Raw genomic sequence first — 71,405 nt, forward strand, 5'->3', positions numbered from 1 at the left:
TCATCAAACAATGCACAAATTTGTTTTTAAAAGTAGTGAAAAAAAAGAACCTGGATAATTTAGAGGAAAAAAAGACAACAAGCAAATAAGAAAAGAAAACTTTTCCCAATAAATAGCCACAAATAATTTGCTCAGCAGGATTCCTTTCCTTGGTTCTGATGCTCTGCATTGCCTTCCTGCCTACATAAAGAAAAACCTTGGCCCTTTCTCTCTTTCTGCTTAGCTTGGGTTTTTTCAGAAGGCATCAAAAACATCATGGATGCCTTGGAGTCTGGAGTGATGGTGATGGGGATGGCTGGAAGAACTTCCACAGAACACAGCATTCAAAGCTAATTATTTAACAAGGTACTTTGGCCATATTTCTCCAAATCTCCAATTAGGAGCACGGTTTAATTTGGGATGCAGCTAATTAGGAGTGCTTTTAATGACTGCTGTGCTCTGAGGAAGTACAAAGCTCAGTCCTTAATAGCTATCATTGGGGGGGGAACCTTGGAGCACAGATACTCATCAGGACACCGTGGCCATCCTCCAGCTGCTGAGGGAAATGAAGGGAGTCCCTCCAAAGAGATGTTTTCCATGCAGGATGGATGGAGGCATCCTGCCCTGCAGCAGGAGGGGCAGGGGCTGAGCCCAGCCAGGATTAAAGGACTCAGAGGCTGTAAAATGTGATGCCAAAGAACTGAGCAGCACCTGTACTTAGAGCACACAAAGTGTCTCCTCACCTGCTGTAAATAGATGAGGTGATTGTCAGAAAGGGAGAAGCCTCAGAGGTCTGAGCAGTTCCTTTGTTCAAAGTTTCCCCTCTTCGAATAATGGTCATCCCCCTCCACACCCTGCACCAGGGGGTGACAATTAGAGCACCCCCATGAGCTTCTAATCATTGCAAAATAATTGTTGTAAATTTTTACAGAAGCCTTTTGTGGGATTTTCTTTTTTTGGTCGGGTTTTTTTTACCACTCCTCATTGATCTGTGCAGCTGAGTCACGGAGCTGGAAGGGGCTGGGGGAGCTCTCATCACTGAGGGCTCACACTGAGCACCCAGAGTTGCTTTTGTGTCACTGAAACCACCACACAGAAAGCACTGTTCTGTCACTGGGGCTGCATGGCTGTCCCTGGGACTGGAAACGAGCAAATTGCAGCAGCAAGTGGGAGAGAAAACCAACACAGAGGCCCTTTGTGTTCTACAGGCGGCCTTTTTAAATTTACAAAATGTCTTAGAGCTTTCTCTAAAAGCAGCCAGTTAGTCTTTGCTGGCCTTTTATTGGCTTGGCTTTGATCATTTCAATCAAATTTTATAGCTGCCAACACTGAGGAACAGTTGCCATCCACGCCATGCTTCTTTCAAGTCCCAGAAATGATCCCAAAGAAATAATTCACTGCAAGGCTGTGTCTTCAGAGAAGACAAGGGGCCAAATATTAACAAAATTGCATCAGTTTGGACCTCATGTACTTTCCCCAGCCACAGAGGAAGAAGAATTAACATAATTGTGTGGCCTTCTCTGCTCTCTTCTCCCTGTCCCATCCCTCAGAACAGCAGCACCCAGATTTCATTCTTTCACCCCCTGATGTGGCTCTTGCAAATGGAGTCGGTGCCTGAATGGCAGGAAAATCACCTGAGATGTCCTGACTGCCTGTGCACTGAGAGGATTCCAGTCTGCAGAGGTCTCATTGGGACAAATTTGCAGATGATCCTTTGATTTTACAGGGAGAGAGAAGTGTCACTGCTGCCATTGATGTCATGGAATTTATTTCAGCAGGTGATTCAGTGCTGCTGTGCAGCAGGGCAAGACATTTCTGCCTTTCTAACAGAACATTTAATCCCATCTTTGCCCGTGCTGATGGTGAAAACTGAGGCCTAAAATCCTCTGTGGCTTTGTAGGCAGGTGGGACAAGCCTTCATGACTGGACTCTGTTAATTCCAGGCATCCAAATAGCTGCACATCAGGAAGGAGCTTTTTACAAATCCCATGAATGATTTCAGGCTCCCCAGCATGAGTTCCAAGGAGTTTTAAAGAGCTCTGGATCCCCCCTGGAACAGCAGCACTGACACGCCTGGAAGTTGTTGCTCCACCACAGCACCACCTCTCCTTCAGTCAGCTCAAACTGTGGAAAAGGAGAATTTCTGCTCAGCTCACATGGTGGAAAGGAAGAATTTCTGCTCGGGGAAGCAGAACTTGTACAACAAATTGCACCAGAGGTGCTGGTTTACTCAGAAAACATGGCTGATTGAACAGCAGAGCAGTGAATCCCTGAATCCTCCCCAGGCCTGGCCACCCACCCCCTCAGCAGGATCAGTCCATTCCCTCCTGGCAGCCACAGGGGGAATAAAGTGGGGAAATATGGTGAGAAGGTGCTTCAGTGAAGAAGATTTGAGGGATTTTTCTCCTCGTTACTGCACCATTCCTTTCCCTCCACCCGCATATGGGCAGTGCAGGCCATTGCTGATAAAGGCCAGCCAGAAATCTGAATACCATTAGAAGGCCTGGGTTGTTTATTAAAGGTTTTAACCACAGACTTGGCCTTGCTCATGGCTTCCCTCACCCCATGTTAAAAAGTATCCTATGGAGGCAAAGAATTAAGCTCATATGTCTTGTGTTTTGTCCTGGTTTGATTTATGGTGCACTTTGGTTCCATTCTCTGTGTGTAACCTGTTAAATCACCCTGAGGAGGTGTAAGGATAATACCTGATGGTGAAGCATTTGTTTAAAAAACTGCTGAGGGCAGCCCTGCTGGGATTAGAGATTGGCAGGTGGGGAGATGATAGTTTGATCTTCATTATCTCCTTCTAATTAAATAAAACCAAAGGCACTGTGGGCAGCAAGCAGGCACCTTTTAAATGTTACACTGCAATAAACACAGATAGTTCCATAAAATCTCTCTGGTGCTTTCCATTTGCAGTAGGGCTGGGGCTAATATCCCACAAACCACTCTTGGCAGCTTTGAGGCATGTTGAACACACAACTTTTTCAATTTTAAACATTATTTTTCTTGAATTTGTTGCCCTTTCCCAGTTTTCCTGCCTCAGTGCACCAAAGATGGGTCATGCTGCGGGACAGGCAATGTTCAATAATCTGAGCAAGGGAGAGCAGAGAGGCAGCAACCCTGATCACACAAAATACATGTAAATTAGGCTAAAAGAACTGCTTTGTTTAATATATTGGCCTTTGATGAATGAAGTCGAGGCACGGAGTGAGTCATAAATGTAATGAAAAAGGAACGAGCGCGTTTGGGTTTGAAGTGTGGCAAACTCCAGGCCACGTTCTGATAATCCAGCATGGAAGGTGAAGGGGAGAGCCAGAACCAGACTCCTGAAACCTGAACACCTCCAGATGCTGACCTGTTCCACTGACCCAGGGCTTTACAGGGGCTGCAGCAGAAACCCCAGACCCTGAGCTTCACCTCTGTGTGAGGAATCCAAACCTCCTCCCAGACTTTACAGTTCTCCTCCTCTAGCAGAGGAAAGCTATAAATAATCCCATTTACATGGCTGGGACTTTGATTTCATTTTCCTCCTTTCTCCTGCAGCTCTTCAAGAGAGGCACTGGATAATTTGATGATCACTGAGCACTTGTCTTGCTGTTCAGGCCAGGGCAGTTGGGAAGGCAGAGCTTTCATGGTGCAATATGGGATTTCCCTGGGGAAAGAGGAAGCTCTGTCTCCCCTTTGATGGAATATTGTAGGTTTTGTTTGCGCTTCTTATGGGAGGATTGGGAGCTGATTCTTATTTCTCTCAGATTTGATTTCTCTGGTGCTGCCCGTGATACTTTTATCACAAAATATGATCTACCTTTCATAAGAGACCTGCTGATTGGATCTGACAGTTGCACAAAGGAGGCTGAATTTCTCCCAGGGATGAGAAAGAAGGACAGGAATTTATAAAATTAAAAAAAAAACCATGGCAAAAGGCAGTTTGAAACAATAATTTATATGTATACATGAGGATTATTTTTAAGCCAAATAATGAATTTTGATTGGTGCTGAGAGTGTCTCAATGTGTTGGGTGGACACTTTGTGCCATTTTCCATGAACACAAATTATGTGAGAAGTTACCTTTTTACATGAACACAAATTATGTGAGAAATGACCCCTGGCTGTGGGGTCCCTCAGTGCCACCAGGCTGGGACAGCCAGGCTGTCACAGGCAGAGCAGGGACAGCACCTGAGAGCCAAGACCAGGTAGGGGAGAATCCCTTGGGTGCTCCTGCTGTTACACCAAGGTCCTTGGTGTCACCCAGGGGATCCCCCAGGCCTTCCTGCCCCCTCCTTGGTGTTACAGGGAACTGTCCTTGCCCCCAGCAGGAGGGGGCTGTGATCCCATTCCCACAAAAGGATCTCCTGGATGGACTGCTGGCCCGAACCAGCGCCGTGAATCCCACGTTAACTTAAAAAACATTAAAATGATAACTTCATCTCGAGTTACTTTCCTATTCATCTATAGAATTTCTCAATTATGTATGACTAATTTTGCACAAAGTCATTATTTGGAGCAATTTGTCTAAGTATGAGAGGCAACACCTTCAACCTTCCTGGATGGTGGGTGGGGAAAATGTCATAATCAGTTCTGCTTTGGCATGAGTTATTAAGCGGTCACAGGAGTTCAAAGGAGAGAAATAATGAACAGGTAAGTCATTACATGCAAAAATTCTTCTTCTATATTATCAAAATACAAATTAATTACAGATAAGATCAGATGAATTTTCTTTAATGTTAGTTTTTTCCCAGAGATGGTAATGAAAGCACAGAGTACGTGGGAGGAGAGGAGTGGAGATGCATGGAAGGGATGTTTTATTAATGTTGGCTTGATTTCACTGGGAAGACGTTGCCTGTGAAAGCAGTAAAGGAATCAGGAAAGGCTCTGGGACATGCAAATAAAATCATTTTTATTGCACTTAGTGTGCTAACTCATGCATGATCTCATTCAGCCTCTCAAAGCAATCATAAAACTATCTCCATGCAACAATTACTCCATCAGCCCATGCAATCAGCAGGTAGGGCAGCTGGCAGCCCTTGCCACAGGAGCCTCCTGAATTCATTCCCTGTGCTCCTGATGCCCTGAAAAGGCTTCCAGCCTTCATTTTGGAGGGCACAACCATCCCTAAAGTGACCATGGGACTCCCCAGAGCCAAAAAACAAAAGGTCTCCCCTCTCCTCCCCCCTTTCCATGCAACACTAATATTCACATGACAACAAACATTTTCAGAATAATAGTCCTATATACTTAAGGCTAATCAGAGCGGGCGCCATCCAACTTGCAAAGGTAGCAATTTTCCTTCATTAAAGGCAAATCAGGAGAGAGAACTTCAGGATTCCTTAGGGCTAATTACAAGGTGTTAATAATAACAATATAATGGCAGCAATTTTCTAGCTTTGCCCAAACCTATAATCTGCCCTGAGTGCCTTATAGGATTGTCTCTGAGTTTATATAAAGCCAAGTGTTAGGCCAGAAATGCTTGAAGTAATTGAATTTTTTACATCATGTCTCTTTCCAGCCTGTTTGCAGCCATGCTGTAATTGCTGCTGCTGGAGAAGCCTCCTCGTTGGGGGAGAGGACAAGTAGCAGCACGACAGCTCAGAGCAAACCCTCTCCCATCTTCCCAGGGCACATTTTGTACACCAGAACAGAGATCCCAGCTCAGAGATGCCCAGCTCCAGCCCAGAGGGGTCCCAGCCCCACTGCTCCAGCAGAAGGGAGGGAGAGAACTGATTACAGAAGAGCTGGAGACAAACAACAAACAGACAAACGTACAAATTATTTTCACATCCACCTCCTAATTGCTTGCTAAAAACCCTCTAGGACTGCAGGATCAAATGGGACACGTTGCTGGAACAGGGATGACTCACTTGTCAAAATTTTCAGCCTCAAATCAGCAGCGCTGGCACAGCCAGGCGTCCTCGAAATCCAGCCTGGAATTGTCAGGGTGGATCCGGCAGGGACAGAGCTCACCCGTGTGGGGAGGGGCTCAGGATCTGCTCATAATCCTGAAATCCCAAGGTGAGAAGGAGACACCGCTCAGCACAAGCAGAAATCTGGGCTGGAAATAATTCCCTTGCTGAATTTCAGATTGTCCCACCACAGGTCTGCCTGCAGTTCTCAGCCTCGTGGTGATCACTTACCTTGACAATGTAAGAACACAGCACACTGTAATTTGGAGAAAATTGGCTGTAGTCATAAACTGGAAACATCAGAGGCTCTGTTCTAGAGGGGAAAAAATAATAGTAATATATTGGTCTTATTTTTTTTTTTACCAGAGAAAAAGTGTTTACCTACAGCCTATCAAATTTTAGCCTGCAGCAAAATGATTTATGGACAAATTTGAAGCTTCTTCACAGTTGACAAGTTAATTCTCACTGGGAAAAAAAAGGAGAAAAAAGAAGAGGAATTATGACAACACTGAAGAATGTTAACATCGTACCTACTCTAATTGAATAAAAGACACCTTGCAGAGCTGCAGTGCAAGCCCTTATTCATTTCAAAGCTACTTACAGGCTGAGAAACTTCAAAAAATTTGGTATTACAAATAGTGGAGTCAGATTTCTGCGAGTTGAGAAGCTTATCCACTTCAGGCCTTCCAAAGTTAACTGTGAAATCGCAGACAAACAGTTTTGTCTAGAAAATTTCTGGGACTTCTCAGATGGCAAATAGTGCTGGGTTTTCAGGTGAAAACTGAAAAAAATGAGAAAAAGAGCAAATTGAGCAGCCAGAGTCACCCAACATATTGGGGGGTTTGCCCCATAAAAAGTGGGGAGGGAGGGAGGGAGGGAGACATGAGGAAAAATAAGGAGGGTGAGTAGGAGATAAGTTAATTTTTCCTCTTCGCAGTCTCCCCTCTACTTGGAAAGGGGGAAAACAGTGGTAAGGAATGAAGTGCAGGGCTGGAGTCGAGTCAGATGAGTTCAAGTGGTGGCTCTTTGTGTATCTTAGAAGATAACCCTGAGAGAAACGAGCAGCTCCTCTTTCCTGTGCCGTGTCTGCCTCCCCTTTTCAAAAGCCCCACCAGCACTTATTCAAAAGTACTGCAGACTTTGATGTCTGGAGATGAAAAGCAGTTTTGAGGTAAGAAATCACAGTTTAGTCCTAATCTGGAAGAATCAGTGGCTACTAATGATAAGTAATTTAATTTCATGCGAGCAATTTTTGTCTCTTTATGGATTTGTTTTATGAGGCACTTATAAGGTCAAACCAAACGGTGCTAAGTGAGTAAATGGAGAGTATTTCTTGTGGATAAAGTGAGTAAAATTACCTTTTCCCCTCCTTACCGCCACGACCTTCTCCCAGTTTACAATTATTTTGCGCATTTTCCCCACTTTAGTCAGATACAAACCCAGTTCTAAGAAAATTGCACACTTCACACTGGTTCACTAAAGTAAATTTATTCTGATTTACCTCCGACACTTGTCAAAAGCTGTGCCAAGGTGGATACAGAAACCGTTTGCTTGGATTGGTTCACGTTAATCATATTAATGTATTTGCTTTATTGGCTTTGGGGGGGTTCCAAGTGGAAATGATTGAAGTGGGGTCCAAAAGCAGCTTTGTTTCAGTGCCAGTTCTGGCGCTAATGTGAGTCCCACTGGGCTTCTCCTGTCCCTGTCAATGGCCCTGAACTTCCACATCAGGAGCTTCAAGTGGCAGCTCATCACCAGTTTATTTCTGAAAAAATGTTGTGCTTAATAATTCAATTATTGAAATGTGAAAGGAAAGCAAAATGTGGCCTTGAGTCTGCAAAAAAGGGGTGCTGATCAGTCAGGGTAGCTGGGGGGATCCATGCAGGATGAAAAGCAAGTTATCCACAGAAAATAGATAGGAAATAGATAGGAAGTATATGGGAAATAGATAGGAGATAGGAAATATATATAAAATATACAGGAAATATGAAATATATAGGAAATATATGGGAAATATATAAGAAATCTATAAGAAATATATAGGAAATATGTAGGAAATGCTCTACAATGAAGCAGCAAATTCAGCTGATGCCAGGGCAAGAAGAGATGGCATGAAAGGCTGCAGAAGTCCATCCCACAAACATCAGCTTTATCAACATCTGCCAAGGGAAATGTTTCCCCTTCAAGGGCTGAACTCCAGCTCTGCCCAAGTGCTAAAGCTAAATGGACACAGGACATGCAAAAGAAACAAAGCAAAAGTTACTGTGACAAATGCATCCTTTATTCTGCTGCTCCAGCCATTTGAAAAGCCATGTTTGAACTCTTCTGAGCTTTCCCAGGTTTGTTTCTGGAGCAGCAGGACCCAGCAGGCCAGGCTTACACAGGCTGTGCTTTGGGATGGAGCAAAACTCCTGAAAACCCCTCAGCTTAGGGATGCAGGTCAGGACTTGCAGCAAACACAGCTTTAATCAGGGTGAAGCACTGGAGGTGCAATTCAGAGGCAGAGTTAGGGCACGGATCTCTTACTGGAGCTCTGCTGAGGGTGGGAAAAACAAACAAGGCATCCAGGCATCCCTTTGCACACACCAGACACGTTCAGTGATGTTGCTACCAAGCTTTGCTGCAATTTTGGTTTTGCTGTTCCATCTCCAAGTGCTTTGCAGAGCATTTTCCCCCATGCAGGGATGTTACCCAGCCTGGATTTCCCCCACACCAGCAGCAGCATCCAGAACTGCTGCTCTGGGCCCAGACCAGCACTGAGCTGCTTGTTCTTCTTTTCCTTATAAAACTCCTTTTTTTAAAATATCCTTATATTGAGTACAAAGGTTGAGATAGCGCCAATTGCAAGCCTCAAAAGTGCTCATATCCTGGGAAACAAATAAAAACAAAGCCACACATGGATAATTTTTGCAGAAAAGAGTTTCAGCCACCTCCATATCTAAGGCTCTGTCTCCATGCTTTGGTCCTGGGACCTTACAGTGGAAATTATTTCAGAGAAAAGCTTTGGAACTGTGCAAGGTAACAGAACATCCACATGTGCAAAATGAAGTTTTAAAAAGGTGAATTCAGTGTCCTTGCCCTGCCATTCCTTCCTTTGTGTCTCCCTACTTTCTGCACCCCCATTTCCTATTCTTTTCTCACGGAGGTGACTGAGATTAAAGCTTTACTGGGGATGATTATTCAGGAAAGTCCCACTTTCTAAATCTGCTTCTAATTAAAAAGGGGTGGGAGGGGAGGAAGGGAAAAAACCCCTCCTTACTGTACACACAGGCAGCCTAATCCATCCTGCTGACTTTCCTAGGCATGAGCTCCTAGCACAGAATTAATAAACTATTTTCTGAGATTTATGTTTCGTAACCCTCCCTCACCCCAGAGATTTTTTCGGATGTGAGCCGTGGATGTCACTTCAAGGAAAGATGGGCATCTGACTTTAGCCTGGACATCAGTTTATTTATGAGGGAGGGGGGCAGGAGTTCAAGCCTTGTGTTCATAACAGGGCTAAGCAAACAGCTCCAGCCCAGCCTAAGCCATTCCAAACACACGGAGGAGCTGGAAACCCAACTCCCCTCCATGGCTGGGGTTCACGTTCAGGTTGGGATTTCACTCCATTCCCAAATGTCACTTTATCCCTGCTTTTCAGGAGCTTATTTTCAAGGATTTATGAAATGTGAGATGACAAACCTGGTGCAATAATGTTGTGGGGATTTTGCCCTCAGCTCACCCTAGGAAATGCTCTGCACGAATGGTGTGGAGGTGCCTTCCCAGAGCAGGCTTATTTCCCCCAGGAAAAGGAAAATTTGAGCTGTGTGTCATTAAGATGAAAAATTCAAAGGGGGTGGGAGGGGACTGAGAAGGGCATTAATCAGAATTGGTTAAAAAAAGAAAATAAAATGCAAGATTTCCCTTGTCTGGGGGAAAAGAAAAAAAAAAGATGCAAAAATGAACTCAGAGGAAGACAGAGAAGCCCTACCAGGATTTGCCTATAGGCTGCAACCAGACTTGTGCTGCCTCCACACAATTTGCCTTTGCCACAGACAAAAAAGCCCCCATTGCTTCCTTTTTGTCTCTATTCTCATTATCACTGCTTTTTACTAATAATACAGAGCACCTGAGCTGTGTGTCCATATTCTCCCAGCCTCAGAAAAGAGAGGATACTCATGGATTTTCTGTGGGAAATTCAGATCAGGGGTAAATCAAAGGCTTCACTCATCCCTATGTAATTTATTTTTAACTGGTGTGATTTGCTGAAGCCTTTAGACAAGAGATATCACATGAGAATGAAGCAGTTTTTCCCTCAAAATTCCCACCTGGCTCTCCACAGCATTACCTGTGCCTTTTTTAACTTCTGCTTCCTGTGTTACCAAAGCAGAGACCTCCCTAAAATTGTTCCAGGCCAGGATGGACAGGGCTTGGAGCCATCTCATGGTTCCATGGCAGGGGTGGAACTGGATGAGCTTTAAAATCCCTCCCAACCCAAACCACTCCATGATTCCTTACAGGCAGCAGCAGTTGGAGACACAGCAGAGCTTTCAGGAATGCCAATATCTCAAACCTGGGCCAACAAAATTTCTTTTAAATCCATCATAGTCATGTATCCAATGTCTCTTTTCAAATTGTTTTCATCCTCATCTTTGAGTCCCAGGTGTTCACTGGGATGCCCCTGCCGTGTGCCACCTGAAATTCCTGCAGGGAAAGAGGGAATCCCTGCAGCCAGGAGGAAAAACCTTTATTCCTGGAATTCCTTATGGAGCTGCATGCTCAAAACACTGCATGGGCAACAATTAAAACTGAAAATTTACTGTAAATTGTCAACAGACTCAACACATGGGAGCACAGGGTGCAAACATCAGGCTGAGGACTTTGTGCCCACATGGAAAGAAGTAAAAAGAAGAAAAATAAGTTAGAGGGGAAAAGAAGAAAAAATAAAGAAGGAAAACAAAAGGAGAAGGGGAAAATAAAGATCAAACAATTCATCTGTAAGAATTACAGCAGCATCTTGGTTTCACACACAGTTTATCCATCTGATGCTTTGCAGCCATTCTCTCACTCACAGCTACAAGAAAATCAAAAATAAAAATATCTGTCCAAAATCTCTTTGCTCCTACTCTAATGTCAAGGTAGTAGTAAGGTAGTAGTAATGTGGTTCAAACGCTGAGGTCAGAGGGGGAAGAGCTCAGTGCAGAGGCAGCAGAGCTGGTGGTTGCACCCCACAACGTTGGACACGCTCGCACAAAAACAACCATGGGGATGTTTTCATGCCCCGTGTGTTTGCATAAATATCTGCCTGTATTTATAACCCACCTCTCCCAAAGACACAAAGCTATCTCTGCTGATTTATGCCACGGATCTGGAATCTCTGCAAGGTCAAAGCAGCGGGGCTGAGGTCTGTGGAGCTGCTCCAGATTTACGTGAGTCTAATAAAGATCAAAATCTGGCCCTGGGTATTACCCTTCCTATTCACCAGAGTATTTTTATGTTTCTGTTATCTCCTGCCTTCCTACATTCCTGAAGAGTTTTCCTCCTAACATACTTGGACTACAAGATTTGCTCTAATCACCTAATCTTGGCCCTTTTTTAAGAGGAGGGAGAGCTGATAGCTGGGTTCCATTACAAAAAATGACAGCATTTTATGACTGGTACTATCTAAAAACCCCAATCTCCTTCTCAGCCACTGCTGAGCATCTCATCATATTCATGAAATCCTGCAGAAGTTCCACTTCACTCAAATATTTCACTGAGAAACTAAAAAGGTAAATTATTCAGAGTTAGGGAGGAAAGCAGTTCTGTCTGGAACTGCACTTCCAGCAGTAGCATCCTTCAATGTGTGTGAGAGATGAACTTGGCATTATCCTTCAAAACATGAGGAAAACCCAAAAATCCTATTGCTCAGTTCTTTATGCATTAAAAAATACATCATAGTCAGGGGTTTTGGTTTGGTTTTGTTTGTTTTTTTGGGCTTTGGGGTGTTTTTTCTTTGTTTTTATTGCAGGTGATGCAGGGATCATCTCGTTGATTCTCCAAGTCCCCTGTTAACAAACGTGATTTGGGAACTTTCTGCAATAATTTTCCCACCAAATCTGAAAGATATCAAGCAAAACACATTGGTCCCTAAAGGAGAAGTGGAACAAAAATCAAGATTTTAGATGTTCCCATTGGAAAATAGAATTCTCTTGATATCCAAGCCATAGATGGGACATCCCCAAGGCCCTCAGGGGATTGGTTCCAGTGACAAGTTGAGATTCCAAGGGTTCCCAGAGCCTGGGCACTCATCCACTCACTCACCCATTGCACCACTTAATTCCATCTGAGAAACACTTATTAGCGCTCTAGATGTTACTGGAAGCCTTTAACACACCTGATTTTTATAGTTCTTGGAAAGGTTTTAGAGGCAAAAAAAAATGACACATTATCTTCCATACTTTGTTTAAGAATATTCTGTTCTGCCTCAGCACAAGATGATTTTTTTTTATTCCACTTTTACATTCTGCCAATCTGTCCGTATCTAAGTGAAACAATTGTGAAAAAGCTCATTCCAGACATAGCCCCTTTCAGCACCAATTTTAAACCATAGTTTAACCTGAGATATTTTCTGCAGTCAGAGTGTTTATGCTTCCAGCCCCTGAGTGCCAGCTGGCTCTAGGTGGAAAAACGACCCTGGAAGAAGGAACATAAAAGTTGCAAAATCGTTTTTGAAGAGTCTTCCCCCCACCTGAATCCTGATGAAAGATGTTTTGTGAGTACTGAATGAGCTTTTTTAACACCTGACCTCAGAGATTGAGCACAAATAGAGGAGGGGAAGGGGAAGCAGATTGATTCGGGTTGAAGCACGGCCAGAGGGGAACAAAGCTCCTTGCAGGCTGATGTTCCCAGAGACACAATGGAATAAACATGTTATCTCCCTTTTGGCTGTAATCTCTGATTAGAACGTTTAATCAATTAGCATTGCTGTTGTCAAAACTTGCTCCCGACAAAGGATGAGAAAAGCTGCCCCAGGGGGATCCCGATCCCAAAACTCTCAGGAGGAGGTGGGAGACTCGTCCCTGCAAGAAACCTCCTGCTGTTCTTCCCTAGCTGCTGTGTCCCGAGCTGGGAACGCTGATCCTGCCTTTTCCAGCCCAGAATGTCAAATAACCCCAGAAGAAGAAAAGCTGAAAGCCAAGGGTTGCGAGTGTCAGATTTCCCTAAAGAAAGTGTCTTTTTCTTCCCCCCACCTCAAAAAGCAGAGCACTTGTGATCTTTGGATCTTTGCTGCTGTTTAAAAATAAAACCCAAAACACAACAAGTTTGGAGGCCAGCTGTGAAAAACTTGCTGTGTGTTTTCCTTGCTCCATGAGTCACCTGGGGTTTAGTCGCTCAGAGCTGGTCATTATTGGAATTCCTACAAAAATGACAAGAATTCTTTTCCTTTTTTTCTCCCCGGTGAGGTTTATTATCTCTCTCATTAGCACAACCTTTGTGTTATGGAGTTCTCCGAGGTCTTGGACAAGAACAGGATCTCATTGTGCTAAGTGCTGTACAAACATATAATGGCTAAAATAAACAGGCAGGAGAGCTGAGACAAAGAGGAGAAGGAAGAAAATAAAATCTCTCTCATTTCATACACAGCAACCCCAGCCCCAGAGAGCTCACAGGACTTTCTTACAGCAAATGACAATGTTGGGCCTTAAAAATTCACCCATATTTCCTGGGGGAGAGTTCACAAAAAGGAAATTTCCTTCCCACCTACCTATCCGAGAGCTGAAATCCCTGATTGTCTCCTCAAAGGGTTTGTCCTCCTTGGGCAGAGAATGGTGCAGAGCTCACCCATTCTCTGCCCAGTGCAGGAAATGCCCCAGCAGAGAAATCTGTACATTGATTTCTCTGTCAATGTAAACAGAAATCTGTACATTGATTTCTGGGCATAACTTGGCTGTGGGTTAATCTTGGAACCAGGCCAGATAGATGCATTAACCGTGGGTATTTCTTCACAGAATCCAATGTAGGTCATGGTAAACAAATGTATTTGGATGGGGATTATTCCTTTGGGGGCAGAGAGGCTTTTGGTTGGTTTTCTTTCTGATTGTGTTATATGAGGCTGCTCCACAGAAAACAAATCACCAATTTGGGACGAGGAGAAAGTATCTTCTTGCCTTCAAGCTGCCAAGGAGCAGGCGGAACCCTGCAGCCCCCAGAGGAAAGGGAAGACAAACCCGGGGATTGTTCTCATGTCAGAGCGGCAGAGCAGCAAGATTTAATGTGTTGGGGTTTTTAATGAGTTGCAGAAAGAAGTGGACAGTGAGGTGATGAAATTTCCTGAAGTGCTGACAGCCCAAGACGTTCTGACTTAGTTATGGGAAATGCTGGGATATGCATGTTAATTGGGATGACTGTTTGGGGCTGGATTCAAGCGTGCAGCGTTCTTGGAAAGAGCTGCGTTGGTTTCATGTGCACCTTTTTGATGTGGTGTTCATTCCTGAGCCACCACTCCGGCTCCCCAACACTGCAAAAGACAAACAGCCACGGGGAGCGTGGCAAGAGCAAAGCTGGAGAGGCCCAGGCTGGATCAGGAGGGGTCTGAAGGGATCTCTGACACTTGGAGGAGGTCCTAGGAAAAAAACAGGGGGAAAAACACAAGGAGAAAACAGGGAAAAACCACCAGGAGCTGGGGCAATGAGCTCTGAATCCCTCAGCAGGAGGAGCTGACAGCTGTCCCATTCTTTGCATAAAGCACCCAAATTTCACACTCAAACTCAGACCTAAAAGTTATTTCCTACCATCACATCACTCAGCTCAGCAACTCTTACTTACCAAAACCAAAAATTAATTAAAACTGGCCGTATATCTGTCAGTAAGATGGGATGAAATAGTGACAAAACCCTCTGAGCACTGCAGAGCCGTGGCACAAGCAGAGCTGCAGCCTGGGCAGGAGCAGCAGGGCCAGCCTGGGATGCTCTGAAATAAAGATCAGCTGCACAGTAGCACTCCCCAGACAGCCTGGAGAAGTGACAGCCACGCAAAATGAAGCAGAACATGATGGATTCGTGCAGGCTGGGGAGCACAGTGCAGTCATTCAGCTGCCCAGAGCTCGCCACAACAACAGTTTGGGAAATGGCTGGCTGGGTTCTGGGGTGAGGAATTGAAAAGGCTGAAACCATAACCAAAAGGCTGTGAAAAATGGTGGAATTCACACTGGGAGTGCAGACTAGGAAAATATTTGGTGTGGTTAGTGTTTATTTACTATTTTGTTTGTCAGGGGGTTTTATTCATTCACAGTGCTCTGATTCCAGCTTGTAAAGATCCGAATGGGCAAAGCAGCTCCTTGAATTAATGTTGTTTTACCATTTCCAAATCAAACATTAAGATCTCTCAGAATAAGCTGATTGTGCCAGAGAAAGTTTTGTCAGATTTAGGAACCCAGAGCAGTTTCCTGAACTGAATCATACCCCAATTTTTGCAGATTTCTGAGAGAGAGGCAACACTCTTCTCCCAAAAATCTATTTAATATATATAAATCCAAATTTACTGCCATGCAACAAAGTTTGATGTACCAAGAAATAAACTAAATTAGAACATTTGTGCTGTCAGAGCTGACAGTGGATTATTAAAAGAGCCATATTCAAACCCCAGTGCCATGTGTTACTCATTCCTCTAATAGTGCAGAGACTGTTGTGTTAGAAGAGGGTGTAATAAGGACATGTCGTCCTAGACATTGTGTTTCCTAACATTTTGTTAACTGGACACATTTTTGTGGGTTAATAATCTCGCTTGTTTTCTGATGCTTACACTCAATTGCAAAAGCAGCTGAGAGGAAAAAAAAACTGCAAAGAAAGACTGGAGGAAAAGCCAAGAAACCCTTCAGTGGAAGTGTAGGTGTTTGGACATGAGAGCCTCTTGGCAACTTCAGATGTTGGGTTTTTGTTTTTCTAGGTGTTTAAAGAAAAGCAATTACCTCTGTGATGACACTTAATATGCCAAGATTCAGCCTTGAGCAATTTTTTATGGCTGTGTTCTGAGCTGCAGAGAGCACAGAGCACACTGGGTGCACTGAAAGATGTTTCAGTGCAGCCGTTCTGACAGGAAAACTGTGGTTACGCTGGCATCTGAAAATTCCTGAAAAAAAAGACAAATAAGAGAGAAAAAAAACAGTGGTTTCAGGGGGTGGAAATGCTGCATCACTGGCTGCAGAGGGATAATAAATGGGCTGAGATTCTTGGCCTGTTTGAAGCTTATCTTTGAATTTTGAGGCAGATTTTCCCCCCTTGGTGTTTGTTTCTTTGAACAGGAATGAGGGGATGGAAGGAGCGAGAGCAGGAGATATGAGAGAGGCAGAAATTTTGAGGTTTTGGGGGTTTTGCAGAGCCTGGCAGCAGCTCTGAGTATGGCAGGGGTTTATTCCTGCTCCTGTGCTCAGGTTGGGATCCACACCCACCTCCAGAACTGCAGTGGGGACACCTGGAGAGGGTTGGACCCCCCAAATCCATCCTGGAAAATACAAATACCTCATGCTTCCTTGATTCAGAGGGCTCTGGGATGAGTTCCCTTATCCAGCAGCAGCTGGGACAGGACTTTGGGCAAAGCAGGAATGACCCAGCCACAAACCCCAGGTCCAGGGATGTTTTGGGCAGGGATTTTGTGTGGCTGTCGAATTTACCCTGGTGTTAATCAGGCAAAACTCAGCGTTAAACAGAAAACCATCTAGAGCTCTTTGCTTTAGAACATATATATAACACCAGGAGGGGGTTTTAATTGATGAATTAATTATCAGAAATAATGGTAGGAAGAAGCAAATAAATCCCTGAATCATGGGAGATATTGGGGAGTTTTCCTGACATTTACCCCTTTCTTCGCACACCACAGAAGGGGAATCATTGTGCAAAATCAGGGTTGGAATGGAAATTCCTCCTCCATCCAGCCTGGATCCCCCTGTGAGCTCCCTGCACATCCTGATCAATATTTCCCTGCTGTTCCAGTAACTGCAAACTGCCATTCCCCGAGCCCACAAGTTACAACATCCAATCATGTTTTCAGATATACTTCTGTTGTTTATTTTAAGGCTGTGTCTAAATGTAGCCTTCTAATTGCTTCATGGAAAAACAAGTTTACTTTATGGTTTGAGGGTGTAAGGCTGGGGATCGTATTACTCTGTACTTGTCTTACAGTGACTATTTAAATGGTTGTGATAAGCTACCGAACCTGCAGAGCTGCAATTAAGATGTTTCCAGAAGTTGTGCCCTGTCAGTCAGCACAAGGTGCAACAGATTTTTGTGAAAACGCTGCGCTGAGATGTTGGGAAATTTCCACAAAATGAAATATTTGTTTTAAAAAATCCCCCTTTTTTTCCCCAAAATATCAGGGGTTGGGTTTGATTGTTTTGTGGGTATTTTTCAATTTTTTTTGCTTTTTTAATGTATTTTTCTTTTTACATTTCTTTTTTATTTTTTAATATATTTTTTCTTTTTTAATATATTTTAGTCTCAGTTTTGAATAAAAATATGTTTGGAAATGTGATTGAAAGTTTGATGCTTTAAAAATAAAAAGTTTTAAAGGAGTGCAGTGCTTGTTGAAGTGTGGGTTTGAATCCACGTCTATGACTATAATAAATATAAATATAAAGTGAGAAAATTACAAAGTGAGAAAAATAGATATAAATTGATGAAAATAAATATAAAATTAAAAATAAATATAGAATTAAAATAAATATAAAATAAAAATAAATATAAAATAAAAATAAATATAAAATTAAGAAAAATCCTAGTTTTTAAGCAAAATAGAGTCAGTGAGGTGAACGGATATAGGGGCACTGACTGATTGCGTTTTTAAAAAAAATGCAAAATCCAAAATGAAAATTTGTTTTCAGTTTTTGCAGAATGGGAAGGAGCAGCTCTCGATGCCAGCCTGCTCCTCTCGGCTCTCCCAGATGAAGATGTTTATTCCAGCTCGTCGGGAAGATCCTCTTGGCGTTGCCTCCAAAGCCATTATGCAGGTGATTAACCCATTTATTTTCAGCTGCGTGCCTTGTCAAACGCGGCAGAACAAACGCCAGGGGATGAAAGCAGAATTCCCATTTCGGGGCCGGCCCTTTCTCTCCCCTTTGGGGGAATTTTGCTGCAATTGCAGCGAGGAATTTGCCACATCTGCTGCAGGCTCCGAGCGCCGCCTGAGCCCAGCTCCGATGGAAATGGGGATTCGGCTGGATATTGCATTTCCTCGGACTTCAAAATGCAAATTGCAGCCGGCTTGGACAGAGCCAGCCTTGGATGTGGGAGCTGCGATTCCAAAGCCATTCCATCAAGTGGGAGTCGGGGATCCGCAGCTCAGTTTCTGTTCCAGCCGCTGGTTGTGGCGCTAAGGGGAGACAATAATCTGTTTATTCTCTTGTCATTGTGTTAATCAGCTTTTAATTTAAGGCTGTGTCAGGAGTGATTGGAGATCTCTGTTGCTGTGAATACCTGAGCACAGAGAGATGTGCACGCACTCTCAAAAATGTGCCTGGGATCAGATCTCAGGGGTTCCTCGGCTGCTGCTTGATGGAGATGTAATTGGGAGAATATAAAGAGAGATTGTTTGGAGGTAACCAAAGAAACCCTGGCACTACCCGTGTTTTAAATCATCAGCTACCTTGAACACGGGTAATAAAACACAGTGTAACACATATTTTCAGAGTGCAGCAAATTGTTTTAAAGACATCGCTCCCAACAAACAAAACTCTGGGTACCCAGAGTGGATTTTAGGGCTGAAAAAGTTGTTATCAGCTTCCAGTGCTCCTCTTTAAACACAGGTATGTTTTTCCCATCTGATCGCAGATTGGATTGTTTTCAGCTCTCAGAAACTTCAGTGGAAAACAACAACCCAAAAACTAAAAACATTTTCTCTTGCGCCATTACGAACACCTGCACTCAATAAAATAGAATTTCAATCATCACTTTTTTTTCTTTTTCTTTTTTTTTTTTCCTTGTAGGAAGACATTCATTTCACTTGAACTGTGGAAGTGAAAAACTCACTGTCGTTTGCATTTATACTTTTTTCATTCCTGGCACCACCAAATCTGGGAGGTGGTGGTTGGGATTTTAATTATATCATTCTTTTAATTGGAAAACTTAATATCCCTCTGTTTATACTTTTGTACATTTTGATTTTTTTTAAGTGCTGTTTGTTTGTTTTATAAAATTTGGCCTGAACAAGCCCCTAGAAGAGACAGTTCATAAAATCACTCAGTATTTATGCTTCTCCTTAAAGACTGAACAGAGCAGGGAGAATACACAGATAAAGGAGAGTCTGACTCTCTCAAATCCAGCACTGGATGTTTCTCCTGTTGGAAAGCTTTGCCTGAAAAATCATAAATAAATAAAAGAGGAGACAGGAGTTGTTCTGATGGACACAGAAAGGTGATGGTTGGAAAATGCTGCTGTTCCCTCACGTCTGTGGGGTCTGTGCCTGTGCCACCCCTCTGCCCCAAGAGAGGGCATCCTGCAAAGCCAGGGAAAGGATGAAGGGAAACTCTTGGAGGGGAAAAAGGTGGAATTGCCTCTTGGAAAGAACTTTTTGCTCCCTCCCCATGCTGTCAGAGCAGTCTGTGAGTGAAAGCCACAGCAGACAGCAGGGAGCTGCTTCCCCCGGGAGCAGGCACAGGTGGGATGGGAGCTCCCAACCTCTCCCCTCTCACCCGGGCACGGCTCCAGCGTCTGCTGAGCCCAGCCCAGGGCTGCGGGCGGGGTTTAGAGCCGCTCTGGGGGCACCGGAGGTGAGAGGGGAGCCGGCCTGGCCCTGGGTGCCAGAGGAGCTACAGGAGCTGCTCCTGCCCTGTGCCACCCTCCTGGTGCCCTGCAGGGCTCTGGAGGAGCTGGAGGTGCTGCTCCTGGCCCCGTGTCCCCTCTCTGCTGCCCTACCCGGCTCTGGGGGAGCTGGAGGAGCTGCTCCTCACCCCGTGCCACCCTCCTGGTGTCCTTGGTGTTGGGGGAGCTGGAGCTGCTGCTCCTGCCCTGTGCATCCTCTGCTGCCCTGGCCATGGGTGCTGGGAGCTGGAGGAGCTGGAGATGCTGCTCCTCACCCCATGGCACCCTCCTGGTGCCCTGACCCTGGGTGCTGGAGGAGCTGCAGGAGCTGGAGGTGCTGCTCCTGGCCCCATGCCACCCCTCTGCTGCCCTGCCTGGTTCTGGAGGAGCTGAACGTGCTGCTCCTCACCCTGTGCCACCCTCCTGGTGCTCTGCCCGGCTCTGGGGGAGCTGCAGGAGCTGCTCCTGCCCTGTGCGCCTCTCTTGGTGCCCTGCCCGGCTCTGGAGGAGCTGCAGGAGCTGCTCCTCACCCCGTGCCCACCCTCTGCCGCCCTGCCCCAGGCTGAGGGAGCAGCTCTGCCCCAGGACCAGGCTGTGCCGCAGCCCCAGAACGTCCCCAGCGCCTCCCGCACCGAGGGAAGGGCAGGGAGGATGAGCAGAGGGTGCTTGAGACGAACATCACCCACCGGGGCTCCCAGAGCTCACCCCAAATGCTTTTCCTCCCAAATGCAAGGCTGGGAAGGAGCCCTTTGGCTCGCTCGGACCCTCCTCCATCCCCGCAGGGATGTCCCAGCCCGGTGGGAATGCGGAGGTGACTCCAGGACAGCGATACCCCGGGATTTGCCCGCCGCTGTTTGCAGAAGCTGCTTTTCTTGGCATCCAGCGACTGGAAAGACAGAGCATTTTGCATTTCACTTTGCAGAACACAAATACACACACGGAGAAATGGGATTTTGCATGCTGGCTTTTCTGCCAGGAAAGAAAAGCAAATAGATAATCACAAACAATAATGTTACAATTGCAAGAAACGGTTGCTAGGGAGAAAAGCTGCTTGTGTTTCCCAGAAGGCTTCGGCAAACTTTCATATTTATTGAGTATAATCTGCCTTTTGCGTGATCCTCTTTGCATTCTACCGCACCAATAACTCCTCTAATCGTGCCATTAGCAGCTCCCTCCAAAGGCTCCTGTCACTTTCTCCTTTATTAGTAACAAGTAGATGTTCCTGGCAAAGAATTTTCCCTCTTTTCCCATAATCGTATGGGAATATATAGATATATATATATATATATCTATATATAATTAATACTTAATATATATATGTGTGTGTGTAAAATACTTAATATATATATTAAGTATATGTAATATACTTAATATATATATTAAGTATACATATTAAGTATATATATATAAAGTATATATACTTAATCTTCACCTATCTGAAACATTACTTATATATATATGCGCGTGTGTGTGTGTGTGTAAAATGCTTAATATATATATTAAGTATATATTATATACTTAATATATATATAAAGTATATATATTAAGTGTATATATATATTAAGTATATATATTAAGTAAATATATATATATTAAGTATATATACTTAATCTTCACCTATCTGAAACATTACCAAAATTCAAAACTTGGCTGAACCAACTAAGAATTTCTACTTGTGAATTATGGATTTACACACAGAAAAAAAGTGAATTATTCAAAGCCCTAATGGAAGAGCAGAAGGAACAAAGGGTGCTTTATCTCTCTGCCCCTGTCTGCACTGTGTTTTGCGGGTTTAGGTGGTACTGGTCATGCCCCAGTGGGTGCAGTGGGAATTTTGGATCGTGCAAAGGCTTTGTTGCCATATCAGAGCCCGGGCTGGTTAGGCCGGGTGTAATTGGAGTTAGGTCAGTGCGATTGGGCTCTGCTGGCCCTGCCCCAGCAGCGGTGGAGAAGCAGAGCCGCTGTTGGCACCGCACACCGGGGCTGACCCAACCTCCTGATTGCTTCAGCTGCAGATTTACTCTGTTAATGTAATTTTAAGATGATTTTCTTGGCTCTGGTTGCGCTGTAAGGAGCAGCAGCCGCCTCCCCAGCCCTGTCCTGCTCCCCCTGTGCAGAGCGGGCTCTGGAATCCGAACTCAGATCCCAGCCTTGCCCGGGCTCTGATCTGCTGTGGGCCAAATGAAAATTCATTCCTGGGAGCCTCCTGCACGCCGGAGCTCTGCTTGCTGTCCCAGCCCCTGTGTTGTGGCTGAGAACCATCTGGAGTAAATCAAATGAAATAAAACCTCTATTAACTGAACCTTAAATATCCCGAGCTCGCCGTTATCACGGTCAAGCACCCTGACATCGCAAAAAGCCGCTTTGCTCGGTACAAATCTCTGTCTCCCGCGTTTCCTCAGCGTTGTCACTGCTCCCGGGAAGGGACACTGAGATAATTCCATCTTGAATTATTCCGCAGCAAAATTGGGGATGTTGACCAAAGTTAAGCCACTAGCAGGATCGGGGTCCGGCTACAAACCAAACCTCAAATCCCAAAAGCATCACCGGGCATCGTGGTCTTGTTAGCAGCACTCTCGAAAAAACGAAGACAAGCAGTAAAAAAATTTTAAATTTATTTGTCTATAGAATAACCGAGATTTTTGCAGATGAGGAGCAGTGGGGAGCTACTGTCCCAGGAGAATTTCAGTGGAATGAATCCGGGTTGGGCAGTCATAGGAAAATGCGGATTTTTAATAAAAGCCAATCTTTTACATGGCACAAAATCCATTCTAACAGACCACAGAAAAACCTTCCCTGAAGTGCTTCTTCCCCAAAATCTCTGCAAGAAGCCACCTCAGAGTTGCAGACTTTTAATTTCTTTTTATATCTTAGAGTCTACAAATGAAGTTGCTTAAAATGCATTTTGTAAGTGTATAGGCAAAGGTAATTCTTATATTAGAATGAGGTTTATTTTCCAGGGGAAATTAAGGAAACAAGGCAGTGTTGGGTACTTCTAACCACCTTACATGTGCAGAAAGATGGAAAGTTTTATTAACAAGGATGGAGGAGTTGGAGACTCTTCTCCTCTCTGATTTCTGAGAGTCTGTGCCAAATAAATCTGTTTTTAAAGCCACATGGATTTAATTTCATCATTTTCTAAACGAGCATCTTTCCACCATCTGTTACATTCTAAAGTACGATTTATTCTGCTTGTTTTAGCTCTCTGTGCAAACACATTTATACACGCAAATAAAAATCGGTGCCCTGCTTAAAACGACCTGGAAGCCACGCAATGGCCAGAGGAATTAGGAGCATCCAAATAAATTCCCCACCCCTGCGGACCGTGGGGGTGACGCCGATGGCATCCACTCCTGGGCTAATATCAGCTCGAAATGCAACCAGAGGAATTGCGAACGCCCTGAAAGAGCCCTGAATGTAATTAAATAAAGGGGGGGGAAATATCCCTGTAACCTTGGAGGGCAGTCTGGAATCCGGGTGGAATGCGCTCCCCACTCACGCTCCACGCCGTGGGTGAGAGCGCAGCGATGGAAAAGCCGCGTTTGGGCTGAGGATTTTTCGCTGTCCGCGGATTCCTGCGGGGATCCCCGCGGCTTTGGCAGCCCTGAGCCCACGGCCAGCACGGCCGGACAGGGATGCGGGGGCAGCGCTGGGTGTCCCTGCCTGCAGCTCCGAGCATCGCATCCCGGCCAGAGCATCAGAGCTCAGCCGAGCCCCCCGACGGCTGCAGAGCCACTCCCCGCCTTCGTTCCGCCGCGTAAAAATCGCTAAACTCCTCAAAAACCCACTTCAACAAATTTTTTTCAGAAGAAAAAAATTACGAAAAATTAAATTTTCTTTGAAGAAATGGGATTCGAGAAGTAGAGAAATCAGCCGGCTGATCTCACCGAGTCTGGCACCCTCGCCATCAATTTGTACCAAGTCTGAGCCCGTAACTCAAAAGCTGTTTATTGATCGGTTTATTACAGCGCCCGGGATAATAAAAAAGGGATGGGAAATTACGGGAGACAAACGGCACTCGCGAAGCTGCGATCGTTCAGGGGCTCGGGATAGATTTGGAAATAAAAAACTGAATAGGAAAAAATAACTGACAGCAGAGAATTGTGATTGTGGAATTGCATCCAGCGTCGGACACATCTCCACACCGCGAATGCGCTGCATAAATAACAGGATTTTTATAGGAGCTGCCTTTGGGCAAAGGACAATTCCGTGTGTTTCGTGTATCCCTCATTCCCTCTGTATGTCCAAGACTGATGGAAGGCAGAGAGCGAAATACTGAAAAAACGAATATATCTGAAAATTGATAAATAAAAATAAAACGCGCCCGTGCAAATAAATCTCTCCATTTGTTTGTGCGGGAATGTGGGGACACTCTGGGGATAATCGGGTGCTCCAATCTAAGCCAGACCGGGACCTCTGAGTCTCACTCTGCACACACATTATTTCCCCGACTGAGATGAATCACGTTGGTTTATTCATCGCCCAGACAGGCAGGGAGGTGTGTGCGATTATTGGGAATCCCTGCAACAAGTTCGATGGAAATCGTTTGCAATCAGACGGACAGACAGAGTCGGGGGAGAGGAGAAAAAAAAAAACAACAAAAAAGTTTTAAGGACATGAGGACATGGATGGTATTTTTTTTCCTTTATCTGCCGCGTAAAAATAAATAAATAATTAAGTTAATTAATTAATTAATTAATTAAATGTCATCCTTGGCGTTCTCCCTCTCTGGCAGTCTCGGGGGTTTGTCCCTCTGCCCTCGGTGCGTGGGGGACGGGGCGGGACGGTGGCACCGGGACCAAACCCCAAAGTATTTTGCCCAAATCTTTTCCAGTGGTGGATTTGGAGGGTCCTGCAGGTGCCCGGGGGGGTCTCTCGGCTGGGCCCGATCCTGCCCTTTGAGGGGAGCGGTTTTTGGGGGGTCCTGGCCTCCAGGACACAGCGGGACCCTGCGGGGTCCGGGCTCGCAGTGCAGCCCCAAAATCCCGCATTTCTCATCAGCCAGGGACCGTGCATCACCTCCGAAATCCCCATCTCCGAGGGTCCTCTTGACCGCGAGTTCTCTGCGTGTAAATTTAACCTCTCTACCAGCGCTCTCCTCCCTCGAACCTTCCCCTTGTGTTTATTTAAAAAGTCATTACCTTGGGGGGGGGGGTGAAAAAAAAATTGTTTTCAATCCTTAAGGGCAAAACTGTTAATTGCTTTGAGCGGGGAGACATCTGATCTCTCGCAGCTATCCCCTGCCTCTTGCCAAGCAGAACAAATATCTGCTGCTAAATCAAATACCTGCGCAGAGAGGAGCGCAAACCCAGGGCGGGTGCGACGGGAGCATTGTGCAACCAAGGAGGGGATGGCACCGCAGCGGTCACTGGGACATGGCCGGGTGACACAGGGGACAATTACAACGCGTGGTTGCACTCGGTGGGCTCGGCTCCATCGCTCCCCGAGCCCCCAGGAGCCCCCGGCCCAGTGCGGGACGCGTCCCCCGAGGATGCTCGGGAAGGGTCCCGTCGGAGCTGGCAAGAGCTGGAAGCCAAAAGGGCTTCGGGAGGCAGAGGTGGATCCAGATGGAGGCGTCGGGATCCAGCCCTGATCCCTCGGAAGCTCTGATGTTCGGCTCGCTTTAATTCCTCTCTAGCGTCTGGAGATAAACGCGCATTACTGCGAATGCAACGCCTTGCTCTTGGCTCCGGGTCTCATCTGGGGCAAGGCGATGAAACCATAATCTCCCGGCCTCTGACGCATCAAACGTTCCCTCGGTGTACACCTCGTTTCGGGGCAAAACTTACACTTGGTGCACACTCTGATTCCATTTTCCTGCCTTTCTTTCTCCGCTCAAATCGGGAGCCTCATCTTCCTCCCCTGAAGGATGTCCACACTCCAGCTCCGCCTCGGGTCGTTAAAAAAACCAAACCCAAAACCCTTCCTGTCTCTAGAAAACGGATTATTAACCAAATCGATCATAAAAGGAGGGGAATTGCCCGTGAGGTTTTCCCTCCCGGAGAATGAACTCTGTCCCCGCCGCCCACGGGCGTTTTGTCCTCCCGAGGTGTTTGTGAGGGGCAGGGGCCGGTGCTGTGCGGGGATGGGGACACGGGACATCATTCGCGTAGTGATCCCAGTGAGTTCCCTCCTGATTTACACCCATGAGGGCAGGGAGGGGGTGTCGCACAGCCCCTTCCCCAGTCCAGCATCCCGGTTATCCCAGCCCAGTCCCGCGGCGGGGATGCTGGAATTGCTCAGCATCCATGGATCCCGGAGCGAGGATGCTGCGGCTCTGCCCGCCCGCCCGACACCTCCCTCCGCCTCCGGGCTGGGCAAAACGGGGCGGGGGTGGGCTGGGGGCAGCCTGGAGCCCGGGGGAGCACAGGGGGAGGCGGAGGGGGAGGCGGAGCTGCCCGGGACGGGCCCTCGCTGCCGCTGCCGCTGCTGCTGGAGCTGGAGCCGGTCAAACTGCGCAGCCACTTCCCCCAGGAGCTTCCCTTTCATCTCCCCGCTCCTGGCGCCTGCAGAACAGCCTCAGTTTGTCTGCAGCGTCTCTCTTCCCCCTGCGCTCCCTCCCTCCCCGCCCCGCTCCAGCTGAGAGCCCCGGGAGCCCCGAGCCCGCCCCGGCTCTCGGCGCTGATGCTGCGGGAGGGCGGGGGACAGGCACAGGGCCAGGGGGGCCGGGGGCTTGCTGGGCATCCCTGGGACCCGGCCGTGCCCCGTGAAAATGAGGGGCTGCCCCCAGAACCGGCCCGGTCCCGCTTGGGGTCCCAGCGGGGACACAAAAGGGGAGCCCGGAGCAGGGGAAAGCCCCCGGACCTCCGTGGTTTCCTCGGGATGGGAGAATTCCCTGCTAGGCTGAGGCTGGGGGGCAGCTCTGGGATCCTGGAGAGGGGGCAAAGCTTTAATTCCCTGAAATTTCTCTCTCCGAGCCCCGTCCCGGCGAGGTTTCCGTGCGGACACTCGGTACCGTGCGGGGCTTCAGCCCCTGGTGTTTCACTGACAGCAGGAGGATGAAGGAGGGGAGGGGTGAGAGAGAAGAGAAATCTCTAAATTCAGCCTTTAGACAGAAAATGCTCCAATTTCGCGATGGCCTGAGGCTGAAGAGAGAAAACACATGAACAACCCCTGCCATGCTTTGCTGTCCCAGGCGCCCCTGTGGCACCCAAAATTCATCCGGACCAGGCTGGATGAGCCAACCTGTGCTCACAGCACCGACAGCTCCGTGTCCCTTGCTCCCTTTCCCTCCGGCCTCCCGAGGGATGGCAGCGCATGGAGCCTCTCCAAGCCCACCGGGGCCACATCCTGGGGACAGAACCCGCACCAAGGGACGTGCCCGGTGTCACCATGACCCCGAGGAGCTGCGGCTCCCCAGGCGCCCTTCCAGCGGGCATCGCCCGCGGGGCGGGGTGCGATTATCGGCGGCGTTTCCAGCAGCCCCACAATGGCTTTCCACGGGCGCTGCATTGTCCCCGGCACGCCGGCATTGTTCCTGCGTGCCCATCAATTCTCATTTACTTGTCACGGTGCAGGAAGCATGGAGAAGGGAAAGGAAGGGAAAGGAGGGGGGAGAAGAGGGACAAACTCAACCCCGCTGCAGCAGCTGAGCTTTGCAAGGCCGGGGCTGCTGCCTGTGAGTGTTTCCCAGCAAAGAGATGGATTTTGTGGGGAGGGAGAAGTGGCAAACTGGGGGGAGCGAGAGCTGGGGAGGCAGAGTTTGTGGCATTATTTTCATCCTCGGATGAGGATGAAAATTTTTTTCAGCCTCCTCCGAATCGGGGCTCTGCCTGCTGAAATGTTGCAGCCAGGCCGTCTGGAGTGATGCAGAAGAAAGCATCGCTTCTCCTGGCAGATCTTTAATCCTTAACCCATCGAGGTGTGCAGTAACACGGGCAGCAATCAGTGATGGGTGTGCAAACCCTGCTATTAATTAGCGCCAGGACTGATGAGTGGGGTTTTGTAACTCGGCTCCTCGCACTCGTCCTCCCACGCTCCTTCCCACACGGCGATCCCGTGCCCCGCTCCCAATTTGCTCTCCCTGGCACCGGGCGCGATCTTATCGGGGCTGGGGCCGCTCGGTGCTCGGTGCTGAGCAGTAGGGAGGGATGAGCAGGGCCCTGAGGGGTCGGGAGCACCCCTGGGCCCTGAAAAAGAGAGGTTTGTTTAATATATGTACAGAAAATAATAGGGATAAGTCGTTCTGCATCCCTTGAGTCCCCTTGGCTTTGGGACGGAGCAGTGCCCGCAGCACAGGGCGCTCCCTGCACCCCATCCTCGAGCTGAGAACTCGCGATTTGCAGGGTTGGGGACTTCCAAGGCTTCTCCATGAGCTGGCAGGGAAATCAGGAGTCCAAATCGAGCAAAAGATGAGCTGGTTAAACCCTCTGTGTTTAATAGAAGGGATATATCCGAACGTTCGTGGTCAGAGCCCTGCATAACCGAGCAGCTTCGAGCTGCCCCTGAATTCGGGGTTTGGGGACAGAAGTTGTGCCTGTCCCATTCTCAGTGGTTTTAGTGACTCTAGAAACGGCCCTCACTTATAAATTGTGACACCAAAACAGCTCCCAAACCCTGCGCACCCCGGACGTTGAAAAACAAAAGAAAACAAAACCAACAAAAACAAACTAACTAAACACCTGAGAAAGTTGCGGGCGCAGCATGAAATAACGCCCGGCGCAATATTAAAATAATTATGAAAAGAACAATATGTATTCGCTTTTATCCGCGCTGTAATTATAAAAGCTTTTTAAAGGACACTCTTTATTCATACCACTGGTAGGAAGTCAAAAAGTGAGAGAATCGCTTTCATAGTGCTGGTTTGATATGACTTTTAATTAAGGGCTGCGTGCCCCTAATTTATTAAAGCTCATCTTTTCATCACGTGTATAATTGACGCTGAAGAAAAAAAAATAATAATAATAATTACAGATCTAACCTCTGCAGAGTGGTTTTGCCCGACATGGGTCCTGCTGCCGTGGAAACGCAAACAAGAAAAAAAATAAATTGGATTTAAAAAACGGCGGCGCGCGTTTCTCCGGGGGTCTGCTTCATCCCGAATCCCGAATCCCGCATCCCGAATCCCCCATCCCGAATCCCGAATCACACATCCCGAATCCCGAATCACACATCCCGAATCCTACATGAATCCCGAATCCCGCATCCCCAGACCCCGCTCCTCCGGGAAAGGGACTCGTTTTTGGGGAGATGGAGGGAAGGGGGGGACAGACCCCGCTCCGGGAGGGTCGGGGATGAGCCGGGATGAGCCCGGGGAGCCCCGGGATGAGCCGAGCCGGCGGCGAGGGGCGGGGAGGGGGGGGGGCAGAGCCGCGTTCCTCTGAAGTTCCCTCTTCGCCTCATCACCAGCCTTAATTATTTTTATTTTTTTTCCCCTGGCTTTGCTGTGATTACAGCCCTGCACGGCTCCTCGGCGGGCCGCCCGTGTCATTAACCCCGTGTCATTAATTGGGACCGGGAGAAGGGGGGGGGGGGGGGGGGGGGGGGGCGGCCCGGGAACTCCCCGCGAGCGGCGCCGGCTGGGCCCGCCCCCTTCGCCGCGCTCAGCCAATAGGAGCCGGCCGTGCGCTACGTCACTGGGCACGGCGGGCGCTGATTGGACGGCGGGGCGGCTCCCCCGCTCGGGCAAGGAGGACAGCGGCGGGGAGCCCCAGAGGGGGAAAAGGGGGGCGGCCGGGCCCGCTCGCCGCACTCCGGGCAGCGCCAGCTCCGCGCACCGCCATGGCTTCCCCGCACAAGGCCAAGGACGTCTTCTCCTCGGACGAGGAGGGCGCGGCGGCCGGCGCCGAGGAGCACCACAAAGTGAAGGTGTCGAGCCTGCCGTTCAGCGTGGAAGCGCTCATGTCCGACAAGAAGCCGCCGCCGCCCCCCAAGGAGCCGCCGCTGCCCGCGGCCGGCGGCAGCGCGGACGGGGCGGCCGTGGGCACCTCCAGGAACCTGCTGCTGGCGGGCCACGGCTCCCGCGACGCGCACAGCCCTCCCGGGGCGCTTACAAAACCCTTCGACACCGCCTCGGTGAAGTCGGAGAACTCGGAGGACGGCTCGTCCTGGATCCCTCCGGAGGCCGGCAGATATTCCCCGCCGCCAAGTGAGTGCTCCGGGGCCGGGCGGGATGCGCGGCACGTAGATCCTGTATTTTATATCCTATATCCCATCCAAGGGCTCCAGGCCCGGCTGGATGGGGCCCTGAGCAAGCCTGTCTAGGGGAAGGTGTCTCTGCCGATGGAAGGAGGTGATTTTAAGGTCCTTTCCAACCTAAAATATTCTGCTTTTCAGCTATACTTTTATAGGTATTCATACGTGTGTCATATTCCCATTTGTTCCATATTTATTATTAAATATTGATACTATTATGTATGTATAGAGTTAAAAGTTTCTATACATCACTACACGGATGTATATGAACACAGACCGCTTCCAAAGCCTTAAAAAGATCAGAAATCACCAGGGACCAGCTCCTGTCCCGACTCGCGGCCCCCTGGCAGCCACTTCGCCCATTTATCTTATCCCGTTGCGACAGCGCTGCGATTTCTCCCTGCGCCTTTCTCCCGTCCGCGGTGCGCTGCGATCTCTGAAATTCGGCAATTGTCCCTTCCAGCCTTGGGCTGTCCCTCCATCCCTGGCTCCGGAGCGTGTCCAAGCCCCCCGAACTGTTCGCGACCCCTTTGTCCCCCACCCCGGTCCCTCCCGATGCCGTCCCCGCCTCAGGGACGCGCGGTGCGGAGGTGACAAATCACAGCCGAAACCCCCCTGGCAGCCCGAGCCGCCTTTCGCTTTCGGAGCCATCCCTTATAAAATAAACAGGGGGGGGGGAATATCGCTTTTTAGGAATGAAAAGCCCCCAGACATCCTTCAGAGAAAGGGAGGGAGCATCCCGGCCGTGCCGCACACCTGTACAGGGTTTATCCGCTCTGCTCCGCGCATCCCAAACTTTCCTGCTGGAAAAACTTTCCTGCTTTATTTAACTTAGAGACTCTGCAGGCGTGAACTGTCTTGCGGAATTTACTCCTCAGTCTAATACTGCGAGAGGAAAGTTTCTTGTTGTTATAGCTTTCCTTATTATTTTTTTTTTAACAATAATTTCGATTTGGCTTTCATACACTTCCTTTCTTTTATGATAAACCCGAATTAATTTGATTTCTATCGTGCTGGGAGAGAGCAGGAGGAAGGCATTCCCTGTGTAGCTCCGGTTTTTAATTTTCATGTACCCTCAAATGTGCTGGCAAAAACTTGGAAAAAACTGTGTGCCCCTACTTGGACCCCTTCTCTAAATCTGCCCAAAACCCCAGACTTAGACACGGCCTAATAATCTCTCTATATATATTTTTTCCCCTTCGAAATTCCTCCTCTTTCTCTTTGAAAATTGTTTGTTCTCGGGATCGGCAAGAGAATTTTGTGTAGGATTGGGTAGCTGGGAGTTCCCGTGACTTCAGAGGGATTTGGGGAGAAAACCGAGGATCAGGGAGGGGAAGGTCCTTCGGCCTCGACCCTTTTCCTCATTTCCCAAAACCCCCTGTCCATGGAGAGTTCTGACATTAAAAACAGCCCTCGATTTATTATTATTAATATTAATATTACTGGTGGGATGGGCTGGGCGAAAAGCTGGAAAAGTTCGAGTTTTGAGGAACACGGAGAGGGAACCCTCTCCAAACTATGGGTTCTTTTGTCCGATATTGGCCAGAAAAAGGAGGATAAAGAGAAAAAAAAACAGCGAAACAAATCAGTGAGGGGAAACAAATCAGTTTGGGGACTGGCACGGGGTAAACGCAATTCCCGGACCCTGCTGTTCCCAGAGCCCGGCAACCCCTTGGGCTGTATCCGGGAGGGAATATTCCCCGGGATTTCATGGAATATTCCTCGGGATTTCATGGAATATTTCCCCGGATTTCATGGAATATTCCCCGGGATTTCAAGGAATATTCCCCGGGATTTCATGGAATATTTCCCCGGATTTCATGCAATATTCCCGGGATTTCATGGAAAAGCACATTTCTGTTCTGTGCACAGCCTGAGCCGGGTCAGGCTCAGCCCAGGGCTGGGGAAGGCGCTGGGACAGGGAGCCACGGGCACCCCAAACCCTGTCCCAGTCCTAGGAGAGCTTCACTTCGGGAAGAGAAAGGAATTGGGTTTAAAACCAGCGTGGAACAACGCGGGGAGAGGCAGGGAGTCAGGGTCGCTGTAGTTTTATTTAATGCAATTTTAGAAGTGAATCAGCTGTCACGGTGAGCACCTGGATTATTAAAATGCCCTGGTAGGATCACAGGCCGGTATTTGAAAAGTTGTTTCCTAGAAGAGCTGCTTTTTTTTTGTTTTCAGTATTTCAGTATTTTGCATTCTAGAGAAAGAGCAATAAGAGAAGTTTAACTTTTTCTGCTGTGTTTTCTCTCCCCCCCCCCCCCCTTTCTGAACTTTAGAACAATTCCCTCGTGGGATTTTTTAAATTGCATGATATGTGCTTAAACATCTTCTTAGTCTGGTTTATTTTAAAAAATAAAAGAGAAAAGCGAAATGAGTACAGAAAACCCAAAGTGCAGATACTGATAAGTGCTTGAAGAAGACACCACCACAATGTGAACCAAATTCAGCAATTTGGGCGTCACTGCTGTGTCCAACCAGGGTGACTTGTCCTGTGCCCCAGAGTGAGCAAATCACAGCCAAATTACCGAGCTTTTGAAGTCAGCCGCCTGCTTTTTAGTTAGTCTTTAGATTGCAAAATTATTAGTGAAGTGCTAAATTCATCTAAAGGCAAGTCAGCTCCCTGCCATCCCGGGAATATTGCCTAACCTGGCTGGGGTTTAAGGCAGGCACAATAGGTGGTGGATTTTCTGGCTTTTATTTGCTACAAAATGCTGAAGTTTTGTCTGGGTTTTGGTTTATTTTTCAATTGGCAGATGTTATAAAAGCTGCATGTTGAATTAAAAGAGCGCTGCTTTCTTTTTTGAGCTTGTGGGGTTTTGTACTGGTTGATAATGAGAAAATACCTACTGAAAATCAAAATTAATAAGCAGAGGAAAAACTTGATTTAAAAGAAAATAATAGCAAGAAAAAATGTCCAGTTAGCAAAACCACAAAAACTGTCAGACCTTCTTCAGCTGTCACTTGTTGTGCTTGGTGGGGAAACCCTGAGCAGGGCTGAGCTCTCCTTTTGCCGCACTGTCCCTTTTGGGAATCTCCTGCTTTTTGGTGTTTGTGCTTTCCTGGAGCTGTGCAGCAGCCCAGGCTGTTGGTTTGGTGCTCTAGACCCCTGTGAAGTGACCTGTGAGTTCCCTGTGCCCTTTGAAATCCCTGAGCCAAAATTTCCTTTCCATCAGCCAAAGCGCTGTGAATTCGGAGAAGATTTCCAGATCCCCTTTGGCAAAGGATGCCGTGTTTGGAGGGGACGCCCAGCAGAGCCCCGGGGTGTCCCTGCTGCTGTGCTAACCCCTGTCCCTTCCTTGCAGGGCACCTGAGCCCCACTGCCTGCACCCTGAGGAAGCACAAGACCAACAGGAAGCCCCGCACGCCGTTCACCACCTCGCAGCTGCTGGCTCTGGAGCGCAAGTTCCGCCAGAAGCAGTACCTGTCCATCGCCGAGAGGGCCGAGTTCTCCAGCTCCCTCAACCTCACAGAGACCCAGGTCAAAATCTGGTTCCAGAACCGGAGGGCCAAGGCCAAGAGACTGCAGGAGGCCGAGCTGGAGAAGCTCAAAATGGCAGCCAAGCCCATGTTGCCCTCGGGGTTCAGCCTCCCTTTCCCCATCAACTCCCCCATCCAGGCTGCCTCGCTGTACGGCACATCCTACCCTTTTCACAGACCTGTGCTCCCCATCCCGCCCGTTGGACTCTACGCCACTCCCGTTGGATACAGCATGTACCACTTATCCTAAGAAGATCCGACAGACAAAGCCTCAGACAGACAGACAGACAGACTTCCTGGTGGATCCTGTCCAGCCCTGAGAAGGCAGAACCCCAACCAGTACTGGCCATTCCTTCTGCACGCTTCTATCTGGCATCCTGAGTTGTTCTGGGAGTTTGCTACGGGTTGGGCGTCTCCTGAGAGTGCTCTGAGCACTGAGTCTGATCCTCAAAGCAAAAAAAAAAAAACCAAAAAAAGCATAAAAATCAACAAAAAAAAATTATTTGTGAGTAAATGTAGGGGTTTTATCCAGTGCAAGTAAAACTAGGTTAAAAAAAGAGTGGGTGAAAAAGTGAATTTATTATACAGAGGCAGAAATTCCCTGACGCCTTCCCGGCGGGGCCCAATGGGTTTAAAATGAGAGGGGTGAGTGCCCTTGAGCCATGCTCTAAGTTACCATCCCCTCACCTGGGGGCAGGGGGGAGGGAAATAAAAAGGTCTAATCGAAGTTTTGTTGTTTGGTTTGTTCTTTTGAAGACAGCAGAGCCCGTAGCTAGAGACGTGTAAATAGAAACTAGAGTCGTGTAGAGTCTCAGTGGAGTTCAGAGCCAGCAAATTCCTGCATTTCTGGGGGGAGGGAAAAGTTTTGCATCCCGAACCTCGGCGAGATGAGCAGCAGGGCCCCTAAATGTAGAGCCCAGCTTTGCCCAGCGTGGCTCCTGTGATGCCTTTCTGTGTATAAATAGCTTCAGCCTTTGTAAAGCGCTGGCAGGGGAGGTGAAGAGCGAGGGAGGGCTCTTAGGCAGCCTGGTTTTTATCTCTTCCTATTGGCATGCTTAGAAACTTTTGGCTGCAGCCAGGTAATCTTGGCTCTGCAGTGCTCTCGGAAAAGCTGGAGAGAGGGGAGAAGGACGTGGGTTGTTCCCAGAAAGGATTGTTGAATCGTTCTGGGGGATGTTATGGGGTGTTTATGATTTGTGTTTGCCACAGCCTATGTTAAAGAGAAGAACCCCGTGAGTTTTCTTCCATTCTGAGGATGCCAATAGAAGTGACTCGTGCTTTAAGCCCTTCCAAAGAGAGATCCGGGTGTCACAATGAGCCCCACGAGCAGGACAGAGAGGTGATAGAGACTGTGTGACCTGCCTGTCCCCGTGGTGGGAGCAGCTTCCCCAGGCTTCTCCTTGTAACTCTTGTATTATTTGTATTACTCTTGCTAAACTTTATGAGGAAGTTACTCCCAAGGCTGTGGAGCACTGAAGTCAGAGCTTCTCCTGGATTTATTTTCTTAGCATGCTGTTGTGGAGGAAAGAAATGAAACAAAAAAAAAATTTAAAAAAAAAGGAAAAGAAAAATCAGAAAAAAATGGAAAGGGGAAAAAAAAAAAAAAGGCCACGAGGTTTTGCTGGTTTTGGTTTGTTTTGACCCAGGCATTGATGCTGCCTGGGACCCACTATAGATGAACTTCCTCTCTCCCTTCCCCTCACCCCCGATCTCCCATTATAGGAGAATCCCTTTGAAAGGGATGCCTTGTACAATTTTATATATTTTATTGAAGATTTATTATTTCTTATCTCTTATTTCGAATTAAATTAAAAAAGAAAAAACATGTTTAATCGCGTGTGGGTCTGTTAGTGCTTGGAGTCCTTTGAAAGGTGCCTCCTCTCCGTGTGTGTTTTGCACCGCTGGGTCAAGTTCAAAGGAATGTTTGGGTTGCCTTTATGATTATTTCCCCTTTCTCAATCTGATTTAAAGCCAAATTTGCAGCGCATGAAGGTGAATTGCAAGTCAACATTTCGGAGTCAAAAGCCAAAGCTTTTATGAGGTTTCCTTGTTTTTAACGACCTTTTTTAGGCGCCTCTGTTCTTTACAGCGCCGTGGTTCCATCACTCTCGGCTCGTGTGCCTTTCCCTGTCCTTGGAGCTCTCCCCTGGACTCTGTGCCTTAGGGGGAGATGGGTCTCGACTCCTGAAGGATTTTGGGGGGAATTTGGGACAGGCAAAGCCTGGCGGGGCCCTGCAGTGCTCCAGCTGCATTGCAGGGCACCGGGGTGCTGTGCTGTCCCACGGTTTGGGGCCAGGCTGGGACAGCAGGTGCTGGACCCCCTCCCCGGGCTCGGATCAGGGGAGTCGAGGGGACCCGAATGCCACGGCATGGAAATGTCACAGGTGGGCTGCTGGGGTTAGGAGGGGACCCGGGGACAAACCAGGTGTGTTTGCCCCTGACCAGATGACTTTGCCCGCTGCCCAAGTGTGCTCCTTCTAACTAGGCGTGTTTGCCCCCTGCCCAGGTGTTTTTGTCCCCTAACCAGATGTGTTTCCTCCTGCCCAGGTGTCTTTTTCCCCTAACCAGAGGTTTTTATCCCCTGCCCAGGTATTTTTACCCCCTAACCAGGTGTATTTCTCCCTAACCAGGCGGTTTTGCCCCTCTGGGTGTCCCCCGGGTGCGCTCTCCCCTCTCCTGCAGGCACAGCGCTCCGGGCAGCGCCGCTGGAGCTCCGGGAATTCTCCCGTCCCGTCCCGGCTCCTCAGCATCCCCGGATCGGGAGGGAAGGGCCGGGGAACGGGGCACTGCCCAGGCGGGCTGTGGGGAGGGGATGCAGCGCTCGCCCTGCTCATCCTCTCCCCACTCCCAGAAAACCCTTGAGGACCCCCCAGCTTTATAAATACAGGGAAAAGCTGCGGGAGAGCCCAGTCTCCAATTAGGCTCTTCAAATTCGAATTTACCGCTGCATAAAAACGGGGGAAAACCCGCTTCTTTCCCCGATTCCCTTTTCCCGAAGCATCACCCCCCAAATCCCGGGCAAGGCGAGGTCCCCCCGGCCCTGCCCTTTCCCGGCCGCCCGTCCCGAGTGCTGGGCTATAAATAAACCAGCGGTGTTTCTGAACCTTCGGTATAAATCAGCTGTGTCAGGGATTACAGCTAAATCTTTTTGCTGGAAATTCTTTGAGCGCGGGAGCTTTGCGTGTGTTATCCCAGATCCCTAAATGGATACAGATTTATTGCGGCACACAGGGGTGTTGAAGGAAAAGCTTCCAAAAATCTCGGTTACAACCTCGGCTCTGGGAAAGGCGGGAGGGATCCGTGACACCTTCTCGGAGCCTGCGGATGGCATGACAATTCACCCCTGCGCCCATTATTAACTTGTTCCAATTAAAGCCTTCAGAAAGGCCGAGTTAATTGAGTATTATATTTTATTAGGAGGGAGGTGTCAAGCTTTACTCATGAGACTTCATCATCGTCCTAATGGGAGCTGCCCCGCAGGCAGATCTGTAACTGAATAAATTACAGCGAGGCAGGGAAATCAGAATGCTATCATTAAAAGCGATGCACTTACTGAAATTCCTCCCCCACTTTCGCAAGACGCTGGGGAGGTGTGGCTTTAATTAGTTATTTTAATGCAAAGTTAAATTGTTCCCAAAGTATTTTCTGACACAAAGCAGATGCGATGATTAGAAGTTGAGTGAGACTGAAAGGAGTTGGCACATGTTCCAGGTACATCTATATATTTTAAATTCCCAATAGAAAGTGAAAAATAATTAGAGCAATAAATAATAAACATTAAAAACAACGCGATAAATTATCCCGATCCTTAAAACCCGGACTTGCTGAGCGGCGGCTCAGGCCAGCCGGGCACACCTTCACTCGCCGGGGATGGATTTGTTGACATAAACATTTGGGATCGCGCTTTTCTGCCTCGCTCGGGCCAGGCGTTCATTGCCCAAAGCCACGGGCGCTCCGAGCCTGCATTTCACGTTGTCGCGTCGCCTTATCAAAGCCCGGAATTGCTGCGTTTTATGGCGAACGAGCCAAACCGGGCTGGCTGCAGCGGCGCGCCCGGGACAGCGGGGAATCCTCGGGGCTGCGGGCTGGGGGCTGCGGGCACACAGAGACCCCCGAGCCACGGGATGGGATGGGGGTGAGGATGGGGATGGGAATGAGGATGAGAATAGGAATGGGGATGGAGATGGGAATGAAGATGGGAATGGGAGTGGGCATGGGCATGGGGATGGGAATGGGGGTGATGATGAGGATGGGGATGGCGATGGGGGTGAGGAGGAGGGTGAGGATGATGATGGGGCCGGGGATGCTCCTGCCACCTGCCCCGCGGAGCCCACCCGGGGGGCTCAGGTCCCCTCCAGGCCGGGCAGAGCCGGGCAGCAGCATCAGGAACAGCCCCAGAGCACCAGCATCATCCCGGCTCCCAGCCCTGTCCCCATCCCTTGGTTCCATCGCCCCCGTGGTTCACACGCACCCCCAAATCTCTGCAGCGTGATTCTGCAGGGGCATTTTGCACATCCCCGCACTGCCCGTGCCTCTCACACGCGCTCCCCAATGTCCCCTGCGCGCACGCCCGGTGCTCTGCGGGATTTTGGGGTGAGCGCTGGACGCGCAGTGCAGGAGGAGGAGAGCCCGCGGCGGGGATGGATAAGGAAGAACGATCAGAAAGCGCCAAACTCTGGGGCCCTGCGCCTTCGGAAAGGGCTCCAAGGCACGCAAGGAGCCTGAGGGTCCGCGGAACAACCGCGGGGGATTCACTGTCACCCCTCGGGGCTGCTCCGGGAGACAAGCGAGCGTTTTGCTTTCTCTAAAGTATATTGCCCCTCTCTATTTTAGTTTAGTATCCCCAAACACTAATGAATGTCTTTATTTAAAAAAAAAAAATTGAAATCAGTAAAAGCACAAAAAAACCAACCAAAAAAAACCCCACAACAACCAAAACACTCCTCAAAGGAATAATCCCGGGCATTCCGGCAGTGTGACCGTGTTCCTCCCGTTCCTACGCCACGGAGACTCCAAAATGCCTTTTCCGGGGGTCACTTTCCGAAATTAACCTACTTTCGGCAGCGCCCACGTTCTTGGCGTAGGAAGCCTCTCTCGCAAAATAAAAACAAAGAGGTTACTCCAATATATTTTTTTTCTTTTCCCCTTTTCCATTCCAGAGCAGAGGGGGCATATTTTTCCAGTGAAAAGCATAAGGAGGGAGCTCAGGGAAACCGCTCAGCTCATCCCAGGAGGAGCCGCTCCACGGTTCACGCTCATTTTCGCTGCCGCGGGGAAAGGCAGAGGGGAAATTCGGGGTCTTTTGTTTATGTTGTTGTTGAGCTTTTTTATTTTGGTTGGTGTTTTGCTCCCCGAGCCCCTCGCTGAGCGTTTCCCACCGTAATCCACCAGGATTTCGGCGGGTGCTGCCCGCAGCTCCCAACCGGTTGCACGCAAGGAATAAAAATCTTTCCATCCATTATATTTCAGTCTTTTAACACCCGAGCAATTCTGTCCCTGCTGTTTTAGTGGAAAGACCGGTCTATAAAGCTGCAACTGCAGTATATTTTAAAATGCTACCATTTTTAAAGGGGGTTGGAATAATTCTGCTTTGCTTGGGAAGAAAAAGTCTCGGGCAATGTATGCGCGATTAAGGTTTTATAACACTGTTCAAGGAAATTAAAAACATTCTGTGATGTTCTTGCTGCAAAGGCAGGTCTCTCTTTTTTTTTTTTTTTTTTGGCAAAATGTTTTGTATATGTATTTCTTAGATTGCTGTGTTTTGAATAAGCAAGAATCTCGTAAAGAGAAAAAAAAACCCACGTTCCTTAAAAGTATGCGCTACCCGTTTTATTAAACTGATTATGCCAGCGTTCGACTCAAAAGTTTGTTTTAAGTAGGAATATTTTCCCAGACGTGTAATGGATTGCTTGAAAACAGAATTCTTTGCTTTTTAATGACCTGTAATGGCCAATTCATTTCGACTGCGCTTATCAAGGTGCTGTGTTAAATAACAAACCGGTTCTTGAAAACAAAAAAGTCATAATGAAAAATAAGCAGTCAGAATAATCTCCCATCTCCGAGCCAAAAAAATGCAATAAAATTAATTTAAGACTGTCAAAACATCAAAGCTGAGAAAAGGAGCTGCTAAAATAATGTCTCTTGATAAGGAAATAATAAAAACACACCAAAAAATGTCTACTCAATAAACTCCACTGGATTTGGGGGTCTGTGCTATATTTTATTTGGTGATGAAAGCACTTTGATGTCACTGTATTCCAAACAATTATTATTATAATTTTAAACAACCTGGTGTTTTCCATTACTAACGGCTTACGCTTTGAAGTTACACCTCATAATTTCTTAAATTAAATAAATCATTTTAAGTTTGCACTGGGAGCCTTTTAATAGCAGAGAAAGGAATATCATTATCTTATTGAGAGGCAATTGCAGTGGCTCCAGTTTGGCTGTAGCTGGGGGCAAAGTGGTGCACTATAACAGACATACTTTATTAGCCTCCCATAACTCTTGAAAGAACATTTTTATATTTTCTTTGATTCCCCCCCTCCCCCTCTTGTTTTAAAGCTGTCCCAACCTTTAATTACTGCCTAATATGAAAAGCATTATTTTTTAATGCTGTGTAATTTACCAGAGGCAATAGGCCAAGTTAACAATTGTTTATTAGGGTTGCTGTTTCACACAGGGCAAAGAATGCTGTTCCAAACCCAACTTTTCATGGGTGGTTGCACTAATTAATACAGTGTCTGAGGCTCCTAGGGGGTTTTTAATATTAAAGCCTATGGGGCGGAACGGTTTTTTAGAAGTCCAGCTCCTGCTGACGTTCCTCCTCCCTTCCCCGGTGATTTCTGGGGCTTTCAAGGCTGTTTTGATCCGAGGCGAAGCTCGGCAGCGGGAGGGGGGCGCGCTGGGAGCCGCCCCGGCCCCGCGGTGCCCGGCGGGGGTGGCAGCCCCTGCCCCAGCCCGGCCCGGACGCTTCCCCCGAGCTTCCCCCGAGCTTTCCCCGATGTTCCCCTACTTCCACCCGAGCTTCCCCCGATGTTCCCGAGCTTCCCCCGGGCTTCCCCAGCTTCCCGGGCTTCCCCCTGCCCTGGCTTTGATTTCTTTCCCCCTTCGCTGCCGTTCAGGTTCAGGCTCAGGCGGGCGCTGCCGGCGCGGTGGCTCCGGGAGCACCACGGGACCCCCGGGGCTGGCACGGCCGGGAATGGCACGGCCAGGGCTGGCACGGTGGGGCTCTCGAGGCTGGCACAGCTGGGACCTCTGGGACTGGCACAGCCGGGACCCCCAGGATTGGCTCGGTGGGATCCCCGGGGCTGGCAGCACTGCAGGGACCCCCGGGGCTGGCACGGCCGGGATTGGCACGGCCGGGATCCCTGGTATTGGCACGGCCGGGACTCTCGGGATTGGCACGGCCGGATTCTCGGAGCTGGCAGCACTGCAGGGACACCCGGGGCTGGCACGGTTGGGACTCTCGGGGCTGGCACTGCAGGGACCCCCGGGGATGGCACGGCCGGGATTGGCACGGTCGGGACCCTCGGGACTGGCACGGCCGGATTCTCGGGGCTGGCACGGCTGGGAATCTCGGGGCTGGCACGGTGGGATCCCCGGGACCGGCGCAGCGGAGCTGGAGCGACCTCGCACCCCCTCGCCTGCTCCGGACTCGGGCAGGAAAACGCCCCGGGGACAGGGGAATGTGTGCCAGGGACATGTGTGCCATAAGACATGTGTGCCATACGACATGTGTGCCACAGGGACATGTGTGCCACAGGGACATGTGTGCCATACGACATGTGTGCCAGGGACATGTGTGACAGGGGGATGTGTGCCATACCACATGTGTGAAAGGGACATGTGTGCCAGGGACATGTGTGCCATAAGACATGTGTGCCAGGGACATGTGTGCCACAGGGACATGTGTGCCATACGACATGTGTGCCAGGGACATGTGTGACAGGGGGATGTGTGCCATACCACATGTGTGCCAGGGCCATGTGTGCCAGGGGCATGAGTGCCCCGGCGGTGCCGCTCCCCACAGCTCCGCACGGCCGATCCGTGCGCTCTCCCCGGAGCAGCAGCGCTGGGGGGACCTCGGGGCATCCCCGGCCCCCCGATCCCGCAGAGGGCCCTGGGCTGGCCCCCATGCCCGGGGGCGCTGTCCCCGCACCGGTCCGGTCCCCTTCCCAAGGCACCACCGACATCCATCAGCGTGATCGATGGGGGTGACTCGCTCCTGTTCTCCCCGCCAGTTTATTTTCTTAAACTACCGGGCAAAAAGCGTAATGACGGAGCGGACAAACACCCTAACAAACAGACGACAGCTTTATGGATGGAGCCGCGCTCCGAGGGCTGAGCGCCGCTCAAATCCGAGCTCCGCCGCCTTCAGCCATCCTCGCTCCAGCTCGGGTCACTTGGGCCGCTTAAAACACAAAAACAAAAACGAAAACAAAACAAAATTTAAGAAAAAATCCAGGCTCGGCTGAGTTTAGAGGAGGAGACACTCAGGGATTTATTTTACGGGCTGAGCAGGACTGTTCTCCCCGCTCCCTTCGCCGTTAGCTCAGCTCCTTTGCAAATCTAATCTGCTCGGCTCCTTTGCTATTTTTCATGTTGGACCCATGCGTTTCTCCTCTAAGCCTTTCTCCTTTTTGATGTAGCGAGTCAATTGAAGAATGTTGGTCTCGGTTATCAATCACCCAGCTGGGGCTTAAAGGGCTCGGGCTAATCAGATTTAATTGCTCATGTAGCGCCACTCCTGCCCTGGGCCACGACCGACTTGCTCAATTAAACCCCAAATACCTGCAATCAATAAATAAGGAATGACAACACGTTTAAGGGATTTATCCAGCAAAGGAATTGAGCTGGAAAGAGATTACAACAGAAAAAGGCCCTTTTATAATTAAACGTACACCTCTCACGGAGGGAAAAGCTATGTTTAAGGAAAGAAAAGAAAGGAAGAAGAAAGGGAGAAAAGATAAAATAGAGATCTTGTTCTCTTTGCAAAGGAGTGATGCGGACTCTGCCTTTCTCGAGGCCATTCCGATCACTTATTCTCCTCTTTTTGGCCCAGGAAAATCCGGGATCTGCAGCGCCCGCCCTGCGTCCCCTCCGTCCCGGACGGGTCCCCTCTTTTCCCGTCCTTTCCCTAGGCTTTCCTCTCAAATCTGCGTTTCCTCTTGAAATCCCCAGGCTAACGGAGTGAGGCGTCATCGTTTCTGAACGGGGAAATGTTAGTCCCGATTTCCTAAAAAAAAAAAAAAAAAAAAAAGGAAGAAAAAAAAAAGAAAGAAAAAAGAAAAAAAGGGAGGGAGAAGATTTCCTTTTGCGGCTTCTTGTTCGGAACACGGTAGTAATTGGCCGAGATCAAATAACGCTGAACGAGCATAAATAATCGCTTTTGGCATATTTGCAACTCTCCTTTTTTAAAATTTTTTTTTAAAGAACTTCTCTGAAAGTGGGAGGTGAAAAAACAGTTTGCAATTAATACCAAAATATGTTACTTCAGATCACCCAGGGATGCTCTTGTCCATGATTTCCGCAGCAGCAGCTGCTGCCTTTGGTTGGGGTCAGGTTGTGGAGTCGCTCCTGCTGCAGATCTGCTGTCAGTGCTCATGGAAGGAGCACCAAGGGAAAGGGCACAGAGGGACGAGGGGCTGGTGGCCAGCCTGGAGGGATCTGGGCACGGTGCCCTGCTCTGAGCTCTGCTGCACCCGGGGGATGCCCCAAAGATTTTGGGTTTTGGGGGCCCTTGGTGCGTCAGAGCTCTCTGCACTCCTGGGGGAGCCAACCAGCCCAGCAGGGACCAGGGTGAGCTGGTGTTTCCTCCCCCAGGAGCCCAGAATTGGGGCTGGAGCCCCTGCAGCACCCAGCACAGCAGCTCTGGGCGGGATTGAGCTGGGCCAGCAGCCCAGGGGGAATTGTCCAGCTGGGTATTCTCCTCCCTCTGCACATCCCATGCACTGGGAGCCCAGCTCTGAGCTTGGCCGCAGCTGAACCTGTCTGCTGGGAGCTCAGCAGAGCTCATCCCCTGCACTGGGTCCCACTGGGATCCACTGGGATCCAGCCTGTCCCTAATGCAGCAACGGTGCCACTCCAGAGCCACGTTTGGTGGCTGCTCTGTAAGACAATCTTGGTGGGAAGTGAAGGTAAAAATCTTCATAAAAGTCAAGGTGTTGATTAAAAAAACCCCTCAGCTGTCGAGGGAGGATTTCTGTAAGGACTTGTGTTTGTTTGTTCCTTAGCTTGGTTTCCTAAGGAAGCCAGGATTATATGATCAAACTGTTACAGCCTTTTGAACTCCTGGGCCAACTCCAATCAAAATTGACAAGGGGGCAGAGGTCTCAGAAATAATCAGGTTGCTGTGATTTTCCTGAAAATAGGCTGCTGGATAGCAGGGAGACAGATCCTGTTCAATCCCTGCTAAGGCTGAAACCAGAGCTCAGCTCTTGAGAAACACCAGAGGAGCTCAATGGGAGCGAGCAGGACACCCCAAATATCCCAGCAGTTTCACCTTGGCTCCCAGGGCAGCTCTGAGACACAAGGGCCAGAAGTAACGTGGTTTGTGCTTGAGGGAGTTCTTATTGGGTGCATTTATCATCTTTGCCACTTTCTGGACTTTCTCTCTGACTTGGGGAGCAGCAGAGCATCAGAGGGTGGATTTAGGCACTGGCAGAGTTTTTGGGGCAGTTCCCATGCTGTGGAATGGCATCACCCACGGCAGCCACAGCAAAAACACCTCCCAGGGTCTTTGGAGGATCCTGAGGCTGGTCCTGGCCCAGGAGCTTGGGGGATGAGTGGTCCATGAGTTTGCACAACAGATTTTGCCCTCACTGCTCTCTGTGTTCTCTTTTTCTGAGTGGAAAACCACTTTATATTTTTAACAGTTTGATCCAAATCCTCTCAATTATCAAGGAGAAGAATAAAGAAAATCCTCCCAGGTTCTTTGATGAGTCTCAAAGCAGGCTCTAGATTTTTCTTTTTAAGTAGCGAAATAGCTCAAGGAACAAATGAAACAGTTTTATTCAAACTCTGAACCCCAAGCTGATAGCTTTGCCTGGGACTCTCAGTCCAGATCAATTAATTCACATTTATCACAGCCAGTATCCAGCTGGATGCTGCATGGCATCCTCACTTCTGAGTTTGGGATGTGCTGCCACAATTCCACATTCAGGCAGAGATGCCAGTGGGAAGGGGGCAAACAGACCCTTCCCTGGGAGCCATTTGACTTCCCAATCCAGAGAGAATCATCCTCCACTGCTCCAAGAGCAATGAGGCCTTCCCTGGCAAGCCCAGTGTGCAATGAGACATTTCCTCCCTGCTGATGCCAAGTCCAACTGGGCCAGTTTGGAATCAGCCACGTTGCCAGCTCAGGGCTGTGTCAGAATCTGAGCTGTCATTTATTGAAATAAATGGGTTTGTTGTCATTGAAAAGGCTCCCAACACAACACATTTTGTGAGCTGGACAAAACTGAGGTTTTACAGTGCCCTGGGGAGAGAGAGGTTTTTCATTCCACGTCATTGCACTGTTAACTCTGAAGCCTGAGGAAGGATTTCACCGGCCACAGGTGTTCAAGAGCTGAAGAATCTCATGGAATGGCACCTCCCTTTAGCATCAGACACAGCCAAACTGGGCACAAACAGAAGGAAAAATTAGGAAAAATAGAACAAGGGGAAACAAATCTGACTGGATTCCTTCCAGCTGCCTACATATACCCCAGTAATCCCTTCTGGCTGATCCTTTTTTTCCCAAATTGGACCATTTTCCTTAGTTTAAGGCTTTCTGCTTGTTGAGATGAGTAGGGAAAGGGAAGGAGAAAGGGTGAAAAACTGGGAAACCGAGCCAGCTGACTGTGATTGGCCATTAATTCCAAACAACCACATGAGACCAATCACAGATGCACCTGTTGCATTCCACAGCAGCAGATAATCATTGTTTACATTTTGTTCCTGGGGCTTCTCAGCTTCTCAGCAGAAAAAATCCTAAAGAAAGGATTTTTCATAAAAGATGTCTGTGACAAAGGGGTGTCATTTCCTTCTGGGAGCTGGAAGCATGTTTTCTGCTCTGCAGGAGGGCAGATCCCTGGAATCAAGGAGGAATGAGGTTCTTGTATTCCTCCAAGCTCTGGGGATCTCACTGCTCAGCACCCTGGCTGAGGGACCAGGAGGTTCTTTCCCATCTTGGGAACAACAGCAAGGTGGATCCAAATTCCCATGGGCTGCTCAAGCCCAGGACATAAAACCCATTCCCAGGGAGAGGCAGAAACACTGGATTCATTTCCAGTGTGCTCTTGTGTGGGAACCCAGGAAATTCCTCTGGCTGCCCTGGAGGGCTCGACCCCCTGCCCAGGGGGCTCAGAGACCTTGGCACAGAGCCCCAGACCCCTGTGCCTTTGATTTAGCCCTCGGGAAAAACAATTACCAGCCAATATGAAGGACTACAAGTCACGAAAGTTTAAGTAGAATAATAGTGAATTTCTCACAGGGTGAAAAATAGAATTTTTGGAGTTTTTAGAATGGGGGTTCAGGGGGCAAGATGGAGGGATGTGGGCATGACCAGCCTTTCTCTTTCTTCTTCTTGGCCTCCATCTTCTATTGTGATGTTGGCACTTTTAGATTGGTTTAGAGTAGAAGCTCAGTGTCTAACATAGGTGATAGGTGTTGGGAATTAATTGTAAATATTGTACATATAGTTTTTAGTATAAAAAGATAATACAGCCCAGGGGCAGGCAGAATGCCTGGACTGTCTCGCTGAGCAGATCTCGGCTGGACAGGAGAAAGAATTTTATAGATAAGATACAATAAACAACCTTGAGACTGAGAAATGAAGAGTTCTGACTCCTTCTTTCACTTCCAGGCTGGGAAAAGAGACTTTCTGACACATCTCAGGGTCACTCTGACCATCAGAGATCCTGAGACTCCTGGTGTCACCCTGTCCTCCCCTGTGCCCTGGGAGAGCCCAGGCTGGGGGTGATGGAGCCGCAGGGAGACGTTGCAGCCTCCAGCCCTCTGCCCCGCCCAGCTCCCAAAATTTGGCAGGAGAGGAGGAGAGGCTGTGGCTCAGCTTTGGGCAGGCTCCGTGCTGCAGGCTGGGGAGAACACCAAAATTCAGTTCAGCATCGCCTCCAGGAGGGAAAGCACCAGATGGAGACTCTAGTTGTTCTTTTGGTATTTTGGAGAGAACAGATCTGTGTGTGTGTGTACATTTGCTTTGTTCTTTGTGAATTGAAATACATGAACCTTGAGAAATGCAAAGGGGTTTTCACCCATCCAGGCCTTCAGCTGGTGCTGCTGAACTTTTCTTCTTGCTGACATGAGAGCATGGAGAACACCAAAATTCAGTTCAGCATCGCCTCCAGGAGGGAAAGCACCAAAAGGAGACTCCAGTTGTTCCTTTAGCGTTTTGGAGAGAACAGAACTCTGTGTGTGTATATTTTCTTTGCTCTTTGTGAATTGAAATACATGAACCTTGAGAAATGCAAAGGGTTTTTCACTCATCCAGGCCTTCTGGTGCTGCTGAGCTTTTCTTTCTGCTGGCACAAGAGCATGGATTCAATTGGAGGTACTAAAATGGCACAGGATATTAAACATTCCTGATGTGGAATTCTCTGGACTGATGTGGTTGTGCTCTATGGAAAAAGACAGAAGAAATTCTAGAAATGACCAGTGGATCACTGATTTCTCTGTTATTTCTCAGAGAGCATCCTCCCACCCCAAACAGGGCTCTTTTGGACTCAATTTTAAGGTGTTATCAGCCAGGTGACAGAGATAGATGCAGCAGAAAGGAAAGAATATCTTCTTTTTCCAGGAGGCAGCTCAAGCACAAAAAGATTGAGGAGTTCAGCCCAGTCCCATGGAAATCTCTGGCAGGGTCCCACCAGCTCAGTCCTTGCTGGGCTGAACCTTTGGATGGCCCAGCAGACACTCAGGGCTCTCAGTGTGCAAGTTCCTGCATTCTGCTGCATGAGAAGAAAACCTCATCTCTTTGCCCTCATTTACTGTCTGCAGACATTTTACAGCTGAAAAGCTGTTGTGAGCCCTCACATTAATTAGAGCTCGTTGCTTCTGCTGTAATATGCACCAGCATAACACCAAACCCTAATAATCCAAACAAAAATCAGTCTATGGCGTAAAAGATAATCCCTCTCTGGTGTCTGAGGAGAGCTATCAATTCAGGGGCTCAATCTGGCTCTGCCTGAAGTCAACAGCAAAGCTATTAATAATGGCAGGATCAAGTCAGTGCACTAATTTGCCAAATTCCCCATCATTAGTGTGAATTAATGAGATCCTACTGGAGCTGCCTGTTGGCTGTGGGTGAAACAGAACACGCCTGGCAGCACATCAACAGCAGGGGGGAGGCTGGGGAGGAGCAGCAGCGCTTTGGGGGGAGGGAGATGAGCAAATGGAAGAGTCCTAATGCAGTCCAGATGGAAAGAATTGACCCTGACTTCACCAGGCAGGCAATGGCCATAGCCAAGCTGTTTCCTGGTGAGGAGGAAAATGAGAGAGGCTCGAGTAGAAGACGAGAAGTCAGCTCAGATAAAACAAGACAGCCATTCCCTTTGCCCCCCAAATGATCTTTTGCCCAAAACATGAAGAAAAATGTGTGTTTTCCTGCCCCTTCTCAAGGCTGTCCTGTGGTTTTCCTCCCCTTGCTTGCTTTAAAGCTCCCAGAGGCAGCAGTGCCAGTGCATGGAGTGGAAGGTTGTGCTCACTCTCACAGCCAGTCCCATCCAGAACTAAAATTATAACAAAAATCTCATGAAGAAAACAGCTCCGTGAGATTTACAGTGCCAAGAGGGTCATATAAAGTTTGGAAAAGCGTCCAAAGAGATGTCAAATGGAACTTAATTGAATTTGGCTGTCATCACTAAATGGGACACATCACTTTGAGCTTAATGGATCCTGCCAAGTCCAACAACAGATATTGTTGCTGTGTTCCTTGAGCTAGTGATGGGGTTGAAGTGTCCATGAGTCACTGGGATTGCAGTTATTGCCTGAAAAGAATGTGCAGGGGGGAAAGGATGTTCTTGTCTGCCCCTGTGTCTGCTTTTGGTGCCATTGCACAGACAATGCCAGGCTAATGCTGCACTCTGATCCTTTAATGGCAGCAGCCCTGTAGAATTGGGGAAATGAGAATTTTTGCTTTTTAAAAATCTGTTCGATTGTGGTGGCCAAAGAGGCAAATGCAGCCGGGTCTCTTTGGGAAGGCTGAAATGAATGGCTCCAAGGAAAGGCACAACAACAAATCTGGCTTGTTTCAGTGGGTGCTGTGATGAGAGAGGTGCAGCAGCTTTGATAACACCCCTGCCCTGCTCAGGAGAGACTTTGGGAGCAGCTCTGAGCTGAGTGCTCATCACTGACCACTAAAACCCCCAGGGGTTATTTTTGCAGCCTCTTTGGCCTGGAATTCTCTGTGCTTCAGGCTTTGGAGCAGAAATGCCCTCCTGAGCCAGGCCTTAGCTCAAAGCAGGGGTCCCTGGGCAGTGGGGTGAACTCTGCAGCCCCCAAAGGCAGCTCAGCTCCCACATCAGCCAGCCAAAGGGGAAATGCTTTGGAATATTTCATGATGGCAAAATACCGATAAAAAATGGACTGTCAGAATCCACTCCTAACTAAATACCAACTGCCTGGGCTGTGCTCAGCGAGAGAAAACCTGCTTAAATATGATCCAGACCCACCAAATCTTGAAATACTCAGTGAATTCCCTTGAAAGTACCAGGGACTGATCTGCCATGCCAAGGATAAGCAAACACACTCTTTTCCAGTTGTCCCACATTACAGAGCATTAATTATCTCATAGTCAAACAGTGGAGCAGGATGAGATACCTAATTGGGAATCTCACCCATTATTTTAAGCATCTAATTTGTACATCTGTGCCTGTAGTCATCAGATGACCCTTGTTTGAATTGTTAGTCAAAATAAAACACGGTAATTTTATCAGGATTTTAAAAGGTGTCATTAAATGTCCTCTACTTAAAAGGAAAAAAATAAAAAGGAAAAAAGTCTCTGCAGGCGATGAGCTGCAGTCCCAGAGATAAGAAATGCTTCCCATACACAACCCCTTTACTTTGTAGTTCACTTCTAATGGGCAGTTTGGTGAAAGGTACTTTCCAACAGCATTTAAAGTGATCCATTCCAAAGATAAGTAAAGAGCAGCTGTTCATTAAAGCCAGCACTTCATGTGGTGCTGGAACGTGTATTTAACCAGGAAATGCTACTGTAGGCTCTCCGTGTTTGGGGGTTTTGTCCTTGTGATTCATCATCATTTACAGAAGTGGCTGAAAATTACAGGGCAACCGCGAGAGCAGAGCAGGAGGCGCTCGGGGAAGTGAACACCCCGAATCACTGAGAGTGTTTTCCACACAGCTCCCCTTTGCTTGCTGCTCCTTTTGATCCTTGTTTACAACACAAGCTCCCTTTCAGAGGGAACAAAGCTCCTGCAGTGATGCTATTGTGCAGCTCGTGTGCTGTAGCAGAATTACAAACTTTCTAGGAAGGGTTAAAGTCAGGTTCAAACACCCGAGTGTGAGCACACAGAGACCCACAGAAAGCCAGAACTCACCACTGCTTCTTAAGTGCCAGAGGGAATTCACACATGCAGAATTCTGCAGTCATTTTTTGGGCTTAGTCCCATTTTCATACTCATGGAAACTCTCCTCGTCTTGCCCTGAATGGGATGCTCAGGTTCCTGATAGGACTTTTGGGGCAAATCACTCAGGTTCTCTATGCCAAGAAGGAGATGCTTCTCCTTCCCTTACAAAATCCAGCAAGTGTCAGTGTCCTCAGAGGTGATGTAACCTGTCTGGGGAGATGCTGTGAGGGAAAGGAAACATTTTCCAAGTTACTCCAACTTGAAATCTTGTCCTCCACGACAGCAAAGACCAATTTGTCCCAGAGGAGAAGCCAGGTTCTGTGCTCTGCTCAGGCCACTCAGGGTGTGGGAATCACAGCCCTGTGGCAGAAACTTCATTTTATGGCAAAATGCCCTCAGTGAGAGGTGCAGTAATGCTGTGGATACCCCAGCAAGGGACTGGGATTGTGCCTGTGCAGGTGGAGAAAAATGAATGTGTGGGCTCCAAGTAGAGGCCACGAAGGATCCCAAAACAGAAACTCCACATTTTCCTCACTATTTCTTTCCCCTCCCAACATTACCAGCAGTTATCTGTGTTTCTGTGGATTATCCAGTCCATTCACTTCTCCTTCCCAAGGCACAGGGGGTGTCACGTTCTGGGAGGTGCAAATGTTGATTTGCCTGTGGGTTTATTGATAACTCTGGGTTTATTCCATGCCAGAACCCATAAGCTTGAGCTTTTGTTCAGAGTTTCTATCAAATCTGGGCATTTTATAGAAAATTTATCATTTTGAAAACCACCAATTTTCCTTAGGAGTTAAACCAGACTAATTTCAAACCATATCATATTCATTTGTCTTGCCTCATAAGCTTCCTTCTAAAAATTTCAACATTTTTGTTTCTTGACCTTGAAATTCCCTAAGAATCAAAGCACAACAACACCTTTCTGAGGACACTGCAGCATTTCCTGTTCCCTGTGCAAGAGAGAATATGTAGAGACAGAATAAATATGGGAAGTCAGCGAGAGAAAACCAAAACAAGAAAAAAAAAAAATCAACCAAATTCTTACGGAACCTTTAAGAGTCGTTGGGTGCCAATTCTGGGTAGAGATGGCTCCAGCCCAAAACGCTGCAGACTGCTCTGAATGAGGTTTTCATCAGGCAGACTTTGGCGTGGGCTCGCAGCTGCCCTGGGTTTTGTGCAGCTTCCAAAACAAGAACCAGGGCTCAGAACAGCCCAGGGGAGCTGCAGGGTCAGGGGGCATCTCAGGCTCTGTCTCAGATGTCTCACACAAGGTGAAGGTCCACACTGAGTCCCTGTTCACCCTCCCTGATTCACCTATTTTTTAAATAGCAATGAATCAGTGAAAACTTGCTGAGAAGAAAGCCCTTCATTTCTGCTGTTCAGTTTTTAATGCTGTCTGCAGAGCAACCTGGAGAACCCCCACAGCCACCAGTTCTGTGTGACTTTTCCTACCAGGAATGAATTATTCCCTGTGCAGACATTGTCTGTATCCATCTCACTTTTTCTGCCTGAGTTTTGAACGTTTAAGGAGCTGCAGAGCTGGAGAAAAGATGCTGCATCACATTTGGGTTGCATCTAATCTGGCCACAATCCCCCACAAGTCCAGCTCTGCCTCAGACAGCAGCAGTGGGAGCAGCTGACATGTATGGGAATCATTTGCCCTGCAGAAAATAGGATTAGCAATGCAGGACCCAGAATTAGGGAGGCACGTAGGAACCCACAGGGTTCGTGGCAGGGAAAACCCCTCTGGTTCATCTGCAGCTCTGAAAATGATGAAGCAGTTTGGGAGAACAATTGGGTGATGCAAGAGCAGATCTTGGGAGGTCAGGGTGTCTGGGGCAAGGGAGAGAGAGACAGCAAAATCTTGTTCTTCAGTGACATTTTCCTGCCACAATTTGGCCAAAAATTTGGGCAGGACACTGAGGAGAGAGACGAGATTTCACAGCTGTGAGAAACTTCTTTACCTGAGCATCAAATAATGGGAAACTCAACCGGAGTTGGGGTTTTGTTGTGAGTTTTAAGTAAGCCTGGGTTGGTTGACAGGTTCACTGTGATCTGCAGAGTCTGACTGATGATTTTAGTGAGTTTTGATCTCAACAACACTGAAGGTTCACCACAAGGATGGCACAGGTGAGGAAGGAAGAAGAGAAATAAAAGACAACTCCAAGTTACTCCTTGCTCATTGAGGAGAATTAAACTGATTTACCCAATTTTGCTTTCCAAGTGTCAATTTAGCTGTAATTACTGCATCTGCAGGTTCTGTGGGCTTTTGTCACTTTGTTCTTCACCACAGTCCATCAAAAGTCCCAGCAGTCACCATTGGATGGGAAAAAAACACGTGAGGAGTAATGAAGAAGGAACAAATAGACTGGAAATGAAAAGGCTTCCTTTGGTTCCAGTAAACCATGATTACCATGAGCCCTCATGCCAGTTAAAACATCAGGTAGAGTATCAGCCACGCCTCAGCTGGAGGGATAAAATGTTATTAGCAGGATTTTTGCCATCACCTGTAGATCATGTTTATTCCCTTTAAAGCCGTTCCATAGTCTGCTCCATTCAGGATGAACTCTGAGAGCTTTGGCTCCATGAAATGCCAGCAGCAGGTGATAAATAGACTGAACACTTGGTCCCAGCAATGATCCCTTCCATCCCTTCACGTTCTTGGCCAAGCCTGCTCCTGCCTGTTTGCATCTGTAATTGATTGTGGGAGCTGTTAATCATAGGTGCCTGTGATAAAGTTTAGACATCTCTTTGATTCAAGGATGCTATTAAGGAATTAGGCAGCAGCAGGGGCAGAGTTTGTCTCTGCAATTAATTGCTCCCGGGGTTTTGCAATCCGGGGATCCAGTGGTGGTGGAAAATTCAAAGAGTGGCTTAGAAAAACCCAAACAACAACAACAGCAAGCCCCAGCTCGGGGTGCTGTGTTCTGTTCACAGTCCGCAGCTGGTGGGGGCTGTGGACATTCCTGTTCCATGGCTGCAATTTGGGAAACAAATGCTCAGCGCCCGTTTCAGCTCCTGAGCTGCTACTGGAGCTTGTAGGAGATCTGATGGAGGAGGGATAAGGTAAGCAGGAGCATAATTAGATTTCCCTCCAAGTTACACTCCAACAAGGACTGGGCAGTGACTGCACTCCCTGATGGCTTTGGCCCTGTTGTGATCAGGATCCTGACAAGAATTGCCTGATTCTATTAAAATTCACCATAAATTTGGACTCTTGTTCTAATCATAAGTCATCCCTTCAGGCCTGGTATTTCTTCATTTCATAAGTGCTGGTATTAAGATTGTTTGGGCTGAATTTGTTTTGAGGTGGAAAGCTGGGTGAAGAAAATGTCAGAAGAAAATATTTTTGGGTCTTCAGAGGTGGCTTTTCATCTGGAATTAAACTCCAGGAACGGGACTGGGACCTGCCTTGATTGTAAATGAGAGGTAAAACAAAACTCTTCTCCAGGTGCATTGGGTTCTTTAAAGCTCTTCTGATGTTTGTCATGTGAAAGCATGAAATGCAGCAAGACAAGACAATTCTAATTCAGACAATTATTTTTCACTTAGGCCAAGCTCCTCCCAGTTACTTAAAGTGAATTTCCAGACTGGAAGGTCTCTGAGGCAGGAGATTGCAGCAATAGTGGGAACTAATTTAATGGGAGTTTTCTCATGTCTTGTGCTGGTTTTTATACAAGGTGCCTGTCATTAACCAACCCAGAAATAGATGCTTTCCAACCCAATATAAAATAATTTGCCTTTTTTTGCCAAGTTCATTGAAATCAAATCCTGACATGTAATGTTGTTGTTGTTGTTGTTCTTGTTATGGGAAACGATCCTGCCCTTTGAATGCCTTCTCTTCCCTCTGGGGACGTGTCCATCCAGGTGACTGTACCTGCTCCCAGCAGCAGCTTGAGAGCAGTGGGGAAATGGAACATTGAGGTTTTCAAATTCCATTCCAGTGTCTCGCTGCCAAGGGAGCCTGCCGAGCTCAATTCAAGGGCTAATCCATGACCATCACTCCACTTCAATAATTGCAGAACATTAATGAGTCTGTTTCCTTATTACAGAGCTCAAAATAAGAGCATTGGCATTCCGATTTAGCAGGGAACTTTTCAAGTCTTAGCCCAAGGATTGTAAGAGGAATGGATTTTTTTTTTTTTAATTAACTTTGCATTCAAAAGTTGTGTTAAACCATCTGTTCTCATGCAAGGGGTGAGGGAGGGGGACCATAGCCACAGATTTTCATCAGCGAGCTGTTAAATTAGTCCCTTTACTTCACAGAGCTTGTTTTATTCAATCTGCCTTTATTAAGAACACAGGTTTGATTCTGCAAAGAACAAATTCTTCTGGTTCTTTAAGGAAAATGGTTTTAAGCAGGGTTTTATTAGGTTGCATTACTGGATAAGCGATACAACATGTTACCAGCGTGAATCATCTGATTTAGAGTGACAAGAAAGGAACTTAAAAAATATCCAGAGCCAAAACATTGCCTGGCAAGGGCTGACAGGGCCAGATTGGATCTACTTCTGCAAAGTTTTGCTGTTGCAATTGGTAGTAACTGTCAAGGGCTTGTAGATAGTTTGTAGATATTTTGGCTAACTCTCCTTGCCATCCCTAAATTAAGGAGGAGAAATTAGGGCCAGACTAAACCTAACCAGACTGAGTAGTCAGCAGGGCTGCTGATGGAGTGCAGCACAATCTGGGAGAAGGTCCAGCAGGATTCCATCCCAAGAGACATCCATGGGTCACCTTTCCTTCACCCTACTGCAGACTTGTCTTCTTTCCCTCCTCAGCCCAGCCAGAACAGCCCTTATGAACCCCCTGGCTGCTTTGTCTGATTCACAAACCTTTGCCTTTGGAATTCCACAGCCTTCAGCAACACCAGGGGAGACAGAACCTACCTGAGAGGCACCCCTAAAATTCCTCAGCTGTTTCCATTGCCTGCATCCAGGGCCCTGCTGCTGCAAACCTCCAATGTTCTGTTGAGAGACCTGACAGGTAACAGAGAATACTGATAGAAACAGAAATGGGGTTTCTTAATGAGAAACACCAGCGGAAACCCGAGTCAAGCATTCAACGACCATGAGGTCAAAGAGCATCTTCTGCTTGCACTGAAGACAGAGGGAAAGTGGCACATGAAGATCTGCAGGTTCAAGGATATCTCAGGTAACCAAAAAGGGAAACTGAATGCTCTCACTAAAAATGTCATAACTAAATAGAATCATTTCACCTGCCAAACTTGACAGCTTTCAGTGTAAGGATGTGTCTTCATCATGTTGAGAGATCTCTGTCAGGATTGGGGTCTAGCCTAGAATTAGCTCCTTTCCTGTATTGAGGTCCTGGGATTGAAATGAGCTTTTATATCTGAAGTAAACTTCTAAAAGAACTCCTGAAATTGGTGACTAGAATTGATAAACCAAAATTCCCAACTAAGCTAAAGTACCCACATTTTTAAGAGGTACAATCCTCTCTGTTGAATTCTCAAACTGTGCTCCAGACTTTATAGAGAACCCAATACCTCTGTGGTTTCAGGCTCCAAACTGAACTATGGCAGCAGAAGGAAGGTGACTCCCTAAAAATCAATTTATAACCTCACTGCTGTCCTCCTCAGCAGGTTGGTTCCCCCTCTTTATCCCAATGAGTCTTTCTGCCAGGAGCCTACAGACTGCTGGAACAGTAAAGAAAACTCCAGAAATGTTTTGTTCCTCCATCCACAGCAGGGAGAAGAAGGAAAGGAGAACCAAATTTTGCAGTCAGAGTTTTCCTTTGGGATGCAATGATGGATGTTCATACCACTAACAAGCGTCACTTGTTTAATCCCCTCAGAACCTATTCCCACTTTGAGGCTTGGATTTTATTTGTGGAACAAAAGCATGGTCAAGCTATAGACTGAGGACTTGTCCCTGAAATTATGTTGGGACCTGTCTGGGCAAAAAAATAAAGTCTCAGTATCATCTCTTAGTTGGAGAACTCACCCGAAATATTGGTTCAAATTAAATCAAAACCAGTACCTTTTAAATGCTTCATTTTGCATTCCTGTTGAGAAAATAACCCTTGGAGTAAGATTTTTACATTTTTACATACAGAATATGACATACATCTATTCATATTTCAGACTCCATAAGAAAAAGCAAAAAAGGATAAAAAAGGCCAGAGTGCTCCAAGCACAGGGCTTGGATTGTAAGTCTGAACTCAGGAACTCAGCTTTCTTACATGCAGGGAACAGCTGCAGCCTCAGTTTCATGAGTAACCACCAGGTTTTCCTTTTTGGTGGCTGTTAGTCATTTGGGATGCTCAGCTCTGCTGCATCCTTTCCCCCAGAGGGAGCAGAGGAATCCCATTACTGCCCCTGGAGTGTGTGCCAGCAGCCCAGGAGCGGCTTGGGAATGAGAGGCTGTTATTACAGGAGTGATGACTCCTGATTCTGAGAAGCCCTGGACATTTGACCGCGCTTGGGAATGAATCTGCTCCTCTTTTCTCCCGAGCGTGCTGTCCCTCTCAGCACAGGGAAAAGCCCTGAGAGCAGCAGGGCTGAGCAGCTCCAGTCTGCTACAGCAGCTTGGACTGGAACCTCCATTCCAGTAGCCACGAGATTCCAGGGAATCTGATGAGCTGGGAATCCTGAGCAAGACCACAAATCCATCGCAAACCCTGCTCCTTTCGCCTCTCCCTCTGCTCCATCCACATCCATGCCACCTCCTCATTACAATACGGAATGAGGAAGGCTGAGAACCCCCGGGTTTCTTTAAACCTCTCTTGAGGTGGAATTTGAACCTTGCTACGAATAAACCATTAAAAGGACATTAATAAACACCGGAAAGCAGTAATGATGTGTTACTGCCAGAGGAGGGCCAGTCCAACGGGTTGAAGGCTGACACAGTTTTCCAGGCTCAGGCTTGCACAATGTGCTTGTTTACCTGGAACATTTCTTCTTTCCCTTTCCCTCCTCAGACACACACATGGGGGGACCAGGGGACAACAGAGAACTGGACTCAGAAATTCCAAATATAGGCTACAATCTCCATACTTTACAGTTTTATCTGTAAGATCACAACTGTAAATATCCTTTATTTGTAAAACCTCCAGTATTTGAAAATGAGGGTACTTGTCTCTCACCTAGAGTTCCAATCCTCTTGGTTTATCCTCTTTGTGCATATATATTCAGTTTATTTCTCCATTCTAGGACTCATTCCTGTACTTTCCCATGAATCATGGAAGATGAAAACAAGCTTTTCTCTCCTTGACTTTGTAAATCTGTCCAGAACTCTTCTGTTCCTCTTCCCACTGAGTCATTTTAGCCCTTTAAATTTTACCTTGGAAGCTTTCCTTTCTCTTTACTTCATAATGCTGACTTCTGCTCTTTAGTTGTGTAATGCAGCCCAATGTTGAAAGTCAGGAATTACCCTGAAAACACAGCTGGAATTAGGAATTCAGTTTAGGATGCCTGAAGAGAGCAACAGTAGGGTTATGTCTGATTGACCTGATAATCCTTAATGACAATTCCTACAGTGCTTTGGAATCAGCTGCTCAGAGACATTCTCCCTGAATTTGCCCTGTGTTTGGGAAGCAGATCCCACAGGGTGCTGCAATCATACAGGTGGATTTGAGCTAAACTGGTGTTCAAGCTCTTTTTGACAAATTTAAAATCTGTACACTTCCTATTCCAAAGCTTTCCCACCATCCCGATGTGGAAGGGACCAAATGAACACTGCAGGAGTAAAAAATTGCACTTCAAAAAGAACTTACCCTGGCCATCACCTCACACACCTCAACCAAGACAATTCCCAGGGTTCAGATCCATCCATACTTTCATATCTTGCCAATTCCAATGAAACGAGGATAATTTAGAAAAGTGTAATTATGTTTTAACAGATCAAAGATGAGTGTACTAAGTTGAACTAATTGCAGTGGGGAATTTTGACCTATTTTCTTTGAAGTCTTACAAAAAAATGAATTAGGCGAGCCAGTCCCATTTGCACAGGTCAAGTTCAAGATTCTTCATAACATTTTAGCTGCCAATTTATGATTTTGCTGGACACCAAATAAATTCATTATTGCTTCAGGATCAAACAGTTATTCATACAAGGGGATATGAGTCCAAATAATAAATATCTTCTGATGATTGCCTGAATCCAGCTATTCCTTTCTGCTACTGTTGCTTCATGTTTTGTCCTACTGAAATCCATCTTGAAGTGATGTAGATTCACACAGATTTATTTATTCATTTACTTATTTACTGGTTAGAATCACAGAAGGCTTCTCTCCAATGAAATAGTGTTTAAGAATATTTTATAGCTTATAAGATGCAGTTTGGACCTAGAAGAAAAATCTTACCTCAAATGCAAACATGCCGAAAAGCAAAGGTGATTCCGTGCTTAGCCCCCTCAGCTCTGTGCCAAAAAATGGGTAGGAAGCTCAGAGGGGAAGGAGAAGAGGAACAATGAGGCTGTGGCATGGTTTGTTTCTGTCTTGTGGATTTGAAAGGAGATTGGATTTATCAATGTGAATAAATGTTCTGTTCTCAGCTTTCTGACGTGGCAGTCACTGAGTGTGGGAGTAAAACTCTGCTGTGCAGTTTCTTCCCCGTCCTTTGTGGCAGATGCTTTTGGAGATTTCTCTTCTTCCTTCACCAAATCTTCCTCCTAAATCTGAGAAGCAAAAGTCAAGCTTCAGCTCAGAAAGTGCCTCTGTTTCTTGAGGCAGCATGGAAGTGGGAAAGGAGAATGGATGCAGTGATTTATCTGGGCTGTAATTGGCCATATCCCAACAGCAGCTCCCTTCCTTGGCATTGTAGGGACAGAGAGAGGTGAGAGGCATGGCCTGGATCTTCTTTCACATTTATACCTGAAAGGATTTGTCCTTAGCCATGAGCACAAACCATTAAAGTTACACAACTCCAAATTCTGTCCAGTTACACAGAGGGACCACCTCTCTCTCTCTCTGTTTCTACCTCACCAAAAAGACTCCAAACCTTTCTGCTCCCATTTCCTTCCTCTCCTTCCTTGTCTCCATTCCCTTAGGGTCCTACCTTCTACTGACTGACCTCTACCAACAGCAACAACAATAATTATCCTATAATTAGACACTCTGTTCCTAAAGCTGTCAGTGTGGGAAGGAAGCGAGAAGTGCTCAAGGTTTAAGGGCTCCTTCTTCATGGTATCACCAGAGGTATTTGTGCCAAGTCCTTGGCACTTCATTAAGTGGCTGTTGGGGTTCTCTTCTAATTGCATCTCATAAGCAGCTGATTGCAGCTCATGACTCAGTGGTTGAGTCTCCAGACCACAGAGATAGTGAAGGACACTCAGGGATTCAGATTTCCAGTTCCTGCTGCCAATTAGGGCCAAATGAAACCCTCCAAGCCCATCGTGCCACCCACGCAGCGTTAGGGGTGCACCTCAGTCTTCTGGGTGTCACCCCAGAGCCTGGAATGCACAGCTTTGGCTCAGGTAGATATGTGCAGCTTGTGTGAAATCCAAATACCCAGCAAATCCTCCTTGGTGCTAGAGATCCCTGTGAAACCACAGTTCTCACTGTCCCATCAAACAGGTGGGACTTTGAGATGTTCTTGTTGAAATGTCCCAGCTCCGCCAAGGTTTGGAAGCACAGCCCTGGATTAAAGACACAGGGTTTGGTTTATCCCCTCTCTGTGACATGGGCACTCCATATAAATTCCTTAGCAAGACATTGCATTTAAATGCAAAGAAAACTCCTTACAGCTGGGATGAGGAGTATTTCCACATTTCACTTTTTCTCCTTGTCTTTAGTGTCCTCTGGGATCATCTGTTGCAGAATAACGAATCCCTCAGCCTTGGCTCTGACTGGAAATGTGTACCAGGGTTTCCCTTCTCACTCACTCCATGGCTGTTTCTTCTTCTTCCACTTGCCTAGTAAAAAAATAAATAAATAAAGTTTTATCCTTTTATTCCTGCAGTTCAATTTTCCCTGGGCACAGAACATGGAGCAGTGCCTGCAGAAACACACAGGATGGAATATCTGACTTTCCCTCTTTGTTGTCCACATTTCACTGTCTTGCTGCTTGGATTGGTTATCCAAACCCCAGTGCAAATATTACTAATAAAATCACACTTTCCCATAATACTCTGCCTCGGTGCTGAATTTCTCCTGACTCTTACTCAGGCTTGGTTATTGATAAGCATCAGGCAAAAGAAGGGTCTCTAGGTTAAATCTATATTGCTTTGAATTTCCCTTCCATGCTTAACATCAGACGCCACCAACACATCTTGAACTGATTTAAGGCCCTGGGGTGTTGCTCGGTGCCATTCAAAACACAGCAAGCCACTTTCCATGTGCTGGGGCCACTAGGGCTCGTTAGAATGGCATTTTTAATAAAACTTAAGTGTAACTACAACATTTTGCGGCTCCACTCTCCAGATAAACCACTACAGACGTCATTCCCCACCTCAGCTCCCCGTTTACACACCCACCAGACTTTTGACCAGCCGGCCAAATTCATTCTGGGTGTAAATCTATGGCAATCAATAACATTCCTTCTGCTTGACACTTCTTGTGGGCAAAAGTTTCCATAGGCTTGTTTGCCTATGTGTCTTTTTTTTTCACTTCCTATAACAAATTAAGTCTTGAAACAAAGCCCTGAATGTTATTATTCAGGTGAGGCAATGCAGGAGCATTAAAAACACTTTGGGTTTAGATGCAGCTGGTCTATGTTAGAGTTGTTTTCTGGTCCAGAAAAGGCTGGGCTGTTATGAATGCTTGAACATTTTCCCTTTCATTGCCTAGAATGAAAAGAAAAATACATTTATCCAGTGCAATTTCTTCCAGGCAAGAATATCTTTAGGGTTCACAAAAGAGCTCTCTGGTGCTGGCTGGGATGTGACGGGCAAAAAAAGCATAAAGCCAAAGGATGAACTCACTATCTGTTCTGCTGGCCAAAATCAGATTCTGAAATAATCTACAACTCACAGAGACAATCCTAACCAGCTCAGTCAGGGCAGGGTTTCTTGGGAAGCTTCTGCATGGGAATTGGGGGGAACTGGAGGGGAATGACCCCACCAGGAGCTGCATTGCTGGAGCAGGAGCCTTTCCAGCAGAGAGTTTTGCACTGGCTGTTGCAGAGGGCAGAGCTCTGCATCTCCTCAGCAGCTTTGCTCCTCTGATGACTCCTCTTAATAAATCCCATTGTGCTGCTGCTTTCAGTTTCCTGTCACACTCTGGGTGTCACACCTGGGAAAGAATAATCAATACATGGATTCCCTGAAGTGAATCCCTGTGTAGTTTGTAGGATTTGGTTAAAGAGCCTAAATCACACCCTCTTCTCTCTGGACACTCCAATTTCTGTCCTCAGCCCCCTGAGGACAGAATTCTGCTGTTTGCAGAATTTTGCACTAATCAGCAAAGACCTCTGTGAGGTATTTTTCATCCAAGTACCACCTGATGCTTCCTGATGGACGGAAGGATCATTCCTTTACCTTCATCAACTCCTGGCAGACCCTGTGGGGCTCTGTTTTCTGCCTGGGACGGTGTGTGAGTGCACAGACAGCCGCAGATGCACAGCTCCTAGCAGGGCTTTAAACATTTGCACATCGCTAGCAGGGATTTACACATCAATATGTGAGGCTGATTGTGTGCTGGATGTGCTGTTCCCACCTCTTTCCCATCCCAAGCCTGTCCCAGCTGAAGGGAAGAGAGGTGTGAAGTGTGTGGCAGTGCACACCCCAGGGCAGCAGCCAGCACCACCATTCCCAGCTCCCAGCGTCTCCACGCGATGCTGTTTAATACCAGACCAATGAGGTGAATAAAACCTACAAAAGTTTATAGTGTGTAAATTACTGTTGCACCCTGCCCTCTGCCTCTGCGCTGAACTGAGAGGGATAAATGGAAACAGCCCCTTCCCTGCCATGGCAGGAGGACTTCCAGGAGCTGCAGGAATTCCTGGGCACTTATACAGGGGTGGAAAGCAGCAGGAAACGTCCCGAGCAGCTCTGGCTCTTGACACCTCATCCTCTGAACATCCCACTCGCAGGCACTTGTGGAAAGAGGCTGTGCTGGAGAGCCTTGGCTTGAGGCCACAACTCTCCAGCACCCAGAGCCACAGGGCTGAGCGAAACTGTGCCCTTTGAGGGCCAGCAAGGAGGCAAAGCAGCAAACTGGGGCAACAAGCAGCTAATTTGGGATTTGAGCAGGGTACAGAGGAAGGAAAACAAAGCTCTTTGGTGCGGGGCTCTGCTGGAGGCTGAGCACCACCAGGGCTGTTGTTTTGCCTCTTCTCGGCCTTCAGAAATGTCCCTGTTGTGTAACCTGAACAGCTGCTGGCCATCCCATATCTCACATATTTGAGAAGGCTGGAAAATTCTGTTCCAGAGGATCTGAAAGTGCTGAGGGAACGTGCCATTGCAGACAGGCATCCACAGCTCAGCTCAGCACATGAGCTGCCCTGGCAGCTGCTGTGTTATCTTTGGAGCCACTGCTCACTCTGTCAAACTGAAAACACGACAAAACATTTGAGCAAACGCTGAAACTTTTATGATCTCTTGGGGGGAAAAAAGAAGTTTCAGATAGTGTAATCTGATGAGTGTGGTACAGATGGAGAGATAGACAACGCCTGTTAGAAGATGCATCTGCATGTTATAAAATGAGGAGGGAGAGATCTGGCTCTCTGTTTTACCCTCAGATCTGTGAGCACAGATTCCTTTAACCATTCCTTCAACCATTCCTTCAGCCATTCCTTCAGCCATTCCTTCAACCATTCCAAACCCTGCTGCTGGAAATAGGGCCTGAGCAAGGGGCAGAGGCACTTCCTGAAGCAGCTGCTCATTCTCCACCTGTGTGGGAGAAGCACAAAGTTGACACTGGGTGCTCAATCTGATTTAGCAAATTATTGCCTTCGCACACGTGATTTCGTTTTCTGTGCCTCAGTTTCCCTGTTTGTAAGGCAGCAAAATCAGTTGCATCATCGAGTGCTTTGGTATTGAAAAAATGTTCTATCTAGGGAAAGGTTTCACTGTTCTCATATTTCTGGGTGCGTAAGAGGTCACTGGAAGTTTAAGGAAGCTTACTGAGGTGTTAGTTAAAAATAGTTAATGGTGCAAAAAAAAAAAAAAAGAAAAAAGAAAAAAGAAAAAAGAAAAAGCAACTTGGAAACATCCAGAGGCTATGTTTTAAAAACAAACGAATGCACAGCCATAGCAAGGAGCAACTTTTGCCAATACTTGCTGAAGTGAGGCGTTTGAAATGCCACAGTTGGGGCTGCTCCTGCTGAATCCAGGGGAATTGTAGGTGCTCAGGATGTTCCAGGATGAGATCTAAACCCATTTATTTCAGCGTAAAGGGAAGGGAAGCAGGAACAGCTCCAGCAATGGGGACTGCGTGCAAACCCACATCTCGCACACAATCCGAGGGTTGTTCTGCTAAAAGCGGGCACGGAAACATCAAGTTAAAGGTCATGGCTGAGTCTTTCATTTCCCCCCTCTGCTGTGGCCGGGATTTGTCTCCAGAATTTCTGGGAATGGCTCTGGTCGTGTGCCGCAGCACCGGCTGCGTCTCGCTGATGAGCAGAGCGCTCCTCGTGTACTCTGCACAGCCAATTAGCAAAGTAATTGAGAACCGCTCGGGATGAAAGGTGTAATACACACACACGATTATTCACCATTTTCATTACATGCCGTATCCGGGAAGCTGCTGGAATGGAATGCAGCGAGGCACTCCGTGATGAGGTAACTGGGAATGACCTGCTTTTCCTCATTTACATCTGACTCAGAGCCATTTGAATACTCTGCTTTATGTGTGATATTGCCTTATTGCTTTTACAACACCCCGCAGAAGGCGAGGAGAGCCAGCAGGTCTCTGCCCTCCAGAGGTTGTTTTATCAGAGAGAAAATGAGTGGAAGGTAATGCACAATAGGGAGGAGATGGGTGGAGAGCTTGAGATGGTTGGACTGCAGCATAATCATTATTATTAAAGTCCTCATGGATATCATGGGAGAAATTAGTCTTAGGTAAGGATTTGAATGGAATGAGACCAGCTGCTCAGCAGGCCAGAACTGGGAGGCTGTTTAAGCAGAGAAGGGTGGTGTAGAGAAAAAATTGGATATACTTACTAATATATATTTTTTTAATGGCTATTACCAGATTTTATATATAAGGTTATATAAAAGATGATGACAATCCCCAGCCCAGGATGTAAAGACAAGGCTAAAATAGTTGTCACACCTTCATTTTGGAAACAGCCCATAAAACCTGATCTTTTTGAGGTTGCTTGTAAATTTTTAGGATCAGGTTTTCAGAGCAACTGGGTAAAACCTGGCTGGATCTGAATGGAACCGTTTTGAAAATTTGCCTCTCAGACTCTGGTGCTTCAGGAGGTTGCCTGGATTGTGGAAAACGGGGAATTGTTTTGCTGCCTGTATTAGATGTTTTGTTCTGGTATCCTCATGCTGCTAAAAAGTGCCAGTTAAAAACACTGAGCTCTCGAGCTCCTGAACCCTTCCCTCGGCAGAGCACGACATCCAACACTAAAGCTCTCTCTTGTGGTCCCGCTATGCAAACACAAGTCCTTCGTTAGAGGCAAACTCGGCTCAGAAACTACTTCAGCAAAACACCAAGCTCACGAGTTGAGAAATCACGTCTTAATTTTCTGTTAATTAAGCTGACAGTTTCTATTCCTAATTTTAAATGGAGGATGTTTATTAGGGAAATTATTGGCAGCTCTTGCTCTTCTCACACCAAATGCATTACCAGAAAAAAAATCCCTTCTTTTAAATAAGAGGTTGAATTTTTTCGAAATATTAAAAAGGCTGATTCAGGTGCTTACAAGCACGACCTTCCCATGGAGCTGGAATATCCAGCTTCCACTTCCAAGAGTCATTTTGCCCTGGCTACCTTTGATTTCCCAGGCTGAAACCTCTCCTTTGCATTTACGCGCGGAGCCGCGAGAGCCTGGGAAGGGCAGGGACGCGGGAAACAACTGGGCACCCTTGGGATTTGCAAAAGCAGAACCTGTTCCCCGCAGATGAAAGCTGATTCACGGGACACTTTTCTGACAGCCAGCACTGTCTGTGCTGATTAAGGAATTGTGTGATCAGATAGAGAAAGTGGCAGGGAGCTGCTGTGTCATCTCCTGGTGCGGCTGCTGCCGCTGGGGATCGGCCTCGTCTGAGCCACTTTGTTCTGGCACCAAGCTGGGCTCACGTTTGGCCTTTCCTTGTCCTTGGCCAGAGGGGAACCCTGAGCAAAACTTCAGGAGGAAATCTGGATTGGTTTACAGATGCTCCCTAAATGCCTGGGGGTGGACAGAAAGTCTCATTTCCCAGCTGATCAGGAGTGTGGAGGTGAAAGGATGGAGCTGGCTGGCCCCAGGTGGGGAGCTCATGGCAGGCAGTGTCTCACCTGGGGGACATTTGTGGGCAGGGCTGAGGTGCTGCTGGATTTGCTTTAACTCCTGAAAAATGAAAAAGTGAAAAAAATCTTCCAAAGTGAAAGAGCCAAGAGGAAAATGGGAATGTTTGTTTGCAGTAAGACAACAAACAGGACCTTGAATCTGCAGGATGAGCTACAAGATCTGAGGAAACCTCTGAGCCCGACCAAAGGGGCAGGAAAAGGTCTGAGAATGGCACATGAGGCAAGTTTTGGGAGGGTTCAGCCTTTGAAGATGGATGGGGGAAGCAGGAGTTGGATTTCTTGGCTGTCATCTGGAATCAAACCCACCCACCAGTGTCCCTATCACTCTCCCAGGAGCTGCTGGAAGTCACCCCATGGTCTTGACTGAAAAATCTCCACAGAGGCTCTGATCCCCGACCAAGCAGCCTCAGCAATGATGGTTTTGTCCCTTCCTGTTCATCAGAGAAAAAATTCCACCTTTGTGATGCACCCAAACACAGGACTCTCTCCTTCTGAGCTTACAACTGACTACATAAAATCACATTAATGGTATGACCCTGGCAACCCTTGAACAGAAAACTTAGTGGGAAGTTTTGAAATCCTAAAACTCCTTGTTTTCTGGAGAGTTTAGGGAAAAAAAATAATGTTTTTAATATATATTTTTCAAGAGTTTTCTGAGAATTGGAATGCCATGGACTTACAGCTTTGTCTTCCTTTGTACTTTTTTGTTTTTCCACATCACAAAATGAATGGTGTTTAGGCAATTTCCCTTTTTCTACTTAGTGTTTACTGCATATTCCAAACATGGCAAATTTTGGAAAGTTAGAGAATGACCAAGTAAAAAAATTGTCAATAAATAGTAATATTATTTTCTCTTCTGATAATGGCAATGCTAAAAAAAAAAAATTGTGCAGGTTAGTTTTTGATAAAGAAGATCCAAGTCTTCTAAGGCTAGTTTGGTTTTTTTTCATAAAAATAATGCAAAATGTAAATAAAAGCCTTTGAACTGGAAAATTCCAACCAGCTCTTATTGTCTAACCCATGGAGAGTCACCTAGAGATGAACAGAGTTGATTTTTTAATGCAAACCCAGGCAGGACCAGGCTGCACTTTGCCTTACTGCAAAGCTGGTCATTAAAACTCATTTGATTTTGAATGAGGGTTGGTTTTGGGGTTTTTTTCCCTGCATTGTTTTGAAAGAAACAATCCATTTTCCTGGACAATTAGAAAATGACAGTTGTAAAGGACTGGAAGAACGAGTCTGCTGAATGAATCCAGGCATACCTGGGACTGATTTGGTAGAAAGGAACAATTCTAAAAAACAACATTTTTGCAGGGCTTCATCCTCTGAATCATTGGCTGCTTTTAATGGCAACTAACACCAAATTTGGCTTATTAAGGGTGAGGAAGGCCTGAGCCTCTGCCAGGGCCGGATTCTTTTTCTTGTGTGGATGCAAAATGCACTGGAGGTGTTTGGGAATGGCTCAACATGCAGGAGCTTGAGAGTGGGGTTACAAAAACAGAGCCAACAGGCAAGCCAAAGGAAAACTGGGAACGCTGCTGACTCCTTTGGAAAATCAAGGTAGAATGGAAGGCTTTCTTCATTAATTTTCTTTAGAAGTTAATTTACCAAAACATCCAGTTAAGAAAAGAAATGTGGAAAAACGTGAGTGTCCTCCATTATTGTGACAGGGTTTTTCTTCCCTGAGCTGGGAGTTGAAATTCTCAAACATCACCAAGAAAACATCATACCCAGGCACCAGAGGACAGCCAAGTCACCAGGGCTGTAACCCTCTGAGGGCTCCAGACCAAGCTCTCTGATTTAAAGTGGGGATTTTCAGAAGGAAAGGAAAGATTAGGCTTTGAACTTCTCAAATGCCAGACGTGTTTGTGAGCAGGTTGGGTCTGTGCTGCTGTCACCACGTGGCTGCTGCCTTGGGGAGCCAGGCTGGGACTGGCAGGCACAGAATCCTCATGGCTGCTGAACTCTGCTGAAAATACCCAAAACCTACCCAGGCCATGGAGAAATGGGCAAATTTTCTCCTGTTATGGGTTAAATCTGTTCAGGTCCCAATCTGTAGCTGGGGAAGTCAACTGGAGCTGCCTTCCAGTCCTCTTCCTGCAGTCACATTTATAAATGTGACAAATACATGTTGTGTCCACAAAAAACCCTAACCAAAACAAAGGAAAATCAAATCAGAACTAAACCATGCTATTATAATCAATCCAGCCATTGTCTATTTGCAAATATGCCTTCCTGCCCTTGCTTAAAGCATTTTTTCTTCCTGATGGCAGAAAATCTCAAACCACAGAGAAGTGATTTTGACAACTCTTGTTCTCATTCTTTTATAAAAGCCTGAAATTGTTGTCCCAAGACCTACTCTACAATTTCCCTGGAAATTATTCTGAATGGCAGGGTTAACAAAAGAGCTTACAAAGAGATTATTATAGTTATTATTAATGTATATGTTCAGCCAGACGGTTGGAGAGGAGATCTGGTTTTTCTTCTTCGTCCTGTAACACCCCATGAACAACTCATGTGTGCTGGTGGATTGTCGTGCTTGCTCAGAAAAACCCATAGTTCATCTTGAAAAACTAATCCTTGTGTTTTGTCAGAAATGAAGGGAACTGCAAGCAAACAGCTGCAAAGCTGAGGAAAGGTGATTTAAATTTACCAATAACAGCGTCTTCAGAACTGTTGACTTTTGAAAGTATGAGAGGAATGAAAGGGAACGTTCCCTTGGTTTAATTCCCTGGTGCCATTCCTCATCATAATGTAATTTAAGTGCTGCCTTTTATATTGTTGCTTTGCAGGTTGCCTGTTTTTAAAGGTACACTGTCACATAAAATCAAACAATGCTTTACCTCTGCAGTGAATAACACTTCCAACCACTAAAAGTGATTGTTAAAATGTCATGTTAGTCCGTTCCATAAATCACCACTGAGATCCTGACCTTGCTGAAATCAATAGAGGTTTGCCACCAGCTCCCATGGGGCCAGAATTCAGCCTCCAGGCTTGATGGATATCCAGAGTGAACAATATCTCCAATTACTCTCTTAGGTTGGGCAAGTGCATTCCTGGTTCCCATTCCTTTCCTGCTTTCACAGTCCCTCACATCTTCAAGGGGGCACTTGGGCTGCTCAGTCTGAGGGGCTGCCAAGACTCAGGCTGATCGATGGTGCTGAGGAGCCTCTTCCTGCAAACACTTCAGCACATCCAGAGCTTTATCATCCCTCTGGAGCCACAGCCCAGCTCTGTCATAAATGACAGAGCTGTGGCTGAGGTTATTGCCCATTTTACATCCCCCTGTCCGGTGCAGGAACAAAGCATAAAATGTTTTCTCTTTTCATTTACTCAGGGAGTGAGTAATAAGCTGGGTACTTATTTCTGTTGCTTTAGACAATGAAGGGAAAATATTTCGCTCTTTGTTTTTGCCCAAATCACTCTAATTGCCTCCTGGAAAGTCCACTTCATAAAAGGAAAACACATTTGAAAGTGGAGCTGGAAAGTTCATCACTCAGAGACTGAAAAAGCAGAGTTTGTTCCTCTAATCAAGCTTTCCAGGTCGATGTGTTCACCGCAGTATGTTTACTCATGCTTCATCTCATTTAGATTTAAATAGTTATCACATGTCAATTTAAGACCATTCCTTAAAAATTAGAGAAGAACCTGTGGAAATTTTTCAGATTTTAGCTCCCCATAGCTCTGGCAAGTTTTGGCCCAAAGTTGGTGGTTTTTACTTCATTGCACGTGAGATTTAAGAGCAGGAATGGGACAAGGAGAAAGCTGCACATCACATCAGGGCATTAACCCTGGATCTTCCTTTAGGACTGTCATCCTGGCAGCCAGGGGAGAGGTTTTTCTCTCCGTGCTGCTGGTTAAAAAGGGAATGTGAGCAGCACCAGGCCCATGTGGCAGGCACGGTGCTGCCAGGACTCCTGCAGGTACTCGGGGCAGAAGCGAGCACTTCAAAATGCTTCTCAACACAAGTCCCAGGGCTTATTTCATTGCCTTCCCAAAGCCTGGAATCAAACACGGAGTGTATCGGATGTCTCCAGCAGCAACTCTACTCATGCACTCTTGTAAATCTCCCTCGTAATCCCCCTGCTGCTGACACTTTATTAGCCAGGCATTCCGGGCTGTGCTTTACTGGGGCACCTCTAAGTGATTGCAGATGGGAGCTCTGCTGGGTTCAGATGTGCTACCAGAGAGCTCTCTTCATATTTTCCATGCTCTGCCTCGTTTGTCAGATTGGTTTTAACCCTGTTGTGTTCAGGATGTTTCTTACCTCAGCCAAGGTGCCGGAGGTGGATGGGACGCCTGGGTGTTTTCATGGGTGTGAGGCTACTCCTCTCTGCTGATCCAGGGAAACTTGAAAGCTCCTTGCATTGAATCTCCAACAAGGAATGCTGGACAGGCTGAGGAGATGTGTCAGTGCTCCAGAGGGAAGCTGGGAATTGCAGAGAGCTGCCCAAAGCAGCAGAGATCTAAGGTGGTAAATCCTCACCATGGAGCTCCAAGTGCTAGGCCACAGCTCCACTCCCAGCAGGCCCCATTCATGCCTAGGGAAAGCCACTGGATGAAAGGAAGTTTCTGGATTAAAAATGCCTGTGAATGCCATGTTAAAAAAAAAAAACCATGACATCCAGGCCTAGATCTGGGTCTCTGCTCTGAGCTGCCCCACGTTTTCAGGTCTGGAGGATGAACTGAATCCCTCCTGGTACGGTTCCTGCACTGAGGAGAGCACAGACAGCACTGCCTCGTTTCCCATCCAGGATTAACCCAAACATCACTGCACACCTACAGGAAAGAACACTGAAAAATCACTATTTTATCTCCCTGTGCCTTTCAATGAGCAGAACTTTGATAGATACATTCCTGCTGAACACAGGCCAGAGTTCTGGGCTGCCCAACTGGTCTCTCAATTTTATGTTGCAAATCCTGCCCAAAGAGCACAAAGTCCACAGTGCTGGGCTGGGAAAACTGTAATTCCCACGTTCTAAGCAAAGAGGAGTGGGCAGCACCCACAGCGTTAATTTTGGTTTTCTGTTCAAAAAAGCAAATCAAAGCTCTGCACTTCTTGTTTTTCTGAAATCATAAATATGACATGGAATGTGTTTATCCCTGTGATGACCTTGCTCAACTGAGGTAATGGGAATTGCAGATGGGCTCTGCAGTGCTTCAGAATTAACAGCTTTTGGGAGCAATGGCTTTTAGGATTTCAGGTTGGAGAAGCAATGCTGGTTAAAGGAAGTGGTGTTAGAAATTCCCCAGAGATGAGCAACTTTCACAGCACTACCCAGAAAATCTGTTTTTCCAGCTTATTCAGAATCTCAAAGAAGGAATTTTAAAAATGAAGGCATGGCACTTTTGTCTTTTAAACCATTAATTTATTTAATTGCTTTGCCTGAGAAATGTTTGCCACAACCATTGGAACAATGTAAGGCAGGCTCATAATTGCTCAGTGAAATGTATACAAGTGTTTTTATAGCAGCTATTTTCCAGAAGCTCTGATTTCTCTGGTTAAATTGAGTGTAATAGAGACAGCAAGTCTGTGACAGGCAAGTTGTAGCACCTGTGTTTCCAGATGGGACACAGGAGGAAAGGTTTGCTCATCCTGACTGTTAACTGAGCTCTACAAACCCACATTGCCCAGAATAAGCAGGTGCCTATCAAACCAGAGCTCTGGGAATTCTCTTGTGATTCATGCTTTTTCCATTCATCCAAACAAGCTCTGCTAAGCTGCTTGACTCCATAAACTGGACTGCACAAGGAATATGATGAAAAGCATCATAATTTATATCCCAAAGAACATATGTCTTCCATATTGATACGTTAGCAAGTCCCAGACTTTGGCTCAATGGTTTGGCCAAGTCAGGCACTTGTGTTGCTGTGGTTAATGTGAATTTGTTCTCTACATATGGGCAGCAGTTCTCAGCAGGACTCACTGCATTATCATGGAGGATTAAATTCACATAAATTAAACATGCAGCCAACAGTGGCTCTTTTATTAGGAGAACATTGTTGGTGCGTGATTATAGCCAGATTTTCAAAGGAAATCAGCTCCCAGCTAGATTCCAGAAGGAGCAGGCTGATTTTTAAGGCAACTCAACATTTTGGATGCTGAGCTCATGAGCATTTGGCCATGAGGATCATTCGGTTCCATCCATAGCTCATGGTAATATATTGGCTGTGAGATCTTCAGACATTCCTTATGATCCCATATTTTG

The 71,405-nt window shown here is 47.1% G+C and overlaps 1 protein-coding gene across 1 annotated transcript; it reads left to right on the top strand.

The window, feature by feature from the left end:
* Positions 1–29,353: 29,353 nt before the first annotated feature.
* Positions 29,354–34,764, top strand: MSX2 (msh homeobox 2). The gene is made up of 2 exons (XM_054288046.1): positions 29,354–29,720; positions 33,073–34,764. The coding sequence occupies exons 1-2, from the start codon at positions 29,354–29,356 to the stop codon at positions 33,495–33,497; spliced, it is 792 nt and encodes a 263-aa protein (XP_054144021.1). The 3' UTR covers positions 33,498–34,764.
* The last annotated feature ends 36,641 nt before the right edge of the window (positions 34,765–71,405 follow it).

The sequence above is a fragment of the Melozone crissalis genome, unplaced genomic scaffold, assembly GCF_028551555.1.
Source record: "Melozone crissalis strain CALT ecotype California unplaced genomic scaffold, PUWL_Pcris_2 ptg000061l_1, whole genome shotgun sequence".
NCBI lineage: Eukaryota > Metazoa > Chordata > Aves > Passeriformes > Passerellidae > Melozone > Melozone crissalis.

Excerpts from the sequence above, each read along its gene's own strand:
- MSX2 (XM_054288046.1), top strand. The coding sequence starts at position 29,354 with ATGGCTTCCCCGCACAAGGCCAAGGACGTCTTCTCCTCGGACGAGGAG. Across the intron at positions 29,721-33,072 it reads CAGATATTCCCCGCCGCCAA|GGCACCTGAGCCCCACTGCC; the intron begins GTGAGTGCTCCG and ends CCTTCCTTGCAG.